This window comes from Lithobates pipiens, unplaced genomic scaffold (genome assembly GCF_037356315.1).
Source record: "Lithobates pipiens isolate NorthernLeopardFrog02 unplaced genomic scaffold, aLitPip1_a1.2 Scaffold_88, whole genome shotgun sequence".
NCBI lineage: Eukaryota > Metazoa > Chordata > Amphibia > Anura > Ranidae > Lithobates > Lithobates pipiens.
The window spans coordinates 801962-874050 of NW_027507912.1; the positions used below are offsets into that span (position 1 = coordinate 801962).

General features: G+C 46.1%; 2 protein-coding genes across 3 annotated transcripts; one reads left to right on the plus strand and one right to left on the minus strand.

Moving 5' to 3' along the window:
* Positions 1-30878: 30878 nt before the first annotated feature.
* Positions 30879-48108, minus strand: LOC143973630 (uncharacterized). 2 transcript variants are annotated; one of them, XM_077474490.1, is made up of 6 exons: positions 48040-48108; positions 47595-47672; positions 45100-45197; positions 44900-44999; positions 36961-37065; positions 30879-32314 (listed from the first exon to the last, which is right to left on the minus strand). In XM_077474490.1, the coding sequence occupies exons 2-6, from the start codon at positions 47626-47628 to the stop codon at positions 31365-31367; spliced, it is 1287 nt and encodes a 428-aa protein (XP_077330616.1). In that variant the 5' UTR covers positions 47629-47672; positions 48040-48108; the 3' UTR covers positions 30879-31364. The 2 variants fall into 2 exon arrangements, with proteins under 2 accessions (XP_077330616.1, XP_077330617.1); XM_077474491.1 differs by having other exon boundaries at positions 44900-45022; positions 48040-48086.
* A 10960-nt stretch (positions 48109-59068) lies between these two features.
* On the plus strand, positions 59069-59474 carry LOC143973653 (histone H4). Its single transcript, XM_077474511.1, has one exon. The coding sequence runs from the start codon at positions 59106-59108 to the stop codon at positions 59415-59417; it is 312 nt and encodes a 103-aa protein (XP_077330637.1). The 5' UTR covers positions 59069-59105; the 3' UTR covers positions 59418-59474.
* Positions 59475-72089: the final 12615 nt, after the last annotated feature.

The window sequence follows — 72089 nt, forward strand, 5'->3', positions numbered from 1 at the left end:
GTGTGGTCAAGTCCGTCCATGCTAATTTTGAGCGGACTGTCCGCTCAAACTGTTTGACGAACAAAGTTGGGCGAACAGTCCGCCCGTGTGTACGCGGCCTTATAGATCAAAGGCTAAGGTGGCGACTTCCATGGCTGAAAATGATCGGAGGGTTTGATTCCGCTTTTAGTTCGGGGCTGATATGTGCTTAGGATTTATTTTGCGAGCTAAAGCTTTTTAAATGGTATTAATTTCTATTGCAGTGTGAGCTTAAAGAAGCAGCCCATATGCCAATCACAATGTGAGAAATACAGAGGAGTGGGAGTATATAGAAGGACACAAGGATATGTAGAAGGACATCATGATGGAGAACCGGCCGCCCCTCACATCACCGGGTAAGAGGAGACTTTCATTTCTTGTATTGAGGATCCCCCTAGATACACACATCCTCTGATATACAGACATAGAAACAATGTATTCAGTCAGTGTGTGTGTTTCCTACAGATGGATCCAGAAATCCCCCAGAGAGATGTCCTCGTCCTCTGTATTCCCGGGACTCCACACAGGAGGATCAGGAGATCCCTCAGGAGGTAGATGGAAATTAGGGGTCTTAAAGTAGAACTAAATGCAAAACCTTTTTATTTTTATTTTGAATAGAATAGAATAGAGTAAGGGAGGAGGGTTATAACCTGTCAGTTTATTTTGCCATCTGTGTTACCATTGGGGAGATTTCCCTTCACTTCCTGTCTCTCAGACCAAAAAAAGGAAGTGAGAGGAAATCTCTCCAAAGTGAGGGAATTCTTGGTTGTCACGAGAACTAGTGTCTCCATTGGAAGATTTATTACTGTTCTGGTGACAATTGAAAATGTAGGATTTTCTTTCACGAGGACGAATAACGGGGGCACAAACAACAATAAAAATCAGACAGGCGTGCTAATCCCTCTCCACTCCGTCCAAACCCCCCCCCCCCCCCCCAAAAAAAAAAAAGGTTTTGCCTTTAGTGATACAAATTATACTATTATGCTTTGATTTTAAAGTGTAATACATATAATATTGCAAATAATTGTGTGTTATCCAGGATGAAGGCCTAAATATTGTTAAAGTTGAAGATGAAGAAGATGTGAGTGATGAAGATCTGTTTAAGGAGGAGAACATTCCTCCAGAGATCAGCACAGGTGAGTAATAAACAATAAATCCAGAGAAGAGTCCCAGATTCTCCTTGTTCAGTCACTACAACAATCTCTTCTCCTCCCCCTTCCTCTGTCAGTAGACAGTAATGGGGGGACAGTATGTGCCCAGTGGGGGAGTCAGGAGCCATCAGCCTCTATTAGACTCCGGATCTCCTCCTCACATCATGTCATTGTGTGTTACCAGCCAAGAGATGTGACCAGTCTCCCCCCACACACACTCTCTGGGGTCTCTCATACATCTCAGTACAGGGGGCTTCACTCTCATCTTTATTCACAGACCCCGGAGACAATCAGAGTGATGTCAAATCCGAGGAGGAGGAAGAAGAACATGTGACAATTAAAGAGGAGGAAATTCCTCTAGAGATCAGCACAGGTGAGATAAAAATGTAATTCAGCACAGCTTCAAAGACTGTCTACTGTACATTTGGAGGACACTTTTCATCAGCTATTTAGTTATTTAAATTTCCTATCAATACATCTAGTTAATGTTACAATTACACGTTTCCTACAGATGGATCCAGTAACAGAAATCCCCCAGAGAGATGTCCCCGTCCTCTGTACTCCCGGGACTCCACACAGGAACATCAGGAGATCCCTCAGGAGGATCAGGTAGATAAAGTGATGAATCTGAACATTCAGTGGGGTGAATAAAAAATTATGGATATAATGTAGGAAATAGGATCCGGTGGCAGTTTTGACTGCAGATTATTTTTAGGGGGTACTGAAAGCAATGGTGGGCATAACTTTTTTGTAACTTTACATACAATGTGGGCGGTACAGTGGTGTAGTGGGTAGCACTCTCTCCTAGCAGTAAAAAGGGTCACTGGTTCAAATCCCAACCACGACACTACCTGCTTGGAGTTTGGATGTTCTCCCTGTGCCTGCGTGGGTTTCCTCTGGGTACTCAAGTTTCCTCCCACCCTCCAAAGACATGCAGGTAGGTTAACTGGCTTCTGTCTAAAAAATTGGCCCTAGTATATGAATGGGGACCTTGTATTGTGGGCTCCTTGTGGGTAGGGACCGATGTGAGTGTGCAATCTACAGGGATAGGGACAATTGTAGACACTCAGGTTGAACTGGATAGACTGGTGGCTTTATTCAACCTTACTAAATATGTATGTTGGCAAGCAGTTTAACTGCTTGCCAACCAGCCACCGCAGTTATACTGCAACAGGTTGGCTCCGCTGCATAAATCGTTGTACCAGTACAGTGGTCCCTTTAATGGCTATAGCAGGTGCCAGTGTCCCATCATATAAGGTCCCCCATCGGATAGTGTCCGCTGTGTACTGCGCATGCGCAGTACACAGCAACACAGATTCCGAAAATTGCCAAGGATGAACGGCGCCTGAGCTGTGAGTCCAGGTTCTATCCCCACCATCCAAGTGGACATAGAGTAGGAATAGAAAAGAGCCGAGCGCAGCGAGGCCGAGCCCGAAGCATGGCGAGCAAAGCTCGCCCGCGAGGGGCCCTCTAATTTTCACAACCCTATGTCCGCTTGGATGGTGGGGCTACCACTTTCACTCACGGTTCAGCTTCAGAGATTTTCCGAAGCTTCGTCTGCGCAGTACGGGGCGGACACTATATGATGGCAGGACACTATCTGCCAGAACACCGGAGCCGATGCACGTGGCTGGGGGTCGTGACGTCCGCCAGCTGCCTGCGATCGCTACACAGAGAGCCAGAACAGGGATCTGTCAATGTAGACAAACACATCCCTGTTCTGTCAGGGGAGTAGAGAGAGATTGTCTTTTCCTAGTGATCAGGAATAGCGATCTCTCTACTCCCTGTCAGTACACTCCCCCTACAGTTAGAAACACTTCCCTAGGGAAAATGTGACCCCTTGAACGCCCGCTAGTGTTAACCCCTTCCCTGCCAGTGTCATTTATACAGTGATCAGTGGCTATTTTTTAGCTCTGATCGTTGTATGAATGTCACTGGTCCCAAAAAAGTTGCAAAGTGTCCGATCTGTCTGCCGCAAAGTTGCAGTCCTGCAAAAAAATGCTGATCACCACCATTACTGGGGAAAAAAATAAAATAATAAAAATGCCATAAATCTATCCCCTATTTTGTACGCTATAACTTTTGCGCAAACCAATCAATATACGCCTATTGCGATTTTTCTTCTTTTTTACCAAACATATCTAGAAGAATACATATTTGCCTAAAGTGATGAAGAAATGTGTTTATTTTTTTGGGGGATATTTATTATAGCGAAAAGAAAAAAAGTATTATTATTTTTTTCAAAATTGTTGCTCTTTTTTTATTTATAGCGCAAAAAATAAAAACCGCAGAGGTGATCAAATACCACCAAAAGAAAGCTCTATCTGTGGGAAAAAAGGACCCAAATTTTGTTTGGGTATAATGTCGTATGATCGTGCAATTGTCATTAAGGGCCTTGTCATTAAGGGGTAAATCCTTCTGGGGCTGAAGTGGTTACATTTCATATGTTGGTGGAGTAACTCTTCCACTATAGTAACTCTGCTTCCTTTGCATTGCACATAAATAATGGATTCCAAGCAAAAGCAACATGTAGTCATTAAGTTCTTGATGAAGGAGGGGTGCAGGCTGTCTAACATCCAGAATGTAATCAGAGATGACCTCATTGATAAGGTCAATGGCTTGTCATTGGTGACTCAATGGTGTCCTCTTTGTAAACATTCTGCAGCCTTCTGTGTATGTTGGACAGCCTGCACCTATCCTTCATCGGGAACTCAACGATGGCACGTTTCTTCTGCTTGGAACACAGTATTTACCTGCAATGAGTTACTATAAAAAAAAAAGTTACTCTACCGACAACTATGCAAGTTATTAACCACTTGATCACTGGGCACTTAAACCCCCTTCCTAACCAGACCAATTTTCAGCTTTCGGAGCTCTCACAATTTGAATGACAATTACTCAGTCATGTAACACTGTACCCAAATGAAATTTTTGTCCCTTTTTTTTCACACAAATAGAGCTTTCTTTTGGTGATATTTAATCACCACTGTTTATTTTTTATTTTTTGGGCTATAAATCAAAAAAGACTTAAAATTTGGTAAAAAAAAAATCTTTGTTTCCGTTAATATTTATTGCAGAGTATTGGCAGAGTACTGCAGAGTATTGGTACTGGGCAGCGCTGTGGGCACTACAGATCCAGCCCACAGTGCTGCTACAAACGATCTCTCCCCCCTCTCCCCTCACACTGTACAGATTGGTACAGAGCGGGGAGTTAGGAACCGGTTTCATGAGATGATTTGTTTACGGTTTGTTTACAAGTGATCGCTCCATCATTTGACGGAGTGATCACGTTGTAAACGGCTGCTACCAGCGGCCATTTACCGTGATGCGCCGGTGTCCGATCAGATAGTATCCCCCATCACATAGTATCCGCCCTCTACTGAGCTTGCGGAAATATCCGTGACCGCCGGGTCCTGAAGACCCGGTGTTCTGACACAAAGTGTCTGCCTATCGAATAGTGTCCAGGTCGTACTGCGCAGGCACAGTGCTTGCGCAGTAAGGGGGAAAAGGAGAATCCGAACATCTCCGAAGATAAACGGCACCTTCGCACTGTGTCCAGGTTCAAGCCCCACCATCCAAGTGGACATAGAGTTAGAATATAAAAGAGCCAAGGGAAGCGAGGCCGCGCCCAAAGCATGGTGAGCGAAGCGAGCCCGCGAGGGGCTCTGTTACTATGAGCAACCCTATGTCCACTTGGATGGTGGGGCTTCAACCTGGACTCAGTGCGCAGGCGCCATTCTTCTTTGCAGATGTTCGGCTTCTCCTTTTCCCCCTTACTGCGCAAGCACTGCGCCTGCGCAGTACGACCTGGACACTATTCAATAGGCAGACACTTTGTGTCAGAACACCGGGTCTTCAGGACCCGGCGGTCACGGATATTTCCGGGAGCGCGCTCCAGGGGGCGTGCAAGAGCAGCATTCTGGGATGATGTCCATGGACACCGTCCCAGAATAAGCCGACCTTGCTGTAGCCGTCTTTTGGCTATGGCCCGGTTGGCAAGTGGTTAAAATAGTTATTCCTGTGTTGGTAACTCTGCCTTTATAGTAACTCTTCTTCATCTTTTTTATTGCAGGTTAATAATGGATTCCAAGCAGAAGCAATGTGCTGTCATTGAGTTCTTGATGAAGGAGGGGTGGAGGCTGTCTGACACCCACAGAAGGCTACAGAATGTTAACAGAGATTACATCATTGATAAGGGCAATGTCTTGTCATTGGTGCCATCTCATTAAACATTCAGTGGCTTTCTGTGGATGTTGGACAGCCTGCACCCTTTCTTTATCAAGAACTCAATGATGGCATGTTGCTTTTGCTTAGAATCAATTATTTACATGCAATGAAAAATAGAAGAGTTACTATAGTTTAATGCCATGTACACACGACCGGTTTTCACATCAGAATAAACTCTGAAGGTTTTTCCAACGGAATTACGCTGAAGCTTTCTTGCATACACAAAACCACACCAAATTACGACTGTCTAGAACGTGGTGACGTACAACATATACGACGGGTCTAGAAAAAGGAAGTTCAATAGCCAGTAGCCAATAGCTGCTGTCTCGTACTTGCTTCAGAGCATGCGCCGTTTTTGGTACGTCGGAACAGCATACAGACGAGCGGTTTTCCCCATAGGAATTGGTTCCGTCGGAAATATTTAGAACATGTTCTATTTCTAGGTCCGTCAGAATTTTCTAAGTAAAAAGTCAGATGGGGCATAGACACGATCGGAATATAGGATGAAAAACTCCCATCGGACTTTTTCTGTTGGACATTCCACTTGTGTGTACACGGCATAATGCCCTGTACACACGATAGGATTTTCTGACAACAAAATCCATGGGATTTTTTTCTGACAGATGTTGGCTCAAACTTGTCTTGCATACACACGGTCACACAAAGTTGGTCGGAAATTCCGAACGTCAAGAACGCGGTGACGTACAACACGTACAACAAGCCGAGAAAAATAAAGTTCAACAGCCAGTTCTGCTTGATTCCAAGCATGCGTGGCAGTTTGTGCGTCAGAATTGTCTACACACGATTGGAATTTCCGACAACAGATTTTGTTGTCGGAAAATTTGAGAACTAGATCTCAAATTTTGTGTGAAGGAAATTCCTATGGAAAATGTGTGATGAAGCCTACACATGGTCAGAATTTCCGACAACAAGCTCCGATCACACATTTTCCATCGGAAAATCCTATGGTGTGTACAGGGCATAAGGGTTACTCTACCAACATGTGAAATTTAAACGACCTACTCAAGTTAATAAAAAAGTTATATGCACTGTTTTACTTTCAGTACAGCCCTCGTAATAAGGTTTGCACTTTCATTTTGCATGACCTCTGTAGAAACACATTTAGAAAATTGCCATGTTTTCTATATATTTGATTGCATTTATGGCACAATGCTTTCATCTCAAACAGACGCACGACTTCGATATGGCTCAAGGCAAGTAGTAAGTATGCACAGTAATGATACTGACCACTAGAGGGAGAATGGATTAAATAAACCAGTGGTTGTCAACTTGCGTAAAACAGGGCAACAGAGTGTCACCCATGACATCACCAAGAGGCTGTAAATGTTAGCCCTTGTACACACGGTCGGAGAATCCGTCGGAATGTGTCCTATCGGACCGTGTTGTCGGATAATCCGACTCTGTGTGGTATGCATCGAACTGATTCTGTCGGAATATCCGTCGGACCCAATTTTCCAACATGTTGGAAATATTTCCCGACCAACTGGTTCGATCTGACATACTCCGATCATGTGTAGAGAATTTTGATCGGACCAAGTGCCACGCATGCTCAGATCAAATTCCTACATCAAAGCTATTGGCTACTAGCCTGAATGTAGTCCCATCGTAACGAAATTACGTCATCACGTTCTGAAAGATCTGATTTTTCGACAACTTTGTCCGACCGTGTGTATGCAACCGTTTCAGACAAAATCAGACGGATTTGGTTGTCGAAATCTCCGACCGTGTGTACAGGGGCTTAGAGATTCCAGAAATATGACATGAGATGGTCAGAGAATGTGAGTGTGCTTTTGGGGGGGGGGGGGGGGGCAGTCATAGACTGTAGACCCATTACAAGCAGATAGATATCACTGCCTGTACAAACAATGCTTAGGCATTTGTGCTCCCTACCGCCTCCCTAAAATTCATTTGTGACACATTTCATATTTGTATCTGCAAGGTCAAATATTTCCCTAAGTATTATAAAGGATTAAAAAGGAAGTAAACCCTCTCTTAGCCCCTGTACACACGGTTGGACATTCCGACGGAAAATGTCTGATCGGACCGTGTGGTCGGATAATCCGACCGTGTGTGGGCTACATCTGACTTTTACCATCGAAATGTCCGACCAACAAAGTTTGAGAGCTGGATATAAAATTTTCCGACAACATGATCCGATCAGACTTTGTTTGATGGTTTGTAGAGAATTCCGATCGGACAAAGTGCCATGCATGTTCAGATAAAATGACGAGACCAAAGCTATTGGCTACTAGCCGCAACGTAGTCCCGTCGCAATGAACGAACGTCATCACGTTATGAACGATTGTATTTTCCGACAACTTTGTCCGACCGTGTGTATGCAACACCAGTTTCGGACAAAATCGGTCGGAAAAAATCAGATGGATTTTGTTGTCGAAATGTCCGACCGTGTGTACAAGGGCTAAAAAAAAAAAAATAACACCCTGCAGGACGAAGGCATAATGAGCTAGTATCCATAGCATACTAGCTTATTTTGAATTACTTACCCGAGATCGAAGCCCCTGCAGTGACCCTCGTCTACGTCCTCTGTCGCCGCCATATCTCCCGGAGTGACTTCCGGGTATTGCTGCTCTGGCGCTGTGACTGGCCGGAGCAGCAATGACGTCACTCCGGGAGCCGTCAGTGACGGCATGATCGCCTTCACTAACGGCACGCTCAGTGCGCCTGCACGTCGTAGACATCATTGCCTGTTTTTTGCAAAATATCTCCTTAACCGTGTAGGTTTAGGAGATATTTCTTGCACCTACAGGTAAGCCTTAATCTAGGCTTACCTGTAGGTTAAAGTGGTCTGTAAGGGTTTACAACCACTTTAACAGGATAAAAAAAACACAGTACAGTATGTGCTGCTAAGGAGGGTGGCACTAAAGTGACCCTGTGTGGGCAAATCAGAGGTGCACTTCAAGCCATAAAAAGGGTAATCCTGAATGCTAAACATTCAGATTACTACAAACATCTGGGTTGATTTACTAAAACTGGTGCAGCTCTGCATAGAAATCAATCAGCTTCCAGGTTTTATTTGTCAAAGATGAACTAAACTATATGCAACATATTTTGCACTCTCCAGTTTTAGTAAATCAATCCCATTGTGTAATGATGTATGCTCAGATATGCCAGTGGGGTTGTGAGGCCAAATCCTTTGGTACATGCACACTGTCCTACAGATAACTTTTACTTTAGTTAAAATAATTAATTTCTACTGTTTTCTGTTATTTAGGATGAAAATCTGATTACAATTAAAGTTAAAGAAGAAGCAGAAGAGCTATATGTGAAAGGCGATAAGCTGTGTAAGAAGAAAATTCCTCCAGAGATAGGCACAGGTAGTCACGTTTCTTTTTGCTTGTTTTGTGATCCCTATGAGACCGCACAGTCAGGTCCTGGACCTCCAGTTCAGGTAAAAGAGAAGTATGGTCTTATGCCCTGTACACACGGTCGGACTTTCTGACGGAAAATGTGCGATTGGACCTTGTTATCAGAAAATCTGATCGCGTGTGTGGGTTCCATCTGACTTTTTCCTTCGGAATTTCCGACACACAAAGTTTGAGAGCAGGATCTAAAATTATTCGACAACAAAATCCGATTGTTTAAATTCCGATCGTCAAAGTGCCACGCATACTCAGAATAAATTACGAGACGAAAGCTATTGGCTACTGCCCTCTTTATAGTCCCGTTGTACATCTTCTACATCACCGCGTTCTGAACGATCGGATTTTCTGACAACTTTGTGCAAACGTGTGTATGCAAGACAAGTTTGGGCCAAAATCCGTCTGAAAAAATCAGACGGATTTTGTCGTCGGAATGTCCGTCCGTGTGTACAGGGCATAAGTCTTTATTGGCCATATTTTATTTGTGGGTCACAGGAGTGCACTTACTTTTCATGGGGCCCCCTACAACCTACCTGATGGGGTCCCCTTGACCCTGCCCCTGACCCTGTCCTTATTGAGGTATCTATTAGGCAGCTACAGATTTCACCCCTCTATTGACATGAAAGTTCTAAAGTAAGGCATTCCTACTTAGAATGTGCATCATCATGTATATTATACTTGTTACAAACTTAATAACCATAATATTTGAAACTTTTTACACTTATTATAAAGCATTTTAGAACTTTTTTGACAACAACTAATTAGCAGGGATGAGCTCAGGCGTGTTTGGACCCTAGCTATCCTGCCAGGAAAATGTTAATATTACACCCTGATAAAAAAATGGGTGTTGTGGTGTAGTTGCCTGGGCCCCCCTGTTGAGCTAACGTGGCCCAAGCCCGGTACAACAGGAAGTTTTGTGGGAAATTACTGCACTAAACCAAAAAAAATTGTGAAAAAGCAGCTAACACTCAAACAAAGTCCAAACAGAATAAAGAAAATACAGTGTAGCGCTAAAAACAAAAATGGTAGAACTGTAGTGTGCTTAGCCTATAACAAATGTGATGATCAAAAAACAATGTTCACTGTGATGAACTGGTGGGAAAGGAAATTTTTAAATAAAATGTCTATAAATTATACAGTGATAATTCTTCAATCAAAGTGATGATGGACAACACGAGATTGGCAGTGAAGTTGTACGGCTGAAAAAAATGATCCTCTGTCATGAGGAAATAGATGGGTACTCTTACCGGAGAACCGGGGAAGAAATGGAGAAAAAGGAAAAAGCTCCATATGGTGCAGGTCAAACCAGATGGGTTTATTTAAAATTACAGTACACCAAGGTTCAATGAGTACATAAAAAAGTGATCACAAATAAAATGTAAAATAGAATTAAAAGAGCAATATGGGGAGCAAGCGTAGCGGATCCTACACGTTTCGTCCAAAACAGACTTCAACTGGGGCATAGCAACAGTACCGGTTGTGTAAAAAATGGGTAAATCCTGTTGCGCACATCCTCACTAGAAGAACTAGGTATAAACTATAGAAAGCTGCTAACATATAAAAGTGTTCTCTACACTCAAAATACAAATACGGGGGGTGTTTTATGTGGCGCTAACTAAAATATTGCTCAATGTGTACTATCCAAAACAATGTAAATATATAAATAAAAAAATATATATATCAAATTCATACAGTGCATAAAAATGTGCAAAAAAGTAGCAAAACTAGTGCAAAGCAGTACCGGTTGTACTGCCCTATCAGTGGCCCTGGGTAACTCACAAGGTGCATGATGATAAGAGCATAGTTTCATAGTTAGTAAGGTTGAATAAAGACAACAGTCCATCCAGTTCAACCTTAGTGAATGTCTACAATTGTCCCTATCCCTGTACATTGCATGTCATTAACCGTTGAGCCTCAGTGTGTCTTCAGAAGCCAGGAAGCAAATGCCTCTGTCAGGACATGTGTAGGACACCAGAAGCTAAACCAGAAATCCTTGGGCCACCCTGGAGTGCATGGACTGCACAAGACTGTAAGTGCCGTCACGCCTGAGAGGTTTGAAACTTGGGGAGCGTGGCCACCTCTTGACCCTAAAAAAAGGAGCAATTACACTCCAAAACATGGAGCCACGCTCCCCACGTCGTGGCCCTTCCAGGTCTGATGGCACTTCCAGTCTTGTGCAGTCCATGCGCTCCAGGATTTCCTGTTTTGTTTCTGGTGTCCTACGCATCTGACAGCAGCATCTGCTTTCTGGCTTCTGAAGACACACTGAGGCTGAACAGCTAACTGCACTGGGTGGATGACATGCGCTTATCCTTATACATCTTGTCAGTTGCCACTTATTATTTTTCATAAAGTGTTTTCCTATATACTGCACTTAGTTGGGCGTCCTCTGCTGTTTCCTCTAGAGAGGACAGACTGCAACAGAAAACTTTTCTGCAAGTAAAATGAAAAAGAGTTAGAACTTACTAGATCATCGTTATTTATTGTGTATTCCTATCTCCATCAGGTCATTCCCCCACAGTTATTACCTTTTTTGTTTTACTTGAACCCCCCTCTTAGTTTGTAAGCTCTGATGAGCAGGGCCCTCTGATTCCTCCTGTATTGAATTGTATTGTAACTGTACTGTCTGTCCTCACGTTGTAAAGCGATGCACAAACTCTTGCCGCTATATAAATCCTGTATAATAATAATCCTAGTAGTAAGTGTTCCCTTCATTCCCGGTCCTGCTGTCCTACTACAAAGGGCCTTGTCTATGTTTAGCTGTCCAACATTAACAGTCTTTGTTTCTAATTTTCACCAGATGGACGATATAGAATGTACAGAAAGCATTCCATGGCGTTTGATGACGACATAGAAGATGATGATATAGAAGATGATGTTACCTCTAGTTCTTCAGAAGAAGAACCCATTACCCCAAATGTCCATCAAGCACTTCTTAGCAAAGGTCCATCAAGTGATCCCGCTACACTTGCTCTTAGTTTTCCTAAACACTCCGATTCCATCTCCAACCATACACCTCGTGGAAGGAGAGAACCCTTTCAGAGTTCTAAGCCTGGCAAATGTTTTACCAGGAAAGGAGCACATACCTCACCAAAGCCAACTCTCACAGAGGGGAAAACCTATCGTTGTTCCGTATGTGGGAAACTGTTTAACAGAAAGGGAAATCTTCTATCCCATCAAAGGACTCACTCGGGAGAGAAGCCCTTTCCCTGCACCGAATGTGGGAAATGTTTTGCTTGGAAGGTCCAACTTGTCCGACACCAGACGACCCACCCAATCGTGAATGCGCTCTCCTGCCCTGACTGCGGGGAATGTTTTACAGAGAGAGAAACCCTCATCTCGCATAAGAAAACGCACACCATGGAGAAACCGTATTCTTGCCCTGAATGCGGCAAATGTTTTTCCTGGAAAGACCAACTCGTCAGGCACCTGAAAATTCACACAGGGGAAAAGCCGTATTCCTGCCCCGAGTGCGGGAAGTGCTTTCCGCGAATCTCAGCTCTTAATAGACACAAGAAAGTTCACACGGGCCAGAGGCCGTATTCTTGTTTGGAGTGTGGGAATTCATTTACAGAACGCTCTTACCTCGTCATCCATGAGAGGACCCACACGTCGGAGAAGCCTTTTTCCTGCTCAGAATGCGGAAAAAGGTTTAACCGGACAGGGAATCTGTTTGCGCACCAGAGGACTCACACGGGGGTGAAGCCCTATTCCTGCTCTGAATGCGGCGAACGGTTTACTCAGAAGTCAACTCTTATTAGACATGAAAAGGTTCACACGGGGGAGAAACCATATTCATGTTCCGAGTGTGGCAAATGTTTTGCCCAGAAGGGGACACTTGTATTACATGAGAGGACACACACTGGGGAATGCCCGTATGCCTGTTCCCAGTGCGGAAAACGCTTTTCACGGAGAGACTATCTCATCTCTCACCTTGTATTCCACGACAAAAACAGAATTAAAAATTGAAAGAATTTTTTTTCCCTAAATGCAATTTTTATACATCTTTGATAGGTTGAATAAATTTGGTTGAGTGGGAAAAGGTTAAAACTACTACTAGGTTTATATCGATTCCATTATACCTTTTGAGCAGCTTTTCCCCTCACTTCCTTGTCCGGTGACTCCAGAACAGGAAGTGAGGGTTGGTAGGGTCTCCGGGATGCAATAAAACTTTACCCACTGTACAAAAAAAGGAAATTTGTATCAAATGACAATCTATGGCAGCATACATGTGACCTAGCTCCACCCACAGAACTTGTTTAAATCTATAAAAGGAAAGCTAGAGATACCTCCCCATTCTCCTTAAAAACAACAAGATCAAAAAATGGAGGGTTCATATGCTGCCATGGATTGGCAGCAAGAAAGGAAAATCACGGTTGTATTTTATACAATTTTCCATTTTCCTGATGTCAGCATGGCATCATACACGTGATAGCCCTTTTACACGCGGTAGGAAATTCCGACGGAAAATGTCCGATCGGACCGTGTTGTTGGATAATCCGACCGTGTGTGGGCTCCATTGGACTTTTTCCGTCGGAATGTCTGACCAACAAAGTATGAGAGCTGTATATAAAATTTTCCGGCAACATGATCCGATCAGACTTTGTCCGATCGCTTGTAGAGAATTCCGATCGGACAAAGTGCCACGCATGCTCAGATCAAATTACGAGACCAAAGCTATTGGCTACTAGTCGCAACGTAGTCCCGTTGCAACGAAAAAACGTCATCACGTTCTGAACTATCGGATTTTCCGACAACTTTGTCCTACCGTGTGTATGCAACACCAGTTTCGGACAAAATCCGTCTGAAAAAATCTGACGGATTTTGTTGTCGGAATGTCCGCCCGCGTGTACAAGGGCATAAAGAACAATCTAAACAGGGAGGGCTAGAATGTATAATCAAACTTTACTTCAACAGACATGGAAGCCTGGACCGCCTTTCCGTTGAAGTCCTCTGACGTACGAGCCTCTGGACCTTCCCTGTAGTGCCTGAGGCAGGTGCACTGCAGTACCCAGCCTGCTGCTTTGCAGGTGGTCTCCATAGACATTTTGCATGCGACTTAGTAAATCACATGTCACATGTGTTGGCATCAGAAAAATTGTTTTGTTACTGTCTCTGTCTGCAATTTCTTATGACTTTCCTTCTAAGGTGTCATCAGTTTTTAGTACAGGAAGGAATCAGTTTATGAAGACACAGACAACAAAAAAATCCTGGGGTCTGTTAACCATTTCTTGCTCTACTAAATAAGTATTTTTAATGTGGTCTGTGTTCCTAGTGGGTACTTTTCCTCACCTCCTGTTTTTCTGCTGCCAGGAACAGGATGTGAGATAAAATGTGCCCAGTGGGAACACAGACAAAAACCTCCTCCTCGTGCCCAAAGCCCGGTATAAATCCAAGGGTGATCGGAGATTCGCTGTCCAAGGGCCTCGGCTATGGAATGCTCTACCAATCAACATCCGCCAGGAAGAAAATCACCTGGCTTTTAGGAAAAAACTCAAGACCTTCCTCTTTTAGCAGAGGATCAAAGCTCGCCACAGCGCCTAGAGGCGATTCAGTTCGCATTGTGTGCTATACAAGTATTTCATTCATTCATTCATTCAGACAACAGTAAAAACTTGATAGGCGTTCTAGCACTCCACTATCCAAAAAATATAAATCCGTATGGTTCAATATTGAGTTGGCCCGCCCTTTGCAGCTATAACAGCTTCAACTCTACTGGGAAGGCTGTCCGCAAGGTTTAGAAGTGTGTATATGGGAATATTTGACCATTCTTCCAGAAGCGCATTTGTGAGGTCAGGAGCTGCTGTTGGACAAAAAGGCCTGGCTCGCAGTCTACTCTAATATTTCTCAAAATTGTTCTATCAGGTTGAGGTCAGGACTCTGTGCATGCCAGTCAAGCTCCTCCACCCAAAATTAACTCATCCATGTCTTTATGGACCTTGCTTTGTGCACTGGTGCACAGTCATGTTGGAACAGGAAGAGGCCATCCTCAAACTGTTCCCATAAAGTTGGGAGCATGAAATCGTACAAAATATCTTGGTATGCTGACACCTTAAGAGTTCCTTTCACGGGAACTAAGGGGCCAAGCCCAACCCCTGAAAAACAACCCCCACACCATAATCCCCTCCCCCCCCCCCCCCCACCAAATGATTTGGACCAGTGCACAAAGCAAGGTCCATAAAGACATGGATGAGCGAGTTTGGGGTAGAGAAACTTGACTGGCTTGCACAGAGTCCTGACCTCAACCCGATAGAACGCCTTTGAAATAATTTAGAGTGGAGACTGCGAGTCAGGCCTTCTTGTCCAACAGCAGCTCCTGACCTCACAAATGCACTTCTGGAAGAATGGTCAAACATTCCCACAGACACACTCCTAAACCTTGTGGACGGCCTTCCCAGAAGTGTTGAAGCTGTTATAGCTGCAAAGGGTGGGCCAACTCAATATTGAACCCTACGAACTAAGACTGGAATGCAATTAAAGTGTGTGTGTGTGTGTGTGTGTGTGTGTGTGTGTGTGTGTGTGTGTGTAAAGGCAGGCGTCCCAATACATTTAATAATAGAGTGTATGTTTTGATGGCTGAATACTGGCTCTTGGAGTAGAACAATAGGCATTGACCTAAATCAGGAAATTTATCAGTAGCACAGCCTTGCTTGTTTTCCACCATGTATTTTTTTTTCGTCCATTGAGAGACACAGGACGTCATATACTGTTGGGTTATGCTGCCATCTTCAGGAAGATTGGACAGAAAAGCTGTGGCCCAGCCTGGGATAACCCCTCCTACACCCAGCATGTCTTGGTTTTTCGTTAGTATCCTAGGAGGAGGACAGATTTCCCCCAGCTCTGCTGAGAAACACCTAATAAGTTTTTTGTGCTCAACGCCCCCCCCCCCCCTAGTTTTTAATTGTATATTCCCCTTCCATTGACTTTGCTCAAGATTCCTCAGTATGTCGCTGCTTAAGCTGGTCTCTATGTAGCAACTATCTGAATCAGTATTTCCTCAGTCTAGCTTTGGAGGCCCTAGCCAGACCACTGGACTGGACACGCAGAGCTAGCCTGGAATGTGACCTTCAGGCACTGGGCTCTACATTGTGGAGCTTTCCAGACCAGAGTTTACCGATTGCACTAGCTGCTGAGCACTTTCTGGGTCCAGAGTCATTGCACTGTCTCAGGTGTGACTTTGTTTCTGAAGACACACTTAGAGAGTAAGGCTGGTTGGGCTGAAGCACTGTGAGTTACCTATTTGCACCATTGGACACCATGCTAAATTCCCATTACCGCCAGTTTTACAGCAGAAAGGGTTAGCACTCAAAGAGTGAGCGCTGACAGGAACCGCTGATTGGGGTACCTCCCGCATGCGATCAGCCTTCTCTTTCCATCCATTTAGCTTAGAAGCTCCATCCTGTTGCTGCTCCTCTTTTGAAAATCACCACATGGAGCTCTGATCCCCAGTCTTTCTTGCTGCCCACCATCCAATCCTCATCAGTACAAATTGGCGTAGTTGGTGAATACCTGAGACCTTGCCTCACACTCTGAGCTTAGTGACATATACTCAACATGTCTGCACATAGACACAGAGGGGAGAGTCTCGCTGTTATGATTGAACCCAGCCCATACGCTCCTAACTGTTCCAGGGGCATCTACTCTGTATCCTCTAGGAACCAATGCCTGCTATCTGGAATCCGATCCGGTTCTACATTATTCTCTATGTCTATCCCCCTATGCGGATTAGAAGAACCTGAAGGGTTCTGGTCCCTGCCTAATTGGGCGCTAGAACCATTCCCCTTTAAAAGGAAATTTGTTAAACAGTATTCTATACCTGCTGTGGATCCACCAGTGACCTACCTTAACAGGAAATCTACTAGACAGGTGTCATGGTTATGCAATAGAGTTTGTCTGCTTACCTGACTGCTTTTGTAATCCATCCTCTGGCATGGCTCCACCCTAGCTCCTATCAGAGAACTCTATATTAACCTGTGCACTGCAGGCCTACCCTGCTGATCAATCTGTGTGTGTTTGGCTTCCTGTTACCTGCCGTGTGAGCTTCTGTTGTTCTGTTACCGACTTTGGCGTGTCCCTGACTATCCCTGTTTGCCTGTGATCCTGACCTTTTGCCGTGTCCCTGACTATCCCTGTTTGCCTGTGATCCTGACCTTTTGCCGTGTCCCGTACTATCCCTGTTTGCCTGTGATCCTGACCTTTTGGCGTGTCCCTGACTATCCCTGTTTGCCTGTGATCCTGAACCTTTGGCGTGAACTCTGCTATCCTTGTCTGCTTGTGGTCCTGACCTTGGCTTTATCCCTCACTATCCCTATCCTCCTGTTGCCTACTGTGGGTGTGAGCTGGGGGACCCTGCAGGTTGCGACCTGAAGCCAGTTGCAGCCCAGTCCATCCTCACCACTAGAGGCTCTGGTGAATACCTGCTGACTCTTAGACTCCGCGCCCCAGGGAATCCTACTGTCTAACCCCGGTGTGATCTGTCTTGGTGTTCCCGCGACCCTGCCCTTCCTTATCACATTGACTCCAGTCCGCAGCAGTCAGCCGTAGGGTCCACAACCTTGCGGTGCACCCCTGATCCCTATGGTGTGCATCTGTCACCTGGCCTCTAGGTGACCCGACAACAGGTACTGGACATTCTTACCATTAAGGTATTTACTGACAAGTAGTTGGAATCTCTGCTCAAATCCCAGTTTCCCATGGCAGTTTCTGCCAACTGTCCTATACTGGCTACAACCCTAGTCTGTGAAACAGTTACAGAATAGGATAGATATCTCAAAAAGAACTTTTCGCCACTGGGGTAGACCCCTTCCTAACTGAGCATGTGGAACAGATATCTCAAGCTTTAAGCTTCAGCTGTGATGGCTTATTACAAGTATTAGAATTTATATCCCATGTAAGTTTGATGTCCAGTCAGATGTTCAAAGCACTGTGGTTAAAATTCTAAGGCACTGACGCCACATACAAAGAGCATTCGACTTGTTTGGCCTTTTGAGGGACAACATCCCTTTAGCCCTGTAATTGACACTGTGATTAACAATTCCATGGAAAGCTCATAGTCATAAGACTGGCTATGCCCTTTGACATGAAGTTACATTGCCATTTCTAAGGGCATAATTGCAGGTCCTTGGCTAGTTTTCCCTACAGGCATTCAGATGTAGAGAGTTGCTTATTGTCAGGAAGGGCATGCCGGTAGACAAGATGCCTCCTGTGGAAAACTGCTTCTTCACAGGCTAATCTATGTTCCTTCTCATGAAAGTAGGAATTGGGCTCATGCGTGTACGTATATCTCATGGGCACTAGTGACAGAGGTTGGTGACAAACTGGCTTTTTAAAATATACCAGCGCTCAGGATCAGTGCTCCTTTATCTTTAGCCTTCTGTGTATCCTGAGACCTGTAATTCTGTATCCAGTTGATGACTCGGCTTGCCTGACTACTCACTGAACTCTGCCTGCATTGACCTCAGCATGTCCTCTGACCACTGCTTCTGCATGCTTCATTTGCTTCTGTTCCTTTGATCGGTTCCTGACCCAGCTTGTACCCTGACAACGCTCCTGCCTGTGCTTCTGCATATAATCTGCTCTGCCTCTGTAACCTTGCCTGCCTGACTCTGCTACTCTTCCAGTAACTGCCTACCATCCTAATGTGCCTGGTAATCTACAGTCGGCTACCAGCACATGCCTCACCCGCGCGCTGTTGCCAGTACCAGTCTGCTCACTACCAGGTGCCTGCCAGCTCACCTGCTTCGCTGAAGACCACTGACCGCTTCTCCTGCCTGGTGCGGACACCCGCTCTGCTACTAGCAAGGCTTACAGGCACTCGTGCCGCTGTGCGTGCGTGTGCCTCCTGTTCACAGTACCAGGGGCGCTGAGTCAGAGGTATAGGAGAGGCCTTCCTCGTCATATTAGGCTTTGCTACCAGGTACAGGATATTTGTTAAGCTCACAGACTGACTCCTGGCCCCTGGAGCTTCCCTGTGCCAGCGCATAGAATATTGCATATTGCTTTGATTGCTCCCCATCTGGTTAGAGAGATGCACCCTCAGAGCCGGTTAACACAGGGGAGACTCAGATCCGACTTCAGGTCGCCCCTAGTCGCCTCAGGTCTGACAACATGTAAAAATCAATGTAAGTGAATGAGAGCCGTCTTAATGCACACTACTGAAGTCGCTCCGACTTCAGAAAAGGTTCATGTACTACTTCAATCCGACTTGTAGGCAACTGGTACCCATTGCTTTCAATGGAGGTCGCCTCCAAGTCGGATCTCCGTCTATACGGAGGCGACTCTGACAGAATTATCAACTCTCAAGAGGGAACTCCACGCCAAATTTATTTAAAAAAATTGGTGCGGGTTCCCCCTCTGAGAGCATACCAGGCCCTTAGGTCTGGTATGGATTTTAAGGGGAACCCCCTACGCCGAAAAAAGGGCATGGGGGTCCCCCCAAGATCCATACCAGACCCTTATCCGGCCAGGAAAGGGGGTGGGGACGAGTGAGTGCTGCACGGCCCCCCCATCCCAAAGCACCTTGTCCCCATGTTGATGAGGACAAGGGCCTCTTCCCGACAACCCTGGCTGTTGGTTGTCGGGGTCTGCGGGCAAGGAGCTTATCGGAATCCGTGAGCCCCTTTTAATAAGGGGGCCCCCGGATCCCGCCCCCCCACCCTATGTGAATGAGTATGGTGTACAATGTACCCCTACCCATTCACCTGTGAAAAAAATGTAAAAAAAAAACAACACACAAGGGGTAAAATAGTTTATTGCACAGCTCTGGGGTCTTCTTCCGTCTTCAGGGGTTTTCTCGCCGGACTCCTCCGCTATCTTCTGCTAGCTCTTTTGCTAGCGGAGGAGCCCGGCATTCTTCTTCGCCACCGCCCTCTTCTTCCGACTTCGGGGGTCTTGTCCCACTCTTCGGTTCTTCTTGCCGGGCCACTGCGCCTTCTTCTAGCTTTTTCACAAGCGGTGGCCCAGTCTTTTGTCGCCGCTGCCGCCGTCTTCTATTCTTCTGCTCGCTCGTCCCCACCCCCTTTCCTGGCCGGCCGGGTAGCGTGCTCGGATAAGGGTCTGGTATGGATCTGGGGGGACCCCCAAGCCATTTTTTCGGCGTAGGGGGTTCCCCTTAAAATCCATACCAGACCTAAGGGCCTGGTATGCGCTCGAAGGGGGAACCCACGCCAAATTTTTTAAATAAATTTGGCGTGGAGTTCCCTCTTGAGAGCTGATAATTCTGTCAGAGTCGCCTCCGTATAGACGGAGATCCGACTTGGAGGCGACCTCCATTGAAATCAATGGGTACCAGTCGTCTACAAGTTGGATTGAAGTAGTACAGGAACCTTTTCTGAAGTCGGAGCGACTTCAGTAGTGTGCATTAAGACGGCTCTCATTCACTTACATTGATTTTTACATGTTGTCCGACCTGAGGCGACTAGGGAGCAACCTGAAGTCGGATCTGAGTCTCCCCTGTGTGAACCGGCTCTCAGTGTTGCTCATGCACACCTATTACCTCTCAGAGCATCAACTCCTATGTTTGGCTGAGTGCCTTGACCTGACATTGCCATGATAGGACACTCAGTCAACCTTAGGATGAGAGTAGGTGTATTGGATCCTGATCTACAGCCATCAGGAGAGATAGCAGGACAATGCTGTGGTGAGTCTCAGTCTTACTGGTACTGTATTCTTGGGGGAAATTCCCTAGAATCTGGTTCCTCCCTACCAATAACCTCTGGTTATGAAGGCGAGCCCCAATTGGTTATGCCTTTGGCCCTGTTTTGGAGGCCAGCAAAAAGAGGGCTCAATGTATCAATAGGCTGTTGATAGGCAGAACAGGGAATGTCTCTGCCAGTTCGAGGGATGTGTCCACTTGTGTTGGCTGAAACAGGTTTTATTTTAAGGGCCCATTGGAAGTTTTAGAGTAAAAAGAAAATGTAGCGCTAATTACTGCAAACAATATATCAAAGTACTCAGTGATGATATGATAAAATGGTGAATACTGCAAAGAAAATAATAATGAAGTGTCAATGTGCTCAGACAATGACAATGTGTAAATAGCAGCAGTATATCCACTTGCCGACCGCCGCACGATGATGTACGTCCTATTTTTGAAGAGGGATATCTCGGTAACGGCAGCAGCTGCTGCCACAACCGAGATATCCATCTCTTCAGGCGGCGGTCGGCTGTACGATAACGGTGGTCTCCGCGGCGGATTCGCCGCAAGATCACCGCTATCGGCGGCGGGAGAGGTGCCACCCCCCCTCCCGCCGCCCTCCCGCACCTTCCGCCGCTTACTGGAGCCGTCGGTAGCGGCGGAGGCGATCGGGTCCTTCCATCTGCTGGGCATAGAGACAAGTGAGGCTAAGATGGCCCCCACTCGTCTCTATACCATAGGAGGGCGGAAGCGACGTCAAAACGTCACTTCCGCCCATACCTCTTAAAGGTATTTTTTTTTTTTTATGTCAGATTTTCTTTTTTTTTTTTTTTTTGCATTTTAGCCCAAATATGAGATCTGAGGACTTTTTGACCCCAGATCTCATATTTAAGAGGACCTGTCATGCTTTTTTCTATTGCAAGGGATGTTTACATTCCTTGTAATAGGAATAAAAGTGATCCATTTTATTTATTTTTTTAAAACAGTGTAAAAATAAATAAAATCAATTAAAATAAATAAGAAAAAAAAATTTTTTTTTAAAAACACCCCGTTATGACGAGCTTGCGCACAGAAGCGAGCGCATACGTGAGTAGCGCCCGCATATGAAAACGGTGGTCAAACCACACATGTGAGGTATCGCTGCGATCGGTAGAGCGAGAGCAATAATTCTAGCCCTAGACCTCCTCTGTAACGCAAAAAATGCAACCTGTAAAATTTTTTAAATGTCGCTTATGGAGATTTTTGAGGCTAAAGTTTGACGCCATTCCACGAGCGGGCGCAATTTTGAAGCGTGACATGTTGGGTATCAATTTACTCGGCATACCATTATCTTTCACAGTATAAAAAAAATTGGGCTAATTTTACTGTTGTCTTATTTTTTTATTAAAAAAAGTGAATTTTTTCCAAAAAAAGTGCGCTTGTAAGACCGCTACGCAAATACGGTGTGAAAAAAAGTATTTCAATGACCGCCATTTTATTCTCTAGGGTGTTAGAAAAAAAACAATATAAAATGTTTGGGGGTTCTAAGTAATTTTCTAGCAAAAAAAACTGTTTTAAACATGGAAACACCAAGTCTGAAAAAGAGGCCTGGTCCTTAAGTGGTTAAGCAATGCTTATCTCAGGTCAGAAATCAGTGTATATAAACACATATACATGCATAAACTGTATAGGGGATAACCCACGGTGATATTAAAATAAAAAGTCCCACACAATGAATAGTCCAATCAAGTAATCTGTGATTCAATTGCCCAAAGTTGTTGTGATATAACAGAAAATCCCACACAATCAAGTGATCAGTAACTCAATCGCCCAAAATTGTAGTCAGAATGAGTCTTGAATCGATCTCGGTAGCTTCACAGGTGGAAATCAGATAAAACACTCTTACCAGATAAGTTGGATACAAGTACCATACAGCAATTTATCATACAGGCTTGAAGTGCTAGAACCGCTAGCACACAGGGAGGACGGAGCCAGGCGATTCAGGCTACAAGGTGGCCATCATGGAGAATAGCGCCTATCCGCACCAAACGTCTTGTGATGAAAATGTCTCAGCAAAGGCTCCAGAACAAGCTCAGAACAATCCCATGGTGTAAAAAACAAAAAGGCAAAGAACGCCAATAGTGCAGGTCAAAAATTATCTAAAACTTTATTCACATCTTAAAGTTAAACAGATGCGACATAAAATGTGATCACATAAAAAGATTAAAAACAATGTGGGAAGTGTAAGATAAGTGTAGCCCGACGTGTTTCGACACAATAGGTCATCGACTGGGGTATATCAGAACTTTGTGGACCGTTCACACCAAATTCGTGTGGCACAAATGGCCCACAATGCACTACAGCCAGCTTGGCGGCCTTGTGTAGTGTGTTCTGGCATGCAGGGAAAGAGCTAGAAAGGCAGGGACAGTGTTCTTTTCTCAGGCATCTGCAGGAGTTAAAGTGGGTGTTGTGTGCCTCCAGCACAGTATACACCTGAAGATACCCCTTATTGCCGGTGTTGTCTGTTGCATACCTTGCATATTAGCCTTTAATATTAGCACTTTTGATTTCGAACGTTCGAGTCCCATAGACTTTAAGAGGGTTCAAAAGTTCGTATAAATTTTTGGTCCGTTCGAAGGTTCTGGTGCGAACCGAACCGGGGGGTTGGGTTCGGCTCATCCCTACTTATGAGGATGAACACAGAGAAGACAATTTGAACAATTAATTTTTTTTCTTTTGGATGGAGATAATTTTTTGAATACAAGCAAATTTTTTTTTTAAAGCTCAATGCTTGGCCTTACCATACATAATACAATTGAAAGATATGTTTTAACTTTTTATTACAATATGGCTTGTGTGACAACCATATCTACAAATTCTTCTAAAATGTTTTGCCCGTAGACAGTCTAATGTAAGGTATGATATGTTTCCCATTTGCATGTTTTGCGTATAGTGTACTATGGGCAGCCTCCGTTCGGGGTCCTGGACTATACAGCCCCAGTACAATGTACTTATGGAATGGACTAACAAATGAGATGGCCAGCTTGGAGCTCAGTATAGGAAGGAAAAGGGACATAAAGAGATGACTGAGAGCAACAACATCCACTGGAAGGTGGGAGGTGTTTTATGGAGGGGGTAGTCCTTCACCCCCATCTCCTGCACAAACTGGGATGAATTCCTAAGCAACAGATCAGTAGACTTTACAAGAGTTTGATAAAAGACCTGCAAGCCACACTCTACTGCTGCTGAGCCACTAAATATACACAAATATATTTGGTAAATTGATGAGATGGGTGCAGAGGAATTACAATATACAGTACCTGGTTGATCAAAAGTGTAGTCATCATTTCAAGCGTAAAGTGGGGTGCCCCTTAAAAAAAAAAAAAAAAAAGTCAGCAGCTACAAATACTGCAGCTGCTGACTTTTAATAATCGGACACTGTGCACGGTTCACACAGGGGCGACTCGTCAGGCGACTTAGCCGCCTGACAAGTCGCGTCCCGTTCTGTGCAATGGAACCGTTCTCAAGCCGCTCTGACTTAGAAAAAGGTTCCTGTACGACTTTTGGGGCGACTTGCATTGACTTCTATACAGAAGTCATTTTGCAAGCCGCCGCTAAAGTCGGATCCCGGACACTTGAGGCAGTCGCGCTGCAAGTCGGGCTGCCTCAGTGTGAACCGGGTCTTACCTGTCCCAGGGTCCAGTGATGCGGGGGAACGAAGCCCCACTTGTTCCCCGCTCTGCTCAGCAGCGCCAGCATTCTTACTGTGGGCACCTGGCTGTGGGTTCACAGCCAGGCACCCACTGCGCATGCACGAGCGGCTCCGCGCGCCGTGATACGCCGCGCAGTCATCTGGGACATGTCACGTGCCCCAGATGACTGACTGCGCCGAGGGGAAGTGACGTCAGGTGCCCGGGCACTGAAGGAGGCAGACTACGAGGGACCCCCTAGCAACAGCCATTTAGAGGTGAGTTAAATTTTATTTTTTTTCCAAATTTCTTTTTCATTTTTTTAGGAATTTTAATCATATATTTTTTTTTTTGGGGGGGGGGGGAAACACCACTTTAACTCCTACCCAAATCTTTTGTAAGTTTACATAGAGTAGGGAAGGGTTAAAACCTCAGTGTCACTAAATCCACATCATAAAAAACTATCAATACATGGTGTATTCCATGCTGTGTACTCAGTCACTATGGGATTCCTTTTCTGTATTATGCAAAAAACCTGGTTAATCCTGTTACACTCTATCTCCCCCTTCTAAGTCCCCAATTCAGCTAGGGATTTTGCAGAGCAACGTTGTCAGCTATGCACATGCTCAGTTTTCAGTAAGTTTTTGTGCTGAGCATTTCCTCCCTATCACATGTGAGCGGCCCATGTGACTATAGAGACACACATGTGGATGTATACACAGTGGTAAATGACAGCCCACTCCCTCCTTCTTCCTCCGTGCCCACTAACCAGCTAAACACAATTGGGGTGGGAAATTACATGTAGATTGATGGAGACTTCACCCTCCTCTTATTCTAAGACACAGGCTGGAGGGGTGTGACACTCACACGTGTTACTGCCAAAAAATAATAGAGATTTGATTTAATATATATTTTTATGACACTTTATAACAGGTTATTGATATTATTTATTTTTACTTTTTTTCCCAAAGGCTTTTTATTTATTTTTTGAACATGTGACCAGCAGCAGAGGACTAAAAGATGCTCCTGCTTATGTTTCCCTGCAGACAGACTGGGGAAGAGCTGGGTCATGTGCTGTATATTAAGAAAAAGATACCTAGATGTTGTTTTTTTATTAAAATAATTACAGTGCCATCATCCCCATACAGAAAGAGAAGGGACAACAATGTACAATAAACAGTGTGTGTTTAGTAAAACATTAACATACATAAGGTTGCCTTTTAGCCCTTGTACACACGGACATTCCGACCACAAAATCCATCTGATTTTTTCCAACGGTTTTTGTCTGAAACTGGTGTTGCATACACACGGTCGGACAAAGTTGTCGGAAAATCTGATAGTTCGGAACGTGATGACGTTTGTTCCTTACGACGGGACTACATTGCGGCCAGTAGCCAATAGCTTTGGTCTTGTAATTTGATCTGAGCATGCGCGGCACTTTGTCCAATCGGAATTCTCTACAAACGATCGGACTTTGTCCGATCAGATCATGTCGGAAAATTTTATATCCAGCTCTCAAACTTTGTTGGTCAGACATTCCGACGGAAAAAGTCAGATGGAGCCCACACGCGGTCGGATTATCCGACAACGCGGTCCGATCGGACCTTTTCCATCTGAATTTCCGACCATATGTACAGGGGCTAAGGGGGATCCAGTCCTCCTAGCCTTAAGGCCCCTTTCACACTGGAGCGGTTTCACTCCCTTTTGGCCCCTTTCACTCCAGCGTGAAAGCCGGAGGGCAGTTTTAACCTTTTCGGCCACTAGCGGGGGTTAAAACTGCCCTGCTAGCGGCCGCATACCTCCGATAAAACAGCGGCTCTTTACCGCTGACAGCTGCACTGCCCCAGTGTGATAGGGGCTTAAATCAATAGGAAAATGTACAAAACAGAAACAAAAAGGGATCAAAATACTAGCATTGTTTCCATTTTGTTTCACATTTTTTTTTGGACAATACTACAAAAAAAAACAGAGGAAGATAACACTATTACATGTAAACCACCTATGGGGAGTCCATAAGAAATATGATTGTGAGGTATAAATGGAGGAGGGTGGTATGGTGAAATGGGGAGGTATGCAAACTCAAGGAGGTTGGTAAGCAATGCAAGTCTCAAGCATGCTCCAGACAGAAATAAAAAAAAGACACAAATATTGGCAAAGTTTTAAATGCAAGCAGTGTATGTACCTATGTGCAACTTAATTTTAGCCCTTTGCTAAAGCAGAGCTCAGACTGCAGGAGGCAGAAGCAGCACAAAAAACAGTAAGTTGCGCTGCAGTACTCATGTGCTGACAAGAGACATACTGATGGGAGGAAAGAGTGACAGATATGAGCTCATCAACCTGCTGCTTCTCTTTTTTGCTGTCTAGTTAAAGCCTGGCAGAGACTTCTACTTAACGGGCAGGGCTGAATAAATCTTGGGGCTAGGTGGATAGAAACACAAATACCCTGGAAAGTAAAACTGCCCTTATGCATGTATTTTGTCTGTGCAGTTGGGTGTTTGGCTGGAGTTCAAATGGCAAACTATACTGTAATAGGTTTGAGTCAATTTTCTATGTTCATAATATTTAATACTGTTTCTTTAATTTAATATCTATTTAAAATCTTTTTTTTTCTTTTACAATAATTACTTTAAACAGGGTGCACCCAGGACACTGGCATCATAGACTATTATGGGTTTTTCAGGAAGAGGACACCGCATAGGCTGTTTGTTTTCAGACTGTCTGAACCATTCTCAACTTTTTCAACGAGGAAACCTTAAAATTACTTTCAGGTCTCAAGGAACCCTTGGTAAAAATGACTATACAGCGAGAAAAATGTAAGTAAACTTTGTAAGTTTGCCTGCTTACAAAGAAATGAAGGGTCTCTTATTTTCATCATAGGTGTATTTTAAATGATAGAGACAGAATATCAACCAAAAATCCAAAAAACGCTTGATACAAATGTTATGTTGCAGTTCGGTGAGTAAAATAAGTATTTGATCCCCAAGCAAAAAATAACTTGGTGGAGAAACCCTTGTTGGCAAGCCCAGAGGTTAGACTTTTCTTGTAGTTGGTGATCAGGTTTGCACACATCTCAGGAGGGATTTGGGTCCACTCTTCTTTACAGATCTTCACCAAATCTAAAGTTTGGCAACTAGAAGCTTCAGCTCCCTGCATAAATCTTCTACGGGATTCACCACTTCAATACTGGGCAACCCCAAGCCCCCCCTGCCCAGACCAATTTTCAGCTTTCAGCGCTCTCACACTTTGAATGACAATTGTGCGCTCATGCAATGCTGTACCCGAATACATTTTTTTAGCATTTTGTTCACACAAATAGACCTTTCTTTTGGTGGTATTTGGTCACCTCTGGTATTTTTATTTTTTTGCTAAACAAATAAAAAAAAGACTGAAAATATTGAAAGAAATAAAAATACATTTCTTTGTTTTTGTTATAAAATTTTGTAAATGAGCAAATTCTCCTTCACTGATGATGCTGCACTGATGGGCACTAGTGAGGTGGCACTAATGAGAACTGATGATGGGGCACTAATATGCACTACTGCAGCGCTGATATGCAGCACCAATGGACACCCATAGGCACTTATGGGCAGCACTGATGAGGAGGCACTGCCAGGCTTTACTCGTGGGCATTGATTGGCACTACACTGGGAACTCATTGGCATTTTTAAACATCATACCTGGTGGTCCTGGGTGGCATCCCCGGTGGCTCTGGGTGGGTATCCATGGGTGGTATCCCTGGTGGTCCTGGGTGGGTATCCTCAGAGGGGCTGCAATTAAAATCAATCAGTGCAGACCCCCCCCCCCCCCGCCAGAAGAGCAGCGGATCGGCTCTTTTTTACTTGCGTCTGAGTAGAGGAAAAGCCGATAAACATATCTTCCTGTGTACACCGTGATCAGCTGTGATTGGCCACAGCTCATCATGTGGTAAAGAACCTTCATCAGAGGCTCTTTACCCAGATTGGAGATGCGGTGTGTCAGACTGACACACAACACCGCCGATCGCTGCACTGTGCGCCCACCCGGGGGCATGTGATCCCGGGTTATTATGTCATATGACGTCCGATTAGGTTAAAGCGGGGTTCCACCCTAAAGTGGAACTTCCGCTAATCGGAACCCTCCCCCCCTCTACACCCACTTCTGGGCATAGACTCCCACGGGAGTCTATGCCTCTTCCTGTCCCTGCGCGCTGTCTGCTGGGACACACACGGGTCCCAGAGACAGCGCGGACAATTCCTATTGCGCTGCGCGTCTTGCGCATGCGCAGTAGGGAACCGGGAAGTGAAGCCGCTTCGCTTCACTTCCTGATTCCCTCACCTAGAATGGTGCCGGCAGCAGCCGAGAGCCGAGCCATCGATCGGCCTCAGCTGCCGGCATCGCTGGACCCCGGGACAGGTGAGTGTCCATTTATTAAAAGTCAGCAGCTGCAGTATTTGTAGCTGCTGGCTTTTAATATTTTTTTCCACAGTGCAGTCCCGCTTTAACACAACCACTTCACGCATGTCATATTGCTGTATGGTGGGTGGAATGTGGTTGAGGTCTGGAGACTGGCTAGGCCACTCCATGACCTTAATGTGCTTCTTCTTGAGCCACTCTTGACGGTTTGTTTTTGGGTCATTGTCATGCTGGAAGACCCATCCACAACCTATCTTCAGTGTTCTGGCTGAGGAAAGAAGGTTCTCATCCAAAATTTTACAATACATGACCTCCTCACCCATTGGCCCCTCAATGCAACCCCCCGCGGCCTGTACCTTTAGCAGAGAAACAGCACCAAAGCATAATGTTTCCACTTCCGTGCTTGACTGTAGGAATCGTGTTCTTTAGGGGGTCATAGTCTGCATTTTTCTTCCTCCAAACACGGCAAGTCGAGTTAATGCCAAAGAGCTCAATTTTTGGTCTCATCTGAGCACAGCACTTTCTCCAAATCCTTCTCTGAATCATTTAGATGTTCACTGGCAAGCTTCAGATGGGCCTGTATATGTGTCTTCTTCAGGGCGGGAACCTTGCGAGCGCTGAAGGATTTCAGTCCATGGCTGTGTATTGTGTTACCAATGGTTTGTTTGGTGACTGTGGTCCCAACTGCCTTGAGATCATTCACAAGCTCCTCCCGTGTAGTTCTGGGCTGATCCCTCACTTTTCTTATGATCATCCTTATCCCATAAAGGCAAAACCTTGCATGGAGCTTTAGACCGAGGGCGATTGCTGTTTTTTCTGTATTTCCAGTTGTGAATAATCGCTCCAACAGTTGTCTCCTTCTCACCAAGCTTCTTGTAGCCCATTCCAGCCTTGTGCAGGTCTACAATCTTGTCCCTGATGTCCTTTGACAGCTCTTTGGTCTTTCCCATGATGCTGAGGTTTGAATGGAAGAAAGAGATTCTGTGGACAGGTGTCTTTGATACACATAACAAGTTGTTGTTAGGAGGACCTTCTTAATTTGACAGGGCTAATCCGTGTACCACATGAGCACATACTATAGCCAGAATTATTGTTGGTTGCTACCAAATACTTATTTTACTCACTGAGCTACAACTTAATTTATAACATTTGTATCGTGTTTTTTTCTGGATTTGTGGTTGATATTCTGTCTCTATCATATAAAATACACCTATGATCCTTCATTTCTTTGTAAGTGAGCAAACCTACAAAATCTGCAGGGGATCAAATCATTATTTCCCCCACTGTATCTACATCTCATGATACATTAGTGCAGCCTTTCTCAACCTTTTTAGCCCAGGGGAACCCGTAAAATTATTTTCAGGTCTTGGGGAACCCCTGATAAAACCCATTCATTGGGGGTCAGTGGAAACAATGCCCCTTAGCCCTTGTACACACGGTCGGACATTCCGACAACAAAATCCGTCGGATTTTGTCCAACGGATTTTGCCCGAAACTGGTGTTGCATACACACCGTCGGACAAAGTTGTTGGAAAATCCGATCGTTCAGAACTTGATGACGTAATTTCGTTACGACAGGACTACGTTCAGGCTAGTAGCCAATAGCTTTGGTCTCGTAATTTGATCTAAGCATGCGTGGCACTTTGTCCGATCGGAATTCTCTACAAATGATCGGACAAAGTCCCATCGGACCATGTTGTCAGAAAGTTTTATATCTAGCTCTAAAACTTTGTCGGTCGGATATTCCGATGGAAACAGTCCAATGGAGCCCACACACAGTCGAATTATCCGACAACACGGTCCGATCGGACATTTTCCGTCGGAATGTCCGACCGTGTGTACAAGGGCTTACTTTGTTAGTCAGTGTAAGAATAGCCCCCTTACAGAGAGCTATAAAGATCATTGGACTCATCCCACTGGCTACTCCAAGTGGCATTGGCTCAGAATTATACAGGCATCATCAAACAGGAGGTAAATCAGCCACAGCTCAAGGAACCCCTAGCCACCTCTGGAGGAACCTTAGGGTTCCACTGAACCCTGGTTGAGAATGGCTGCATTAGTGTGATGGTCAGTGGGAAGAATGCTCCTTACACTTGTGGTCATTAGGAAGGATTACCCCCACAGATAGCTAAAAAGATCAGTGGTGTCATTGTGATCTTATCCGAGAGGCAGACATTTCTCATTGCTCAAGGAACCCCTAGCAATCTCTGGAGGAACCCCAGGGTTCCATGGAAACCTGGTTGAGAAACCTTGGTCTAAACCAGTGATTCTCAACCAGGGTTCCGTGGGAACCCTAGGGCTCCTCCGAAGGTTGCTAGGGGTTGCGTGGAACCCTAGGCTCCCTTCAGAGGTTGCTAGGGGTTCCTTCAGCATTGGGCAATTTCTGCCTCTCAGATAAGTTCCCATTGACACCATTGATCTTTTTAGCTATCTGTAAGGAGGTAATTCTTCCCAATGACGACCACAATTCTAAGGACCATTCTTCCCACTGACCATCACACTAATGTATCATGAGTTGTAGATTTCTAATTTTTAGCAGGGTTTCCCTGAGACCGGAGAACTATTTCAAGGGTTCCTCTGTGTTCAAAAGCTTGAGAAAGGCTGGTCTAAACAAAGAGGCAGGGATGCAAGCAAGTGGGTTAAGTCAATGTTCTAACTCATTCAAAAGCATTTGTAATCTGAGCTTGGTCAACCATTTTTTTTTCAGCAGAGCAGCATAGTATTACCATGTAAAAAGTTCCACCTTGCAAGCTCCAAAGAAACTTTATACTGTACATTTCCTTCCAAGAAGTGCAGGAAAAAGTTGATGTCAGCAGTTCCATTGTCTTTATATAACAAACCTTTGTGCTATATAGAAGTATTACATTTCCAATCACCTTGTGTGAACTTTCTCGTGTTTGACAAGAGTTGACTTTTGAGTAAAACACCTTCCGCACTCCGTACATGAAAACGGCTTTTCACCAGTGTGAAGTCTCTCATGTCTCACAAGGGATGTCTTCTCCGTGAAACACTTTCCACATTCAGAACATGCAAACGGCTTCACTCCTGTGTGAGTTTTCTGATGGTTAGCGAGACGCGACCTATCTGTAAAGCATTTCCCGCACAGGGAACACAAATACGGTTTCTCACCCGTGTGAACCTTTTCATGTTTAATAAGAGTTGCTTTCTGGGCAAAACATTTCCCGCAACTAAAACAGGAATATGGCTTTACCCCCGTATGAGTCCTCTGGTGTGCGATGAGAGTGGTCCTCTCTGTGAAGCATTTTCCGCATTCAGAACAGGAAAACGGCTTTACCCCAGTATGGACTTTTTCATGTCTAATTAGAGTGGATTTCTGGGTAAAACACTCACCACATTCAGAACAGGAAAATGGCTTCTCCCCCGTGTGCGTCCTTTCATGCTTAGCAAGGTTTGTTCTTTCGGAAAAAGATCTCCCACACTCGGAACAGGAATACGGCTTGTCTCCTGTGTGAACTTTCTCATGCATTTTAAGAGATGACTTCTGGAGAAAAAATTTCCCACATTCGGAGCAAGAGTATGGCATTTCCCCCGTGTGAATTCTCTGATGGGAGATGAGTTTTGCCTTACAGACAAAGCATTTTCCACATATGGAACACGGGAACGTTTCACCCCCTGTACGAGCCACATGATGGGTAACAGGCTGGGATGGATTAGATGACGGATCTGCACTGTGAGGTGCTGGATGAAGATCTGGGTCAATGGCATTCTCTTCCAAAGAAGCTGATTTGACATCATCATCTACTTGACAATCTGCGGAGACAATGGGAAGTCCTTCTGTGTTGTACCTTCTGTATCGTCCATCTGGAGGAAATAAGTAAAACAAGAAATAATCAGGCTTAGAAAACTTCAGCCTAAAAAATCAACAGGACATTGGTTCTTTTGAAATCAGCACATATATTTAGGGCTTTACCATAATGCCATTTGCAGACCAGTGACTTGGGTGGCAGGGTTAAAAAACTTGGTGGCACAAAAAAAAAAAAACGTGGCAGCACTAAGCCTCAGCTTAAGCAAACTGTGAGCCCTTGTACACACGGTCGGACATTTCGACAACAAAATCCGTCGGATTTTGTCCGAAACTGGTGTTGCATACACACGGTCAGACAAAGTTGTCAGAAAATCCGATCGTTCAGAACGTGATGATGTTATTTAGTTACGACGGGACTACGTTCAGGCTAGTAGCCAATAGCTTTGGTCTAGGAATTTGATCTGAGCATGCGTGCCACTTTGTACGATCGGAATTCTCTACAAATGATCGAACAAAGTCCGATCGGATCATGTTGTCGGAAATTTTTTACAGCCCAGCTCTAAAACTTTGTCGGTCAGATATTCCGACGGAAACAGTCCGATGGAGCCCACAGACGGTCAGATTATCCAACAACATGGTCCGATCGGACATTTTCCATCGGAATGTCTGACCGTGTGTACAAGGGCTGATACATTTTTCCTTGTTTTCTTTCCCTCTTCTGTACAGTTCTGTGCTTTTATGGCTAAATTAAAGTGGTTGTAAACCCTTACAAACCACTTTGACCTACAGGTAAGCCTAGATTAAGGCTTGAAACTCCTACCGTGTGTACAGGGCATAACAGGTTTTCTTCTAAGATTGCCTGTATTTGCCTAGATCCAGCTTCCCTGTCACTGATGAAGAAAAGCATCCGCACAAAATGATGCTGCCACCACCATGTTTCACGGTGGGGATGGTGTGTTCAGGGCGATGTGCAGTGTTAGTTTTCTGCCACACATAGCGTTTTGCTTTTAGGCCAAAAAGTTACATTTTGGTCTCATCTGACCAGAGCACCTTCCTACACAGTTTGCCGTGTCTCCCACATGGCTTCTCGCAAACTGCAAGCAGGACTAGTTATGGCTTTCTTTCAACAATGGCTTTCTTCTTGCCACTCTTCCATAAAGGCCAAATTTGTGAAGTGTACAACTAATAGATGTCCTGTGGACAGATTCTCCCACCTGAGCTGTGGATCTCTGCAGCTCCTCCAGAGTTACCACTTGGCTGCTTCTCTGATGAATGCTCTCCTTGCCCGGCCTTTCAGTTTAGGTGGACGGCATGTCTTGGTAGGTTTACAGTTGTGCCATACTCCTTCCATTTTTGGATGATGGATTGAACAGAGCTCCATGAGATATTCAAAGCTTTGGATATTTTTTTTATAACCTAACCCTGCTTTAAAATTCTCCACAAATTTATCCCTGACCTGGTTGGTGTGTTCCTTCGCCATTATGATGCCGTTTGTTCACTAATTTTCACTAACAAATCTCTGAGGGCTTCATAGAACAGTTGCATTTATACTGAAATTAAATTATACACAGGTGGACTCTACTTACTAATTAGGTGACTTCTGAAGACAATTGGTTCCACTAGATTTCAGTTAAGGGTAACAGAGTAAATGGAGGCTAAATACAAATGCACGCCACACTTTTCAAATATTTATTTGTAAAAAAATGTTAAAAACCATTTATCATTTTCCTTCCACTTCACAATTATGTGCCACTTTGTGTTGGTCTATCATATAAAATCCCAATAAAATACATTTACATTTTTGGTTGTAACATGACAGAATGTAGACAATTTCAAGGGGTATGAATACTTTTTCAAGGCACTGTACATAATCTGAATAAACATATGTAGCACCCTGGGGTTTAGTCAGGGATGCTCCTCACAAATTACTTGCCAGAAGTAGCTATTTTGGTCAATTGTTAGAGATCCATTGATTTCTCACTAAGTTTGGCCTTGTTGTACTTTTCTCTTCTACCGCTAGGTGGCTGGGCACTTGGTGGTAGGGTATGTGGCGTGTCTCAGCCAATGAGCAGGGGTTTTCTTGGATTCCTTGGCCTGCTGGTAGAGCCTATATATTTGGGTGGAGTCAGGTGATCTATGTTGCGTGTCACCTGGATGACTGTCTGAGTGGATGGTCGTATGCCCTGGGCTGCTAAGCCGGAGATTGGGCCTATCCCGAGGGCAGTGCAGGGTTGGGATTGCGGGTTGCAGTCCAACCAGAAGTGACAGTTCTGCCACCAGAGAACTTGTCATGGTCGGGGGTAGACGGGAAGCTGTTGCCACTAAGGGACCAATCACCTTTACCAGGGACCACAGGGAGTAACTGAAGCAAGTACCGGAGCAGCATTCTCACCAAACGGGCACGGTGGAGAATCGGGAAACTTCAGGCAGCGATCAAGTCAGGGGTGACGCTTGCAGAACAGCCTTGTGAGTCAAGCCAGAGACCAAGCCAATTAGTAGGGGTAAAGCTTGAGAAGTATCTGGAGTGCGAAGCTAGGGACCCAGCAGGGAAGTGTGGGTGACGCTTGCGGGAGATACCACCGCAAACATTGGAGGAGCTCAAGGGATTCAGAGTGAGTGAATCTACTTCTCTCTGGAACCCTCAATGAATTAGTATGCATGAGAAAATGAGAAAATTAAATAGAGAATCCCATTTCACTAATAGATTGGGAAGGCATTTTCATTAATACATAAACTATCAGTAGCGGTTAAACATCAAGAAAGAAATTATAACATCATGATGAGGTGGTACTGGAGCCCAGTGAGCTTAAATAAAATAAATAAGGATAATACAGAGATATGTTGGAGATGTCTTATGGCTAGAAGAACAATGATACATATCTGGTATGGGTGTCATATGGTGAGGGATTTCTGGTATAAGATATTTGAGATATACCAGAAGGTGTCAGAAATTGAGATACAGCCAAATGTCAGTATGTCAATATTATCCAAAATACCAGGGTCAATTAAATTTATTAGGGCAAATGTTCTTCACCACATGATAACAGCTGCCAGGACAATAATAGCCCAAAACTGGTGAAAAGCAACAAGCCCTACAATAGCAGAGTGGGTTTGTGAAATGAATGAAATGCAACACATGGAGGAACAGATAAGGAGGGAAGAGAGAACATAAGAAATCAAATGCCAAAAATATGGCAACAATGGGAAGCGTTTCGATTCTCAACAAATATAATACAATATTTATGAAGGGTCACTGTCAGGGCTGGCTTAGTCCTTTCTTCTCTAGGCTGGCTGCTCAGCTGTCGGCTAATTGCCAGCTCTCATCTCTCTCCACAGTCACCCAGCTGTTCCTGATCCTACTCGTCTGATCCGCCTACTTAAAGCTGTCCAGCTCACTTCATCTCTGCCTTCACCTTGGTCACATCACAAGAAACCATCTCCTGTGGTTCTGTTTAAAGACTGGCTTGCTGACATCCCTTCTGGCTCTTTACCCTGCTTGCTGTTGCTCCACTTGGATCCTTGACTTCTGGCCTGGCTGATTACCCGATCTGGTTATTGAGCTCTGGCCTGGCTGACAACTCGATCCGGTTACTGGACTCTGGCTAAGCTAAGGTACTCTGGTTTCCTCCAACACTCCAAAGACATGCTGGTAGGTTAATTGGCTTCTGTCTAAATTGGCCCTAGTATATGTATGTGTGTGTAAGCTCCTTGCGGGTAGGGACTGATGTGAGTGTACAATGTATATGTAAAGCTTGGAGCACTAGGCACTTTCACTTTCTGACTGAAGGAGAAGAGCTCGGCACTCGTCGTTGGCTGCATTTCGTTATCATTACTAAATGTGAGTTTTTATGGGTATTATTTTAATAAATTGTTGCATACGGGATTATGCTATGAGCATTTTTTTCTCATATTCTAATACCGCTATCCATTGAGTTTCCATTATGCAATATTTATTTTATTTTTTTTCGTTTTATATGAAGTGCTACACTGTTATTCATTGAAGGCATTGAAGGTCCAGTAATGCGAACCTTGGCACTCCAGATGTTTTGAAACTACATTTCCCATGATGCTCCACTAAATTGCAGAGTGCAAGAGCATCATGGGAAATGTAGTTCCAAAACATCTGGGGTGCCAAGGTTCTCCATCAATGCTATAGTAGAAGCCAGGTGGACCTTTGACCTTGATCCTTTAAGTAAGGGATATGCAATTAACGGACCTCAAGCTGTTGCAAAACTACAAGTCCCATCATGCCTCTGCCCCTGGGTGTCATGCTTATGGCTTGTTATGCCTCATGGGACTTGTAGTTCTGCAACAGATGGAGGTCCGCTAATTTCATATCCCTGCTTTAAGTACTAGGTGAGGGCTCTCCAGAAGCGAGACCCCCAAAGTCAGGGAAAGTAAAAAGGCCACAGATCCTCTCCTTGACATCAGAACAGGCCCTGAAAAAACCTTCATCCTCGGTCTCTGTGAGGTTAAAAAAAACAAAAAAACATGCAGTGTAAGTGCCCGTGATAAATACGTGTTGAAACACTTTGTGCTCTGTTGTTACAATGCCCAGTAAAATGTAATAAAAATGTATTACTGTGAAAAATGACATCATTTATATTGTAAAAAGGAAGTTTCCTGTGACAGAGGAGAAATTTTGCATTGGCAAATTGTACCGTTTGACGGACATTTTCCAAATATAGTTTTTATTCCTCACCTGTGCTGATCTCCATTGGAATTTCCTCCACTTTAATCCTCACAGTTCTATCTTCCTCCTCCTCAGCTTTGGCGTCTCTCTGAGTCCCTCTGGTGTCTCCGGGGTCTGTGAATAAAGATGAGAGTGAAGCCCCCTGTACTGAGATGTATGAGAGACCCCAGAGAGTGTGTGTGGGGGGAGACTGGTCACGTCTCTTTTTTCGGTAAGCAACAGAATAATAACAGATTATTTACACAGCATAGAGCAGCAGTCTCCAAACTGTGGCCCTTTGCTTGTCTTTATCTGGCCCTTGGGGTACTATTCTATCCTCTGACACCAACAATTGATGATAATTTCTGTTGCTGACACCAACAATGGGTCATTATTCCTCCTACTGATACCATCAAAAGGGCACGATATTTCTCAATGATACCAATGATGGGCCACTATTCCTCAGACTGACACCAATGATGGGGCACAAATTCTTTCAGTGACACCAAGAAAAGGGAACAATTCCTCCCGCTGACTCCAGCGATGGGGCAGAAATTATTTCCATTGACACTAACAATGGGGCACTATTCATTCACTGGCACCAAAGATAGAACATTGTTTACTCCCACTGGACGCCGGGACTTTTTCTCCCCCCATCAACCACAGTTCAGCCCTCTAAAGTCTTCAGGACAGTAAACTGGCCCTTTGTTAAGAAAGTTTGGAGACCCCTGGTATAGAGCACCACATTGAACATACACAGCTATAAGGTATCTCATTCATAAGAGAATTAAGACCAGGCACGGACCGACCATTGGGGCACTTGGGCACTGCCCGAGGGCCCCATGCCACTAGGGGGCCCCATCAGGGTTGCCAGCCTCAATAAAACCAGGGACAGTATGTAAAAATCTGTGTTTTTAAAAAAATACCAAGATTATATCTGCCCCACCTCTCCAGTACCTTTTCAGTGTGTGTATGTGTATTCTGTGTGTATACTGTGTGTCTGTGTGTGTATACTGTATGTGTGTGTATACTGTGTGGCCCCAAAATCTCCTATTGCCCGGGGGCCCCATAATCTTCTATTGACTGGAGGCCCCATAATCTTCTATTGCCCGGGGGCCCCATGAGTTGTCAGTCCGCCCCTGTTTGAGACTAAAGTCTAAAGCCACACTAAAAAAACATTTTTTTTATATTGCAAGAATGAAATAAGAAAAAAATAATAGAAAGAAAGGGAAGAAAATAAAAAAAGGAGGGCGATAGGAAAGAGGAAGGGGAAAAAAGGGAAAGGGGCTTCTATCCTGCTGCCAGTGGGGATTTTTCATTAAGAGGACATAATAAATTTAAATTGGGGGGGCGTGTCCGGCGCGTGACCAAGATGGCCGCTTGAATACAGGGCTCTCCACACTGACGGCACAAATCGGCGGCTTACAGCACTTCCCGGGAATTATTTTTTCACCGACTGGCCGGCGCTTTTACCACAAAGCAGAGGAGAGATGTCCCTCAAAAGAAAGGAGGACAGGATCCCTCGGAAACTGACGGCATTCATGTATCAGCCGTCCACACGGCGCAACCAAAATGGCGCCGAGGCTCCGTCCCGCTGCGGGCTGAGGATGGCAGCTGCTTCTCCTCATCACGGAGAGAACATCCCCGCGCATCACACCGCACTGGTAAGTGCTACCACGGGGGAAAACTCCTACACATCGCCTCCAGGAACGCCGCTGACGAATAGTCCGGCGAAATCTAAGATGCGACTGGATAATGGTTTACCTCAGGATAGTGTCCAGGCCGCCACCATGCCCTATGTCTTCCCTCAGCAAAGCCCACAACCAGACGCCATTGCCTCCTTTCCCACAGCAGGTCAGGCAGTCATGGACACTACTCTCAAAGAGATGCTGATGTCCCTTAGAAGTTCTTTGCAGTCTGACATGATGTCCCTTATGCAGAACTTTGGTAGTAGCATTAATGCATTAGAAGACAGAGCCACGCAACTTGAGGCAAATATGGGGGATGTCACTATTACTATTAATGACATGATTGATGCCCAGGAAGCACAGGCCCAAGAAACATGCTGGATTAAAGATAAAATCGCAGATTTAGAGGACAGGGCCAGACGCAACAACTTTAAAATCCGTGGAATTCCTGAATCAGTTCAGAACACTGAGCTGCCTTTATTTGCTAAAAACCTTCTTAAAGCTATACTCCCTGATGCAAAAGGCATTGAACTAGTTATTGATCGTATACACAGGCTACCTAAACCCTCTTTCCTCCCTGATGCTGTACCTAGGGATGTTATCCTTAGGGTGCACTTCTATCATATTAAGGAGCAATTTATGCACACAGTAAGAGGGCTGCCCTCTCTCCCTGACCCTTATGGCCACCTGCAGGTATATGCTGATCTGTCTCAACATACCCTAAGCAGACGCAGACAACTCAATACTATCACCAAGGCGCTGCGCAACAATCAAATCCAGTATCAATGGATTGCACCATCCAAAATCTCTATCCAATACGAGGGATCGAAACACCTAGTCCATTCGCTGCAACAAGGCCTGAGACTCCTGCGAAACTGGAACATTGTTCCTTCTCATAGTGAAGCGACCCCCATGGATCAAAGCAACACAGGTGCCATGTCTCCTCAATCTCTCCCGCCAAGATCCCGCAGAAATCAACTCCCTACCTAGGGTCCCGGTTTTGTGATCACTGCATGCCGATTCGGTGTGTCCTATGCTCATATTCACGCTCGGTACAAAAACTCTTTACCCCCACTTAGTGTTTCCTGGCACTGGTGTGCTCAGGTCTGTTCTATTGGAAACACTTTTGCATTGGTTTATTTTTTTTATTTTTTTATTTTGTTTTTTCTCTTACTGCCACTGTAAGCGACTACAGCACGGTTCTCTGGCTGATCAACGGGCAGTATCTCTTCGCATCTAGAGGCTTAGACACTTGCTTTTTATGCTTTGATTCATCCAACTTTGTCTTTTTTTTTGTGCGCTTTGTTTTTCTCTTCCTCCTACCCTCTCCCAGCAGGTCTACATAAGTATCTGTTTTTCCTGGAAAAGACGTCTACATCCTCACCCACACATCGTTTTGATCAACTATCAACGCTTTCTCCGGCAGCATCCCTTGAAATTGCACATAATCTCCTCTTGGACCCGCTTCTCTCTCCTGCAGTACTTCAGGTAACTTTCCAGCTACTACAGTTCCTCCCGTCCTAACCTGCAAACATGACCATCAAAATTGTCTCCATCAATGCCAAAGGATTAAACCATCCTGCTAAGAGGACCTCTCTATGGTCACTTGCCAAGCAAACCCAATGTGATATCCTGTGTGCACAAGAGACACACTTCTTGGGTAGCCACCCTCCTTCTTGTACAAACAAGAACTTCAGTACAGTTTATATGGCCAATGCTACCTCCAAAAAGAAAGGAGTTCTTATTGTCATTCGCAATTCCCTCGCATTCCAACTCACCCAGGTTATCCTGGACCCCGATGGTCGATACATCATTTTAACTTGCACGATCAATACTACCCCTTACACTATTATTAACTCCTACGCTCCTAATGCGCACCAAACACGATTCCTACGTAAGCTCCATAAGAAAATAGCTACAGCTCAGCAAGGAGCAGTGATATGGTGTGGAGACTTTAACTGCACCCCTGACCCTGCCCTGGACTCCTCGATCCGCACCAAGAGACCTAGACCAGCTTTAAATCCCCTTCTTTCTCGCTTTCGTCTATACGATGTTTGGAGATGCCTGCATGTTGATGAAAAGGACTTTACTTTTTCTCCTCCTGCCACAATTCTTACTCGCGCATTGACCTCTTTCTCACAGATCCTTGGACCCTTCAAAAAATCTCTTCCTCCACTATTCACTCCACGACGTGGTCTGACCACTCTCCATAACTATTGAAGACTCTGCATAACTCAATAGCATAACTCAATAGCATAACTATTGAAGACTCTGCTAAAACCCCTCCGGCCTACTTGTGGAGACTTAACACTAGGATTCTGCAAACGGACCCGTATACAGACCTGTTATCTGAAAACTTATTAGCTTTCTTCTTGCAAAACAAAGACTCAGTTACAGACCCTCATGTGTTATGGGCGTCTCATAAAGCGTACATGAGGGGCTTGTTTATTCAATACGGAGCTAGAGATAGGAGACGTAGGAGGCAGCGTTTAGATGACATCCTTGCTAAAATACAAAACACTGATTCCATGAACAAACAGAACCCTACTCTGGCTCTCAAATCCCAACTGACTTCCCTCAGACTCGAACTCAGAACTTTACTGTTAGAAACCCATGACAAACTACAAAAACGCTTTAGAATGAAATTTTTTGCTGAGGGTAATAAACCCGGCAAACTACTTTCACATCAGATCAAAGGCCATGTATCCAAATCGCCTATACCCTTTTTGCTCCACCCTACCACCAACTCTAAGTTGACTAATCCACAAGCTATTGCTAATGCTTTTAGCGAATATTACAGTGGTCTGTACAACCTCGCTGATGATATTACACTTCATCAGCCTCAACCCTCCCAAATTCAGGCCTTCTTACACTCAGTCAATCTTCCCCAACTGACCCCTCAGCAGTTGGAACAACTAAATACCCCATTCACACAAGATGAACTTAGAAAAGCCATCCAAACTTTACCCAACAACAAAGCCCCCGGTCCGGATGGCTTTGTAGGTGAATATTATAAACAATTCGCCCATGTACTTGTTGAACACTTGACTCCTGTTTTCAATTCTGCTGCCTCCTCCGCCTCCTTTCCTCAGGAAATGCTTAAAGCTTTGATTGTTACCATACCGAAGCCAGGGAAGGAGCCAAACCTACCACAGAATTTTCGTCCTATTTCTCTTCTCAATCATGATGTAAAACTGTATGCGAAAGTGATCTCCTCTAGACTACTTGACATATTGCCATTATTAATACACCCTGACCAATCTGGCTTTGTCAAAGGTCGCCAGACTTCTGATGCCACACGGCGTATGATCAACATCATTCATTATGCAGCGACCCATCGAGTGCCTTCTCTGCTCCTTTCTTTGGATGCGGAGAAGGCATTCGATCTGGTTCACTGGCAATATCTAAAACTTACCCTGGAAAAATTTGGATTTCAAGGTTTTATCCTCACTGCAATTCTCGCTTTATACTCTACCCCCTCAGCCCAAGTCTATTGTTTATCTATGCTTTCTACGCCATTTCCCATCACGAACGGCACGAGACAAGGCTGCCCCCTCTCGCCCCTGATATTTGATCTCATGATAGAACCCCTCGCAACTAAAATTAGATCCCACACTGCCATCTCTGGTTTTCTCATTGGAAACACTGATCACAGAATCAGCCTTTTTGCGGACGACATTATTTTTGCATTAACTAACCCCGTCACTTCCCTGGCTTCGGTACAAGTTGTACTTGATGATTTCAGCTGTGTTTCATATTATAAAGTTAACGCTACTAAGTCCTATATCCTGCCAATAGCAATGTCTCCACATCAGCAAACATTTTTGCAGACTAGATATCAATATGCCTGGTCCACAAATACTCTCACATACTTAGGTATAAAACTCACTGCACACACCACAGCATTATACCAAACCAATTACCTGCCCTTTTTGCATACACTACCTATAGAATTGAATAAAATCTCCAAATTGTCACTTTCTAGCGCAGGTAGATTAGCTGCCTTCAAGATGGTCTTGCTCCCACGACTTCTCTATCTCTTTAGATCACTGCCCATTCCGATACCCATGTCTTTCTTCACACAGACACGATCCCTTCTCAGAAACTTTGTATGGCAATGTAAAAGTACGAGGGTAAACCATGCAGCCCTCGTTAGACATAAATTAGCTGGCGGTATGGGATACATTGATGTGCAGGACTACTACATGGCGGCTGTCTTAGCACAATTGAGAGAATGGTTCTCCCCCAACCCTCTTAACCAATGGAGCTCCATTGAAGCTTCTCAAATCCCCAGTGGCAACTTGAAAATTTGGCTCCTGAGCTTTCCCTCCTTATGTAAAATGGACAAGCATATATCTCCGACTGTTCGTGCATCAGTAAAGGCATTTTCCTATCTCCTCACGAACTTACCTACCCTAGCCACCCAGTGTAAGGTACCCATACCGATCGAAGTCCTTAACTTGCTCATACCCGACATGCAGATAGCTCCTTGGAAAAAAAAAAGGTATAACACATATTGGAGACTTATACTCTTCTGAATTTCTCCACCCGTTCCCTACACTACAACAAAGTTTTTCGCTCACCTCAAGGGACTATTACACATACATTCAAGTCTCGCATTGCTTACTCAGACACCCGCATGCACATCTTACCTTGCCCACGAAAATATTGCAGTATTTTACTAGCACTGTAGCCCCAGTCAAAGGCATTTCGCTTTTTTATGCTTCACTTAAAGGTAAAAACTCCATCGATATCCTTCCTCCCATGCTTAAATGGGAAAAGGATATCGGTGTTTCCCTATCTCCGCAACAATGGCAATGTGCACTACGCTCCATCTACAAAACAACTAAATCTGCTAACCTTTGGGAACTCACTTATAAATTTACCCTCAGGTGGTATCTCACCCCTGCGCGTGTGCGATTGTATAATGAGTCCCTAGACGCACATTGTTGGAGACAGTGTGGTACACCTGGCACCCTCTTTCATATACTTTGGGATTGCCCCCACATCAAATCATTGTGGATAGATATATTCCGCCTAATTGCTGAAGTAACCAGTATCCCCATTGAACCATCCCGGCCTTGGCGATTTTGTCTATAGGCATAGAGCTTTATCCACACGCACTCCAATATATTATTACACAGATTCTATTAGCTACTAGACTGGTGATAGCCGTAACTGGAAATCCCCCGCTTCAATCTCCCATACGGAAATTGTATGCTTAGTACATACACATTATGCTTATGAACGCATGTATGCTGTGGCAGAAGGTTACTTAACTAAAATAACAGCGTGTTGGAAATTATGGGATGCATGGTTCGTCAAATCACGTCCCTTATTCATCTGAATTACCACTCTTACATTATAGACTCCCTCTTTCAATATACCGCACTGAGCCTGCTCCCCTCCCCCCTATCCCCTTCTTCTGCCCCCCCCTTCCCTTTTTTTTTTTTTTGCTCTATCATACTGCATCTGGCGATCTCTATTGGGTCGACCAACATGTCCACGCACTCTAGATGCTTTTTTCTCTACCCATTTGTTTATATTAACTAGTTGTAGTTTAACCACTGTTCAAGTTATAACATGTTATTTTTTCAGCATCCTGATCTACGGATGGTACTTTCACCTATACGGCGTACCCTGTTCCTATTGTCATCTTCCCTGCTGATTTTCATATTATAGTAACTGGGTTGTCTGCCCCTCTGGACACAGCAAGATCCCGTTTGGGGTGTCTAGAGGGGAGATATTCCCCCATCATACTCTCTTTCTGCTCTGTTGATGTGACTACAGTATCCGCAATGTGAATAGGGTATATGTTCTCAACCCTAGAACTTCTCCCGTTTATGTAATATTCTCCCATTGAATACTGTAACTGTGGTTATTGTTATTCTGTTCTTGTTTTTTCTCTCTTTGTGCTCCTAAAATTTAATAAAAACTTATTGAATTAAATTTAAATTGGAGCCAATGGAACCACGTCTTAGGGAAGTGCTCTTCCTGGTGGCACAACGACTGTCTACTGACAGAGGAGGGGGGAGAAGAAGAGATTGTTGTAATGACTAAACAAGGAGAATCTGGGACTTGTCTCTGGATTGGTACTACATTCACACCTGAGGGACGAAACATGTTTGGCACTCAAGTATCTTATGTACCTTTTTTGGAACTGAGCCAAGCACGCTTTTGCAGGTTTTTTTTATTTAGGGTGTTAAAAAATAAGAGATTATTGTAGTGACTGAACAAGGAGAATCTGGGACTCCTCTTTGGATTTAGTGTTTATTACTCACCTGTGCTGATCTCTGGAGGGATTTCCTCCTCCTTACATGGATCATCACTCTCCTCAAACATTTCTTCATCTTCAACTTTAACAACAATCAGGCCTTCACCCTGGAGAAGACACAATATAGCATCTATTCACCAGGTTTTCATTTTTGATTTCACGAAACATGCAAATATCAGGCTATTTAAAAACTTTAGTTCCACCCACCTGATCCTCCTGAGGGATCTCCTGATGTTCCTGTGTGGAGTCCCGGGGGTACAGAGGACGGGGACATCTCTCTGGGGAATTTCTGTTACTGGATCCATCTGTAGGAAACACACACACTGATTGAATACATTGGGGAACATTTATCATAACTGGAGCAGACAGAATCTGGAGCAGTAACCCCTCATCTTCCATCTTTTGCATCGTTAAAATGGGCGCTGAGTCAGTGAACGTGTCATTTTCTCTCTGCATCCCTAGCCAGGAGCTGCTGCGCGATAGCAACCCATTCAAGTCTATTAGGACGCAGCGGCTGTGGAATAATGTAACAGCCATGCGGGTAAGTGGCTCTGAGTGCACATTATCGGTGTTCTGAGATGCTCATCTGTACCTGCACGCTTGTCACATTAGAAGGAGCTGGTCTATGCAGCTACTACATCCTAATAGCAGAACTAAACCCATGGATTTAAAGTGGAACTAAAGATCCACTGTCAAAAGCAGCAAGCAGGCAGAATCTTTATTGCAGAAGAGATCCACAATAAAATACACCTACCTGCCTGCTCACTGGCTTCTCAGGCATGTAAACTGAGCTGGGCATGTGCAGCTCAGCTTTCACTACTGGCACAGTCCCTGCGCGCTGGGATGACTGACTCCTGCGCATGCGCAGGAGTGACATCATCCCGCGCCGTCCAATGAAAACAGCTGAAGACTGGCACCTGGCAGAAGATGCTGTTGCTGGCAAGCAGTGGCAGCCCATCCATTAGGGGCCCAGGGGTACCGCCCTCCTAATCCATGCGTCCAGCCCCTAATTTACATGCAGGGCACCGGACGCATGGATTCATATGTTTGCTTTTTGTTTTAAGCACATGATTAGAGCCTGAGGCTGTAATTGGCTTCAAAAAACACTGCAACCTGAGCCCACCCAGTTATGTGACAATAGCAAATTAATATTCTCTATTGTCATCTTGATTCTCCTCCCAGGAAATTTAAGAAGCCGGTCCTGAGACCTGATTGGCCGAGAGGAGAAGCGACTGCATTCCTGGGGGAGGATGTATTGGGAAATCTGGGAGATGGCCACCGCTGTCCTCATTGGAGTGATCTCTCTGTATCGCCGCCGCCGCTACAGAGAATGTATGGGGAGATCCGGGAGATGGCCGCCACCGTCTTCATCAAAAGTGAGCTCTCTGCATCACCGCCAACGCCCCCCCCCCCCCCGCACTTTTTCGGTGTGATGTGGTGCGATTTGAGCCCTTTCAAAAAATGGAATTTGTGGTTTGGTTCCTGTGCAATTCACATGCGAATATTTGTGTGAACCAGGGCTTAATGCTTGAAGCATCTGAAATAACATAACAACATAACGAATGAATCTTCCAAAATAACTTCCGAAAATACTAATCGATTCTGAACAATGACTATACAAAATGAATCCGAATATACAAAGTGACTTTGGAAAACGAATCATTCTAACATAGTAAATATGATGAAACAAAGTGATTAAAGTGGAGCTCCACCCAAAATGGAAAGCTCCGCTTGTTTGCCCCCCCCCCCCGCCACCTTTTGGGGGGAGTAAATACCTGTTTTTGACAGATGCCCATCCCCAATTCTAGGTGAAGTTCCCCGAAAGCTCGCCCCCCTCTTTCCCTCACTGCCAGATCATTCCCAAAGCGCAGCAAGCTGCGTGCATGCGCAGTAGGGAACCGGCTATGAAGCCACAAGGCTTCACTGTCAGTTTCCCTTTCAAGGAATGGCCGCGGCAGCACCCGAGAGCACCCTGAGAAATCGTCTGGGGTGCTGACATTGCGGGGTCCCTGGACAGGTAAGTGAAGTGTCCTAATATTAAAAATCAGCTGCAGTAATTTTTAGTGGGGGGGGGGGGGGGGTTATTGCTCCTCTTTAACTTAAAGCATAGCTCCAGGCTTCTTTGGAAAAAGTTTAAAGTCAGCAGCTATAAATACTGCAGCTGCTGACTTTTAATATTAGGACACTTACCTGTCCAGGAATCCAGCGATGTCTTCACCCCAGCCGTTTTTTTTAATATGGGCTCTCAGGTGCTGCCGCCGCCATCTCGGGTGAGGGGAACCTTGCGGCTTCACAATGGGTTCCCTACTGCGCATGCGCAAAGTGTGCTGCGATTTGTGAATCACCCGGCGGCGGGGGGAAGGAGGAGGGGGGCTGAAATTCCGTAAGAGTTTGCTGCAGCGAAGTCAGCCAGAAATGGGAGCGGGTACCTGTCAAAACCAAGTACCCGCTCCCCCCCCGAAAGGTGCCAAATGTGGCAGTGGAGGGGGTGGGGGGGATAAGCGGAGTTTGCCCTTTTGGGTGGAGCTCTGCTTTAACCTTTGAAAATGAAAGGTAGAAGCTGATTGGTTGTCATGTACAATGGCTCCAGACTGAGTAAATCTCTTGCATTGTTTCTATGTCTTTATATCAGAGGATGTGTGTATCTAGGTGGATCCTCAATACTCTTCTCTCCTTTACAAGAAATGAAAGTCTCCTCTTACCCAGTGATGTGAGGGGCGGCTGATCCTGCATCATGACGTCCTTCTATATACTTCCACTCCTCTGTGTGTCCGTCGCTGCTATAAAAGAATATAATCAAATATGATACAAGTGTGAGATATATATATATATATATATATATATATATATATATATATATATATATAGCTCAGTGAAGGCAAGGGTCTACCTCTGTGTGGCAGGAAGATCAGAGGATCCATATAAAATAACTCTCCTGCCACAAGCATTTGCTTTTCTGATGTACTAAGACTGTCTACAGAATAAACCCCAGCACCATCATCCCCAGAGCACAGCCCCCATCTCATGTTCTACACATCAGAGGAATTGCAGGAAGATGATGATGTGTGGAGGAGACATGATCCCCCCATCCAGTCCACACACACAGTGCTGAGACCCCCTTCTCTCATAATAAGAAGACATTATTACCTCCTCTTCACTGGACACACATTCTGCAAACCTCACACCCCCTCCAGGAGGATTTTTTTTTTTTTTTTTAGCTAAACTCCACCCCTCCTTTCTCGTACTATGGTCTACAAAAAAATGGCCGCCCACCCTCTGGCACTGAGGACAATTTCTCCTGACAGACGTTCGCCCTCTAGTGGCGACTCTGCTTCTCCATTAAAACAAACGGACGGCTGACTGTGGGAGATGGTCCAGTCGATCGACTAGGACGTTGTCACTATGGTAACCAGGAAGCAGCTGTGGAACGCACAGAGCGGATATGCTGGAGCCACCGAGCGGAAGTGGCAGAGAATGGTTATGTCTTTTTATAATGATTGGACGCCGGGCAAACCCTTTCTCGCCCCAAATCAGTTTATGCAGCAGATCAGGCAGTGATTGGATACCAGAGGTTACAGCATATTATTACCACTCGCTGATTAGTTGCTCGAGGTTACAGCACATCATGTAGAGTTGCCACCTCATCCCTTTAAACCCAATTTATCCCCTCCTGTCATCCTGCCCCCTCCTGTCACTCTGCCCCCTCCTGTCATCCTGCCCCCTCCTGTCACTCTGACCCCTCCTGTCATCCTGCCCCCTCCTGTCACTCTGACCCCTCCTGTCATCCTGCCCCCTCCTGTCACTCTGCCCCCTCCTGTCATCCTGCCCCCTCCTGTCACTCTGACCCCTCCTGTCATCCTGCCCCCTCCTGTCACTCTGCCCCCTCCTGTCACTCTGACCCCTCCTGTCATCCTGCTCCCTCCTGTCACTCTGACCCCTCCTGTCACCCTGACCCCTCCTGTCACTCTGCCCCCTCCTTTCATCCTGCCCCCTCCTTTCACTCTGACCCCTCCTGTCATCCTGCCCCTCCTGTCACTCTGCCCCCTCCTGTCATCCTGCCCCCTCCTGTCATCCTGCCCCCTCCTGTCACTCTGCCCCCTCCTTTCATCCTGCCCCCTCCTTTCACTCTGACCCCTCCTGTCATCCTGCCCCTCCTGTCACTCTGCCCCCTCCTGTCATCCTGCCCCCTCCTGTCATCCTGCCCCCTCCTGTCATCCTGCCCCCTCCTGTCACTCTGCCCCTTCCTGATACTCTGTCCCCTCCCTTCACACTGCCCCCTTCTGTCATCTGCCTGCACCCTCCTTTCACACTGCCTGCTCCCTCCTGTCACTCTGCTTGCCCCCCTCCTGTCACGGTGCCCTCTGAAGAACAATACACATTTGTATTGCTCTTCAGAGGGCATTTGACAGGCAGGGATGAGGTGTTATATCACCTCCTTACCACCTGTTTAAACCCCACAGTATCGCTCCGTCATTTAATGCATTGCACATGGATGCGTGGAGCCCCCCTTCACTTGAATGGGCCACATTCGGCAGTCAATACTGGTCGCTGAACCCAACAGTGCAGACATGCTTTGTCTCATTGTGATGCAAAACATTTTGGCTGTGGCAGGTATACATCCCCCTCTGCTGCCTTTTCAGCTTGAGGGGAATAGTTGGGTAGCAGTTAAAACACAGCTCAACCTCTAATTTTTACTGTCCCCCCCAACCACAAGTGTAAACGGAGTCGCAGGGCACTCTGAAGAGTGATCCAAATTGGATCATGCTTTGAAGGTATTTGACAGATGGTGACGAAGCGTTATGTTGCCTCCTCACCACCTGTTTTTAACCCCTAAAAACCCATGCCACTGTGCTGTAGCCATGTGCATTGCACACGGTTGCAGCGTAGCCCCATTCCGGTGAATGGGTTGAGTTAAGCGCGCAGTGTCATGGGTTTGGCTTGAAGAAAAGGTGGCAACCCTACTTGGGGTAGAATGTGATCGATGGTGATTGGGGGGGGAGTCTGGTAAATGGAATAAGTGGCAGTGCTGGATGGGGATAGGATCAATGACACTCTCTTGCAGTAATCTATCGATGTCCACACAATCCCCACTGTATGGGGGGTAGGGGGTTGAGAGTGGAAGGATGAGAGAGACCCCTAGCTTTGTCTGCAGTCTCTCCTGTGCCTCCCTGTCTGCTGGTAGGTGTGTGTGTGATGCCCGGTACCTGGCATGCCAGCAGGGGGCAGGGTCTGTTCTCATTCTGGGTGATCTGCTCCTGCCTCTGCGGTCCCTGACTGTCTGCACTCCATCTGTCCTGGTTAGGGATGAGCTGAACACCCCCCACACCAGAACTTTCAAACTGACCTAAAATTCGTGCAAGCTTTAGAACCCCATTGAAGTCTATGGGACTCGAACGTTCGAAATAAAAAGTGCTAATTTTAATGGCTAATATGCAAGATATTGTCCTAAAAAGGGTTTAGGGACCTGGCTCCTGCCCCAGGGGACATGGGTCAATGCCTAAAATGTTTTTAAAAATGGCAGTTTTGGCGGGAGCACTGATTTTAATGACGATTAAAGTGAAAAAAAAAAGTGAAATAATCCTTTAAATATGGTGCCTGGGGGGTGTCTGTAGTATGCCTGTGAAGTGCCACGTGTTTCCTGTGTTTAGAACAGTCCCTGCACAAAATGACATTAAACGGAAATTACATCATTGAAAACTGCTTGCGGTTTTAATGTTATATCTGGTTCCTGCAATATGGTTGAAAATCATTGAGAAAAATGGCATGGGTAGCCCTCCCTGCCCATTACCAGCCCCTTTGGGTCTTGTACGGATATTAAGGGGAACCCCGTACCCATATTAAAAAAAGGAAAGGCGTGGGGCCCACAGGCCCTATATACTCAGAACAGCAGTATACAGGAGATGCAAACAAGACAGGGACTGAGTGGGTTTGTTGTGTTAAGTAGAATCTGTTTGTAATTTTGAACTGGTACATTATTAACCACTTGAGACCCGCGCTATAGCCGAATAATGGCTACAGCGCGGATCTCCTTTGCCGGGACGACGTCTATTGATGTCGTCCCGTGCACGAGCGGCCTGCGCGCCCCCTGAGGGGCGCGTACGGCGCGCTCTGTGATCAGCGAGTCTATGAGACTCGCCTGATCACTAATCCGAGCAAGGGGTCGATCCCGACCCCTTATCACGTGATCAGCTGTCAGCCAATAACAGCTGATCATGTGATATAACGGAGCCGGTAATCGGCTATTATTCCTCCTCGCGCTGACAGCGCGAGGAGAAAAAAAAAGAGCCGTTCACCAGCGCCCATGATCGGGACATCAGTCCCGATCACGGCCAGCCCTGCCAGTGCCCACCTGCCCCCTCATCACTAAACATCATTAAAAGAAAAAGTGCCCCCCGTCAGTGCCACCCAGCAGTACCCACAGTGCCACCCAGCAGTGCCACCCAGCAGTGCCCACAGTGCCACCCAGCAGTGCCCACAATCTGCCTCAACAAAGGTGCTGCACCCCAGTGCCACATATCCGTGCCCATCAGTGTCATCTACCAGTGCCCATCAGTGCCGCTCATCAGTGCCCAGCAGTGCCACCTATCAGAGCCACCTATCAGTGCCACCTATCAGTGCCCATCAGTCCCATCTATCAGTGGTACCTATCAGTGCCCCTTAGTGCCACCCATCCGTGCCACCCATCTGTGCCACCCATCCGTGCCATCTTTGCCCATCAGTGCCGCCTTATCTGTGCCCATCGGTGCCGCCTTATCTGTGCCTATTAGTGCCGCCTTAACTATGCCTATCAGTGCCCACCAGTGCAGCCTATCAGTGCCCACCAATGCAGCCTATCAGTGCCCACCAGTGCAGCCTATCAGTGCCGCCTCATCAGCACACTTCAATGAAGGAGAAAAATGACCTGTTTGGAAAATTTTATAACAAACTATTAAACATGATTTTTTTTTTTTGCATCTTTTTTTGTTTGTTTAGCAAAAAATAAAACTCCCAGCTGTAATTAAATACCACCAAAAGAAAGCTCTATTTGTGGCAAAAAAATTATACAAATTTAATTTGGGTACAGTGTTGTATGCCCGCGCAATTGTCATTCAAAGTGCATCAGCGCTGAAAGCTGAAAATTGGTCTGGGACTGAGGGGGGTTTAAGTGCCCAGTAAGCAAGTGGTTAAAGTGTAGCTCCAGTTAAAAAAATCTATTTTTAAGCTTTTTGGAAAACATAGGGAAGGGTTATCACCCCTGTATAATTTGTTTTGCTGTCTGTCTTTTTTCATCTCACTTCCTGTTGTCTCTCTCCGTTTGCAAGTAGGAGACATTTGTAAGTTGGATGTTTGAAAGTAGGGGCCTGCTCTATATGCTCTTCAGAAATTTGCGTCTAAGGTGTTGGTGTTGCCACAACACTGTAAGCCCTCAAAGTGACTCTTGGTGGGCGCTGGTAAGAAAATAAAAATTAAAATCACGTGATCATGGGCTCCAAAAATATAAACATTAAGTCAAGAAAGTAACATGATAATATGGTTCAATAGAATCTGAGTAATTTATTATACATGTTAATAACATATTTCATAACAAAAAATATTAAATAATAACACAGAATGGTAGTTATCTTAAAATAAAATAATAATGTAGTAATAATTCATGAACAACATGATGAAGTTGATAATGGTAAAATATAAAACCAATCTATGGGTAATAGAAACATTGGTACACGGTAATGTGATTATATTAATTCATAAACAACAATCATGTAATAAGTAAAAAAGGTATATAAATAAAGTAAATAAAAATAAAAAGTGATAAAATTAATATCACTAATTGCAGTCTCAAGATCACATGATGTTGGAGATGTAGCATAATGCTAAGGCATTTCGTGGGGACTCTCACTCATCAGGAGCAGTAAACAAGTGCAACGATCTATGATAAAAGGTAGAAAAAATTACAAGGTGAACATTTGCTGGACAAAAACGAAAGAAAGGCAAGAGTGTCAGGGCTGGCTTAGCCCTTCCTCCTCTGGGCTGGCTGCTCAGATGTCGGCTAATTGCCAGCTCTCTTCTCTTTCCACAGTTACCAGCTGTTCCCAATGATGCTCGTCTGTCCTGCCTATTTAAAGCCTTCCAGCTCACTTTTTCCTTTGCCTTTGTGTTGGTCACATCACAAGAAACCATCTCCTGCTGTTTGTTCAAGACTAGCTTGCTGACATCCCTCCTGGCTTCTTATCCTGCTTGCAGTTGCTCTCCTTGGATCCCTGACTTCTGGCCTGGCTGATTACCCGATCTGGCTTATGAACTTTGGACTGGCTGACTACCCGATCTGGCTACTGGACTATGCTTGACTACGCTTTTTTCTATTCACCTTTTTATTTTTATTAATAAACAAGTCTCAGTCTGTTTCATGGTTTTTGACTAAGAGTATACTAAACGCTCTTACCTATAGTTACATAAAAGTAAAAGGATAATATAATTCAAAGTAGAGGACGCCATGAGGGAAACAGAGCCTCCCCCAGAGCTGAGGCTACACAGATGGGGCCACATCGAGGCACAGGGCAGCAGCAGGAGGAACACCAATAGTGAATGTTTGATGATGGAGTGTGTGGATACCAATAACTGTGAATATTCTGTGGAGAGAGTGATTATGATAAGTGTATACAACCTATCCATGTGTCAAGACTCAAAAAAAAAAAAAAAAGTGAAAAACTGATAACCGAAAAATAAATGAATAAATAATTTCCTGAAAAAATGTGTTATGTACCTTACCATCTCAAGAACAAGGAAAGATAGTATGATGTGTGCTCTGTCAGCACGCTGTCCTGAAGCCAAGAAACAGACACAGTGTGCCGCCAACACCATGCAGCGTTATGAAACAGAGGGAGGAGCAGCAAAGCCAACCCCTGGACATCTGGTGTCACTAGGTAGTTGGCGCTCCATGTTCTCCCTTGTGTCAAACGCAGTTTGAAAAACAAAGCACAGCAATGCGCATGTGCCCAACAATGCCCCACAATTGGTGTGCGGTGTCACGTAGTGCTGCACATAGCGTGCATGTGACGTGGTGTCAATGCTTGGGTAGTGACGCCCACCACCTCAAACTCATGAGAGGAAGGCGGGGGGGGGGGGGGGTCAAAGCACGCAATGCAACTCCTGGGGATGCAGTCCCAGGCATCCGTAACCACCATGCAGTATCAGTGTCACAACCAGTAGTAGCATTTTGGAGACGTGGTGGCGGAACAACCTCCAACACTACTGCACCTTGTCCTGCGTCCTTCCCAGCTGCCAGAAGAGTGACCCAATGGGCCGTGAAAGACAGGTAACGTCCCTGTCCATGCCTGCTGGACCATGAGTCAGTGGTAATATGCACCTTACCGCTGACCACCCTGTCCAGCGAGGCAAGGACATTGCCTTTCACATACCAGTAGAGAGCCGGAATCGCCTTCCGTGAGAAAAAGTGGCGTTTGGAGACCTGCCACTGAGGAACCGCACATTGTACAAACTCACAGAAGGGGGCCGAGTCTACCAACTGAAAAGGCAGCAGTTGAAGTGCTAGCAATTTAGCCAAGCTAGCATTCAAACGCTGGGCATGTGGATGGCTGGGAGTGAACTTCTTTCTACGGTCCAGCAGCTGGGGAAGGGAAATTTGCCTGCTACAATTGGATGTGAGTGTACTGCTAGCAGAGTGCCCGCAAGCACTTGGCTGTGACACACCTAATTCTACACCTTCATTCCTCTCAGCGCAGGTTTCAGAGAGGACTGAAGGTCTAGTGGGGTTGGAGATCCCAGCCCATGAGGAGCAAGGAGACGTCTCCTTTGTTCTTTGGTGTGGGTCTTTGAGGTACGCTTGCCAACGAGCTGCATTGCAGGTCAACATATGTCTGGTCAAGCATGTGGTGCCCAAGCGGCTGATGTTTTGGCTACGTGAGATACGCTTGAGACATATGTTGCAAATAGCAGAGGTGTGATCTGATGCACTCGTCTCAAAAAAGGCCCACACAAAAGAGCTTTTAGAATAACGTGCAGAGGCAGCGCCCTGCACAGGCGGAGCTCTGCGGTGTGATTCAGTCGGTGTGCTGCCCCTGAGCTGGCCCCCGGAGGGTATGCTGCCTCATTGGAGATGTGCCTCCTCCTCCTCCTCTCTCCTACCAGGCACACACGTGAAGTCAGTGCCCTCATCATCCCCTACCTCTTCACCACTGGAGCAAACCTGGCAGTATGCTGCAGCTTGTGGAACATGACTGCTAGATTGCTGTCCTTCTTGAGCATCCCCTCTCTCTGCGCTCACGCTACTGCCTTCCTCTAGCTGAGTATCATCATCAGAGCCTACAAAACACTGGGCATCCTCCTGGAGCATGTACCCAACACTGTGCTCAAAGAGTTCAGGAGACTCCTCAGGAGGACGTGGTGGGTCTAGGGAAGGAGTCACTGATGATGACATTGAGATGAGGGAAGAGGATGCGTTGGCAGCTGCTTTGCTAGTACCCTGAGCCTGGGTAAGAAAGCATGAGGAGTAGGGATTAGCTTCGAGTTTGAGTCGAACTCATGTTCGACTTGAACATTGCGTGTTCACCTGTTCAGCGAACAGTGAACAATTTGGGCTGTTCATAGCAAATTCGAAAAGCCGGAACACCCTGTACATGTCTATGGGAGAAATCTAAAGTGCTAATTTTAAAGGCTAATATGCAAGTTACTGACATAAAAAGTGTTTGGGGACCTGGCTCCTGCCCCAGGGGACATGGATCAATGCAAAAAAAAAGTTTTAAAAATGGCAGTTTTTTCAGGAGCAGTGATTTTAATAATGATTAAAGTGAAACAATAAAAGTGTAATATTCCTTTAAATTTCGTACCTGGGGGATATATATAGTATGCCTGTGAAGGGACACCTTTTTCCCGAGCTTAGAACTGTCCCTGCACAAAGTGTCAGTTCTGCTGGAAAAAAAGTCTTTTAAAATCACTCGCAGCTATGATGAATTGTCGGCTCTGTAATACAGAGAACACTCAATGAGTGGTCTCTGTATTACGGGGGCCGACAATTCATTCATTGATAAAAAAAAAAAGCGTGGGGTTCCTCTAAATTCAATTACCAGGCCCTTCAGGTCTGGTATGGATATTAAGAGGAACACCGCGTCAAATAAAAAAAAAATGACATAGGGGTCCCCCTAAAAGTCCATACCAGACCCTTTATCTGAGCACGCAACCTGGCAGGCCGCAGGAAAAGAGGGGGGGACAAGAGAGCGCCCCCCCTCCTTAACAGTACCAGGCCACATGCCCCCAACATTGGGAGAATGCTTTGGGGGTCTGTGACCCCTCAAAGCACCATGTCCCCATGTTGATAGGGACAAGGGCCTCATCCCCACAACCCTGGCCGGTGGTTGTGGGGGTCAGCAGGCGGGGGGCTTATCAGAATCTGGAAGCCCCCTTTAACAAGGGGACCCCCAGATCCCGCCCCCCTATTTGAAATGGTAAGGGGGGACAAAAGTACCCCTACCATTTCACAAAGAAAGTGTAAAAAATGGTTAAATAAGACAAACGCACTTTTGAAAAATTCCTTTATTAAAAATAAAAAAAAACAAAAAAAAGATTCCAGCGGTGGTAACCCACTCTTGCTATCCAGCGACGGATGATCATCTCTCCGGGGTCAAGTGATGGCTGATCTGATCCAGTGACGGGTGATTTCTCAGTCCAGTGCTGTCCATGCATGCATCCATCTTCTGTCTCCACTGAGGAGACACTGCGGGGATCCCAGCGCCTGACGTTTCTTATATTAGGAGGGCGGGGCCACCCATCACCTGACCCCGCCCCCTCTGACGCTAGTGAGGTAAGCCAGGGGTTCCCCAATGACGTATGGGTGACCCCGCCCCCTCTGATGTAACGCATGTTTTCCTCTCCCACTGATTCTGCATTATGGTGAGTTGAATGATTTAATTTTATATTACAATGTAATAATAGAAATAACGCGCTTCAATCATCCTGACACCATAACAACCATGATGCTGGGCTGATTGAAGTGCTAACACCAGTTATTTGGCGTATCTTTATCTGCTGATTGTTAAACTTTCTAGAATACACATTTATATTGTTGTGTAGGATCTGGGCCTTCTGGGAGAGGGACAGAGGGATGGAGGGCATCCCTCTCTCTCTCTCTCCCTCCATCCCTCGTTCATCTCAGATGCTAACCACACTACCTTAGAGCCACGCCCACTATTTTGCTCAAACCACACCTGTTTTTACCAAGTGGGAGGGGTCAAAAAGGAAGGACGGGGTCTGGGGCCCCCATCCTAAAACTTCACCAGCCGCCACTGCTCTCAAGGGAAATCCTGTATCACCCCGAAAGACAAAGCAGCCCAATTTGAGACTTACTACTGTAACCTATATAACCTCCCCAAAAATACAACCAACCATAGCGGATCTGAGACTTGATACCACCTTAATCATGTCCTTCCTCAACAAATACCCCCTCAAACCCTTAGACAAAGAGGATGCACTTCTGCTAGAAAACCCTATCTCGGAAGAAGAACTCAAATCGCCAATCAAACAGCTTAAAGGGGTGCTCCAGCACAAAAAAATACATGTTTAAAAGTCAGCAGCTACAAACACTGTAGCTGCTGACTTTTAATAAGGACACTTACCTGTCCAGGGTACCTGCAATATAGCCCCTCGCACCCCCTGAGGCCTTCACTCATCTAATGTGAAGATGATTGTAGTGGGAGATGTGAAAAGATTGTTTTCTGATGAGAATGTGTGTAGAAAAGCAGGTAGAAGGAAGAATGGGAATATCATCAATGCTTTATGTACAGTCCGGAATGAATGGAAATGGAATCTGAAGATTATTGAATAATATAAAACATTTCCATATGTTCTTTATTATTCCAAGTCCTCAGAATCCCCCCCCCCCACCGCTACATACAGAACATGATAGTGAGATGACTTCTCTCATAGATCTCTAGCTTTCTATATCATGGCAAATATAGTATTACACATTTCATCATCAGATCTGTATAGGATCATGGAACTGGCCGATAATTAATGTTCCCTCTTTGGGACATGTAGCAATTATGGATTCACCCCATATTAAAACTACAATATATATATATATATTTTTTTAGGAACTGGTAGACATAAGTAGTGATCATAACACTGCCAGATACATATGTACTATGGATCAATAAAACAAATGTTTCATTTCAGATCAGTCTTCTCTAGAAACATTGTTAACAATTTGCTGATTTCCAGTTACAAAGTAAAATAAGTTATCTGCAGACTATTGGATAGCTGTGACTCCGCCCCTTTCTATCAGGCTTCTCTCAGGTCGGCTTTGTCTTAGAAACAGGAAAGTGGGACTTTATGTGTCTTTAGTAACCATTTATAAACATGAAATTGTTAATAACAGTGGTAACTGGTGATTGTGTTCTCTGTTCTGATGTGACAGATGAATGTTTTCAGTGTAATCTCGGAATTATATAAAGAAAACTGTGATAACGTAAGAATACATCTGTCTTCTAAAGATTCATTTCTGTTTTAATGTGTCTGTTCTGTTATATATCTGAAAATTGTAGACTCTAAAAAGCCTTATAAATGCAACAATTCTATATTGTTTTCTCAGTGAATGGGGGATGAGTCCTGAATAAAAATGGATCCAGAAGATTATTGAATAATCTAAAATATTTGCATATGTTCTCTTTTGTTCCAAGTCCTCGGAATGTTGAGCTTCCGATGAATCACATCCGTTTCCATTTAGCAAAATATTGAAAAGCTTCTAAATAAATGAAATTCTCTGCAGTGTAATAAATGACAAGACTCCGCCCCTTCTCCTTGTGTCTCCCATCAGGTCCGCCCAGCCTTACACACAGGAAGAAGAGATGTCGGAAGCAATGTGTTTCTTTGTTTCCTTTTCAATATAATGTTTTATAAATATGAAATGACTATGAATAATTGAAACTGCTGTTTGTTTTTCTGTTATGAAGTATTAAAGATTCATATTCTCCGTGTAATCTACAGGTATAAATAGAAAATAAATAATTGAGAAGAAGGAATAAATGAATCTTCTGGACATGTAATTGCTGTTGCATTAATGTATCTGACTACAGGAATTACATTCTCTATTATTTTGTAATGGATGGGTGTGACTCCGCCTCTTTCCCCGGAAGGTTTCAATCAGGTCCGCCCAGGCTGTATATAAGGAGGGCAGGCAGACAGCGGAGCTCAGTTTCTGTTTGAGCAGAAAATCCTTCGTCATGTCTGGTCGCGGTAAAGGAGGGAAGGGTCTGGGGAAAGGAGGCGCCAAGCGGCACAGGAAGGTGCTCCGGGACAACATCCAGGGCATCACCAAACCCGCCATCCGACGTTTGGCCCGCAGAGGGGGTGTCAAGCGCATCTCCGGACTCATCTATGAGGAGACCCGCGGAGTGCTGAAGGTTTTCCTGGAGAATGTCATCCGCGATGCCGTCACCTACACCGAGCACGCCAAGAGGAAGACCGTCACCGCCATGGATGTCGTCTATGCTCTCAAACGCCAGGGGCGCACTCTCTACGGATTCGGAGGCTAAACCCTCATAGACACCTACCTACTTCATCTACACAAAGGCCCTTCTCAGGGCCACCCACCTTCTCATACAAAGAACTACATACCGCATCCATCTCCACAAATCACTACATCATCCTGAGTGCTGATTGTACAATCTCTTTATAAATCCATGTTCTACCCAGTAGGTTAAAACTTTGAATCATTTAGTTGTGTTCTTACATTTCTTTAGTAAAGCAGAGAGTGGTCAGTTTAGACAATATTCTTGGAGATTACACACAGAAGATGAATGCTTAACACTCATAACAAACGCCTGTTTCAATTTAATGTTTATTAACATTATTTTGAAAAGGAAAGAAATGTACTTGTTTGCCGACCTCTTTGCTTTCTGGTTGTAAAGCTGGGCGGACCTGATGGGAGACATGAGGGGGCGGGATCTAGTTATTTATAGCACTGCAGATAATTTAATTTATTTAGAAGTTTTTCAATATATTTCTGAAGGCAAACGGATGAGAAGCACAATATTTTCTTTCTTGATTCATAGTACATGCCGGTATTTCTGTCATGACTATATATATATATATATATATATAATTTTTTCAATTTAGTTACATAATCCTATGCAGATCTGATAATGTAATGCATTTTATTGATTCATTGTACATACTTGTTTGTGTTTGGCAGTGTCATGATTTCTACCAGTCCTTTCACATTTATTATTATAGTTGTAATTAGTGATGGACGAACTTCCGACGGGACGTTTCGCGAAAGCGAAATGCGAACGGACCCAAACGTTCGCGAAACCGAACGTTCGCCGCGGGCCCCATTGACTTCAATGGGAGGCGAACTTTGCAAACCTTCATGTCGAATTTGCGGCCACGTGGTAATTATTAGGGGGTAAAACGTAGTCCCACCATCTGGACAATGACATAATACATGTATGAGGTGAATTTGGGATCGATAACTACAAGCATTTTTATTTTATTTGGGAAATTGTTCTAACAATTCAGGACTATGGAGCTAATGAAGGCAATGGAGGAGAGGGAAGGTCAGGGACCAGGGTAGGCAAAGAAGAGGGTGCAGGAGATGATCACCAGCAGCGTGACATACCGGAATGACACATGCACCGTGATAGAGGCATCTGACAGCAGCACCGTAATACAGAGCACTGACAGCAGCACCGTGACATACAGCGCTGACAGCAGCACCGTGACATACAGCGCTGACAGCAGCACCGTGACATACAGCGCTGACAGCAGCACCGTGACATACAGCGCTGACAGCAGCACCGTGACATACAGCGCTGACAGCAGCACCGTGACATACAGCGCTGACAGCAGCACCGTGACATACAGCGCTGACAGCAGCACCGTGACATACAGCGCTGACAGCAGCACCGTGACATACAGCGCTGACAGCAGCACCGTGACATACAGCGCTGACAGCAGCACCGTGACATACAGCGCTGACAGCAGCACCGTGACATACAGCGCTGACAGCAGCACCGTGACATACAGCACTGACAGCAGCACCGTAAGCAGCCCCAGGAGGAAGTCAGCACAGCACAGGGATGGTGTGATCCCCTCATAATAAGAACCCCCAGGAGGAAGTCAGCACAGCACAGGGATAGTGTGATCCCTTCATAATAAGAACCCCCAGGAGGAAGTCAGCACAGCACAGGGATATCATAAGCAGCCCCAGTAGAAATATGACACCGCTCAACCTCTTCAAAGAGGAGGGTAGGGGCATATAGTACGGTGTGCTTTTTTGGGTCAAGGAAGTGAGCCAAATGAATTAAGAAGGTCTGTGTGCTTGATTAAAAAAATAGTTTATAGACATATACATGGTCTACTGGTCACATGTGTTGAATTCCTCCGAGATCCATGCCTCATTCATTTTTAGAAATGTGAGGTAGTTAACACTGTGGTGAGCTAGGCGAGTACGCTTATCGGTCACAATCCCCCCTGCTGCGCTGAACGTCCTTTCGGACAGGACACTGGATGAGGGGCAAGCCAACAGTTCGATTGCAAATTGGGCAAGCTCTGGCCAGAGGTCAAGCCTGCCCACCCAGTAGTCTAGGGGTTCATCACTCCTCAGAGCGTCCACATCGGCCGTTAACCCAATGTAGTCGGACACCTGACGGTCTAGGCGTTCCCTGATGCTGGATCCGGATGACACCTGTCGATGGGTCGGCTGAAAGAATGACCTCATATCCGAAGTCACCAACACATCTTCAAACCGGCCTCTTCTTGCAGGCGCTGTTGGATTGGTACCCGCAAATCCTTCTCTGGGAGTGGGAATTGCTCCTCTGCCAGCGCACGCAAAAGCAGAATGCAGCATTTCTCGAAGCAAGGCCTGGAAGTGCTGCATTCTGACAGCCCTCTGCGACGGCGGTAACATTTCCGCCATTTTGTGTTTGTACCGGGGGTCTAAGTACGTTGCCACCCAGTACTGGTCCTTGACCCTCATGCTTTTTATACGGGGGTCCCTATTAAAACACTGGAGCATGAAGGCCCCCATTTGCACTAAAGTGGAAGCGGTGTGGTGGCCTGGCTCCTGCTCATCATCCAGGATAATGTCGTCCTCTTCATTCTCCTCTCCCCATCCTCGCACAACAGGGATCCCAGAAAGGTTTAAAGCATGCTCTTCTTGCTCCTGCTCATCCGCCCCGGCACCATCCTCCTCTGACTCCTCATCAGACTCCTGTTGTTGACTTGTCTCAGATAGAGTAGCCCCCCCTGGGAATTCATCCAGCATTGCGACTTCCTCATCTTCCCGCTCCTGCTCCTCCACAGCCTGATCAATGACACGACGCAATGCACGCTCCAGAAAGAAGGCATAAGGTACCATGTCACTGATGGCGCCATGGCTGCGACTGACCAGTTTGGTGATCTCCTCAAATGGCCGCAGAAGTCTGCATGTGTCGCGCATGAGCAGCCACTGGCGCGGTGAAAAAAAACCCAGCTCCCCAGAACCGTTTCTTTCGCAGAGTTCATACAGGTAGACGTTAACTGCACGTTTCTGCTGGAGCAGCCTATCAAGCATATAGAAGGTTGAGTTCCATCGCGTCGGGCAATCGCAAATAAGACGTCTGACCGGCAGATGGTGTCGCCGCTGAATGTCAGCAAGGCGAGCCATGGCCGTGTAAGATCTTCTGAAATGGGCCGAGATTTTCCTTGCCTGCCGCAAGATGTCCTGGACCCCAGGGTATTTGACAAGGAATCGCTGCACGACCAAGTTTAAGACGTGTGCCATGCACGGCACGTGCGTGATTTTGCCCTGTTTCAATGCGCTAAGCAGATTGGCACCGTTGTCACACACCACTTTACCAACTGTCAAATTGAGCGGTGTTAGCCACTCATCTGCCTGTGAACGCAAAGCTGAAAGGAGTGCCGGGCCAGTGTGGCTCTTTGCTTCCAGGCACAACAGACGCAGCACGGCATGGCAACGTCTCACCTGGCATGTGGAATAGGTTCTGGGGAGCTTGGGCGGTGCAGTGGAAGAGACGCTAGCAGCGGAAAAGGAGGAGGCAGCTGAGGAGGAGAGGGAGGAGGATGGAGTAGGAGGAGGAGAAGAAGAGTCAGGCCTGCATGCAATCCGTGGCGGTAAAACCAAATCTACACGGGTGCCACGGGTTACATGCTTGACGGCCGTCAGAAGGTTCACCCAGTGGGCAGTAAAACTGATATACCTTCCCTGCCCGTGTTTGCTAGACCACGTGTCTGTGGTCAGATGTATCTTGGCACCGACACTGTGTGCCAGAGATACATTCACTTGCCGCTGAACATGGCCATATAGCTCTGGGATGCCCTTCTCTGAGAAATACTTCCTTCCTGGGACCTTCCATTGTGGTGTTCCAATGGCCACAAATTTGCGAAAGGCCTCCGAGTCCACCAGTTTATATGGCAGTAGTTGGCGGGCTATGAGTTCTGACAAGCCAGCCGCCAACCGTTGGGCAAGAGGGTTATCCGGCGTCATCATTTTTTTACGCTCAAACATTAGGCCCACGGAAGCCTGCCTTTTTGCAGAAAAATGTGAGCTTGGCGTGATGGAAGGTGGAGTGGAGGACAATTGTGAGGAGAGAGGAGAAGGAGAAGTAGAAGACGAGGCTGGACGGTGAGAGCCTGCAGTGTGGCTTTGTGTGTTCCGTTGCTCCCACTGGGCTCGGTGATGGCTGCTCATGTGCCTTCTTAAGGCGGTCGTCCCTAGGTGAGTATTGGGCTTACCGCGACTAACGCGTTGACTGCAAAGATTGCAGATGGCAACGCTATTGTCAGCAGCGGACACGTTAAAAAAAGCCCACACTGCGGAGCCATGTGCCGGTGTCCTGGGAGCGCCAGATGTGACCGTACATGGTCGATGACTCGCTCCTGATACATTTGCAGTCTGCTTTGTCCCTGCTGTGCAATGTAAGTCATTGCTGCTTCTCCTCCCTATCTGCTGGTCCATATCTCCCTCTGAACTCCCCTCCTCTTCCTCTCTTGTGGGCACCCACGTGACATCACTAGACACGTCATCATCAACGTCACCTTCCCCACCGCTATAAGTAGAGATCTCGGAGTAGGCAGCAACACCGGGGACCAACCTCCTCCTTGGGCTGATCTGGGTACTGGCGTCAGACTGCTGAGTAGCGCTTGTTGCTACCTCCTCTTCCTGATCCAATACCAAGAGTGGCTGCGCATCAGAAATGTCCTCTTGATATGGATCGGAAAATAATTCCAGTGACTCAAGCGGAAGGTATGTGGTGGTGGTGGTGGTGGTCGTGTTGTTGGTGGTAGTGTCTTTGGGGGTGCACATAGCAGAGAGTGAAGAAGAGGGTGCAGATCGAGAGGATGAGGAGGGTGCAGAAGAGTAAGGCTGAGCGAGCCACTCAACCAAGTCTGGTGCATCCTTTAAAGTAATTGAACGCACCTTCTGCAACTTCCCACTTTGGCTCAAGCCTGTTGCTCCTGCCCTACCCCTACCACCCCTGCGGAAGGGCCTGCCTCTTCCTCTGCCTGTCATTTTTTAAATGACCCTGTGACAAAACTCTTAGTCCCTATACCGATGAAGGACTGCTGCAGTATAGGGCAGCGGTCAGCAGTGGTGCACGTCAACCCTATCTATTGTGGACCGATAGCGGTCCTTACAGAACAGCAGACTGTACCGCACTCAAGCCTATGTACCGTAGCACCCTATACCAAGTTACCAGTCCTTATAAGAACTTTTGTGGACCAAGCAGGTTGTGTATTAGTGTTTAGCAGACTGTACGTCAGTCCCTATACCGCTGAAGGACTGCTGCAGTATAGGGCAGCGGTCAGCAGTGGTGCACGTCAACCCTATCTATTGTGGACCTATAGCGGTCCTTACAGAACAGCAGACTGTACCGCACTCAAGCCTATGTACCGTAGCACCCTATACCAAGTTACCAGTCCTTATAAGAACTTTTGTGGACCAAGCAGGTTGTGTATTAGTGTTTAGCAGACTGTACGTCAGTCCCTATACCGCTGAAGGACTGCTGCAGTATAGGGCAGCGGTCAGCAGTGGTGCACGTCAACCCTATCTATTGTGGACCGATAGCGGTCCTTACAGAACAGCAGACTGTACCGCACTCAAGCCTATGTACCGTAGCACCCTATACCAAGTTACCAGTCCTTATAAGAACTTTTGTGGACCAAGCAGGTTGTGTATTAGTGTTTAGCAGACTGTACGTCAGTCCCTATACCGCTGAAGGACTGCTGCAGTATAGGGCAGCGGTCAGCAGTGGTGCACGTCAACCCTATCTATTGTGGACCGATAGCGGTCCTTACAGAACAGCAGACTGTACCGCACTCAAGCCTATGTACCGTAGCACCCTATACCAAGTTACCAGTCCTTATAAGAACTTTTGTGGAACAAGCAGGTTGTGTGTTAGTGATTAGCAGACTGTACGTCAGTCCCTATACCGCTGAAGGACTGCTGCAGTATAGGTGAGCGGTCAGCAGTGGTGCACGTCAACCCTATCTATTGTGGACCTATAGCGGTCCTTACAGAACAGCAGACTGTACCGCACTCAAGCCTATGTACCGTAGCACCCTATACCAAGTTACCAGTCCTTATAAGAACTTTTGTGGACCAAGCAGGTTGTGTATTAGTGTTTAGCAGACTGTACGTCAGTCCCTATACCGCTGAAGGACTGCTGCAGTATAGGTGAGCGGTCAGCAGTGGTGCACGTCAACCCTATCTATTGTGGACCGATAGCGGTCCTTACAGAACAGCAGACTGTACCGCACTCAAGCCTATGTACCGTAGCACCCTATACCAAGTTACCAGTCCTTATAAGAACTTTTGTGGACCAAGCAGGTTGTGTATTAGTGTTTAGCAGACTGTACGTCAGTCCCTATACCGCTGAAGGACTGCTGCAGTATAGGGCAGCGGTCAGCAGTGGTGCACGTCAACCCTATCTATTGTGGACCGATAGCGGTCCTTACAGAACAGCAGACTGTACCGCACTCAAGCCTATGTACCGTAGCACCCTATACCAAGTTACCAGTCCTTATAAGAACTTTTGTGGACCAAGCAGGTTGTGTATTAGTGTTTAGCAGACTGTACGTCAGTCCCTATACCGCTGAAGGACTGCTGCAGTATAGGGCAGCGGTCAGCAGTGGTGCACGTCAACCCTATCTATTGTGGACCGATAGCGGTCCTTACAGAACAGCAGACTGTACCGCACTCAAGCCTATGTACCGTAGCACCCTATACCAAGTTACCAGTCCTTATAAGAACTTTTGTGGAACAAGCAGGTTGTGTGTTAGTGATTAGCAGACTGTACGTCAGTCCCTATACCGCTGAAGGACTGCTGCAGTATAGGTGAGCGGTCAGCAGTGGTGCACGTCAACCCTATCTATTGTGGACCGATAGCGGTCCTTACAGAACAGCAGACTGTACCGCACTCAAGCCTATGTACCGTAGCACCCTATACCAAGTTACCAGTCCTTATAAGAACTTTTGTGGACCAAGCAGGTTGTGTATTAGTGTTTAGCAGACTGTACGTCAGTCCCTATACCGCTGAAGGACTGCTGCAGTATAGGGCAGCGGTCAGCAGTGGTGCACGTCAACCCTATCTATTGTGGACCGATAGCGGTCCTTACAGAACAGCAGACTGTACCGCACTCAAGCCTATGTACCGTAGCACCCTATACCAAGTTACCAGTCCTTATAAGAACTTTTGTGGAACAAGCAGGTTGTGTGTTAGTGATTAGCAGACTGTACGTCAGTCCCTATACCGCTGAAGGACTGCTGCAGTATAGGTGAGCGGTCAGCAGTGGTGCACGTCAACCCTATCTATTGTGGACCTATAGCGGTCCTTACAGAACAGCAGACTGTACCGCACTCAAGCCTATGTACCGTAGCACCCTATACCAAGTTACCAGTCCTTATAAGAACTTTTGTGGACCAAGCAGGTTGTGTATTAGTGTTTAGCAGACTGTACGTCAGTCCCTATACCGCTGAAGGACTGCTGCAGTATAGGGCAGCGGTCAGCAGTGGTGCACGTCAACCCTATCTATTGTGGACCGATAGCGGTCCTTACAGAACAGCAGACTGTACCGCACTCAAGCCTATGTACCGTAGCACCCTATACCAAGTTACCAGTCCTTATAAGAACTTTTGTGGAACAAGTGAGTTGTGAATGTTTAGCAGACTGCAGCAGAAGGGCAGCAGTCAAGTATAATATCCTTTCTATATTTGGAAGAAAGAATATTATACATGTACAAGCCTATTACTGTACCACTGATACCAGTCCTGAAAAGAACCTTTGTGGAACTAATAATAACAGCAAGTCTTTAAAATTACCCTCACTGCCTGACAACACTGCTTCCTTCCTGTCCCTATACAAATTGGCAAAAAAAGAGAACGATTAGTGGTTACTGGAACAGCTCTTTTGTGGACCTTGATAGTAACAGCTAATGATGATGATGATGATGATGATGATGAAAGACTAATCTGGCTGTCCCTGTAGCATACACCGTCCTTTCCCTTTCTCTAAACTAACAAAAGACACTCAGGCTGCTGCAAGAATCAGCAGCACAGCAAACCTATCAACACCTAACACCTATACCAGTCCTGAAAAGAACTTTTGTGTACCAAATAGCTAGTGGTTTATCTCTCCCTACTCCACACAGGAACCTGTCCCTATCGTAACAGAAGAAAGAATGTAAAATGGCCACCGGATCGGGTGTATTTATAGGTTAGGGGGAATGTACAAGTGTCCATGTGCTGTCATGTCTCAATTGGCTGTCCTGTATCACATGATAAACGTGTCACCAAAGGTTAAAGTTCTTGTATACATTAAACACGTAAGTCCGCCGCGGCGAACGACGGAAAAAGGCGTTCGAACGTGCGGACCGCGAATGTCGGAAATTCGCCGCGAAACGACCGCCGGGCGAAACGTTCGTCCATCACTAGTTGTAATATCGGGGAATCCATAACTAATACAGATCTGATGATGTTCTGTATGTGGGGGGGGGGAGGGGGTTCTGCATTCTGAGGACTTGTAGTAAAAGAGAATATATGGGAATGTTTTACATTATTCAGTAGTCTTCGGACTGATCGCGCATTCATTAAAACCAACATAGAATGGTATGCATTTTCTATGTTTTTTAGAGTCTGCAATTTTCAGGTACGTCAAGAAAACAAAATCTTCAGAAGACATTTATTCTTCCTTTACTACGGTTTCTATTTCTTTTCCCGGTAATTACACAATTACTATTGTTAACTAGTGATGGACGAACTTCCGACGGGACGTTTCGCGAACGCGAAACGCGAACGGACACAAACGTTCGCGAAAACGACCGTTCGCCGCGGGCTCCATTGACTTCAATGGGAGGCGAATTTCGCAAACCTTTAGGTCGAATTTGCGGCCACGGGGTAATTATTAGGGGGTAGCACGTAGTCCCACCACCTGGACAATAGCATAATACATGTATGAGGTGAATTTGGGATCGATAACTACAAGCATTTTTTTTTTATTTGGGAAATTGTTCTGACAATTCAGGACTATGGAGCTAATGAAGGCAATGGAGGAGAGGGAAGGTCAGGGACCAGGGTAGGCAAACAAGAGGGTGCAGGAGATACAGAGCACTGACAGCAGCACCGTAATACAGAGCACTGACATCAGCACCGTGACATACAGCGCTGACAGCAGCTCCGTGACATACAGCGCTGACAGCAGCTCCGTGACATACAGCGCTGACAGCAGCTCCGTGACATACAGCGCTGACAGCAGCTCCGTGACATACAGCGCTGACAGCAGCTCCGTGACATACAGCGCTGACAGCAGCACCGTGACATACAGCGCTGACAGCAGCTCCGTGACATACAGCGCTGACAGCAGCTCCGTGACATACAGCGCTGACAGCAGCTCCGTGACATACAGCACTGACAGCAGCTCCGTGACATACAGCGCTGACAGCAGCTCCGTGACATACAGCGCTGACAGCAGCACCGTGACATACAGCGCTGACAGCAGCTCCGTGACATACAGCGCTGACAGCAGCTCCGTGACATACAGCGCTGACAGCAGCTCCGTGACATACAGCGCTGACAGCAGCTCCGTGACATACAGCGCTGACAGCAGCTCCGTGACATACAGCGCTGACAGCAGCACCGTGACATACAGCGCTGACAGCAGCTCCGTGACATACAGCGCTGACAGCAGCTCCGTGACATACAGCGCTGACAGCAGCTCCGTGACATACAGCACTGACAGCAGCTCCGTGACATACAGCGCTGACAGCAGCTCCGTGACATACAGCGCTGACAGCAGCACCGTGACATACAGCGCTGACAGCAGCTCCGTGACATACAGCGCTGACAGCAGCTCCGTGACATACAGCGCTGACAGCAGCTCCGTGACATACAGCGCTGACAGCAGCTCCGTGACATACAGCGCTGACAGCAGCTCCGTGACATACAGCGCTGACAGCAGCTCCGTGACATACAGCGCTGACAGCAGCTCCGTGACATACAGCGCTGACAGCAGCTCCGTGACATACAGCGCTGACAGCAGCTCCGTGACATACAGCGCTGACAGCAGCTCCGTGACATACAGCGCTGACAGCAGCTCCGTGACATACAGCGCTGACAGCAGCTCCGTGACATACAGCGCTGACAGCAGCACCGTAAGCAGCCCCAGGAGGAAGTCAGCACAGCACAGGGATGGTGTGATCCCCTCATAATAAGAACCCCCAGGAGGAAGTCAGCACAGCACAGGGATGGTGGGAGCCCCTCATAATAAGAACACCCAGGAGGAAGTCAGCACAGCACAGGGATGGTGGGAACCCCTCATAATAAGCAGCCCCAGTAGAAATATGACACCGCTCAACCTCTTCAAAGAGGAGGGTAGGGGCATATAGTACGGTGTGCTTTTTTGGGTCAGGGAAGTGAGCCAAATGAATTAAGAAGGTCTGTGTGCTTGATTCCAAAAATTGTTTATAGACATATACATGGTCTACTGATCACATGTGTTGAATTCCTCCGAGATCCATGCCTCATTCATTTTTAGAAATGTGAGGTAGTTAACACTGTGGTGAGCTAGGCGAGTACGCTTATCGGTCACAATCCCCCCTGCTGCGCTGAACGTCCTTTCGGACAGGACACTGGATGAGGGGCAAGCCAACAGTTCGATTGCAAATTGGGCAAGCTCTGGCCAGAGGTCAAGCCTGCCCACCCAGTAGTCTAGGGGTTCATCACTCCTCAGAGCGTCCACATCGGCCGTTAACCCAATGTAGTCGGACACCTGACGGTCTAGGCGTTCCCTGATGCTGGATCCGGATGACACCTGTCGATGGGTCGGCTGAAAGAATGACCTCATATCCGAAGTCACCAACACATCTTCAAACCGGCCTCTTCTTGCAGGCGCTGTTGGATTGGTACCCGCAAATCCTTCTCTGGGAGTGGGAATTGCTCCTCTGCCAGCGCACGCAAAAGCAGAATGCAGCATTTCTCGAAGCAAGGCCTGGAAGTGCTGCATTCTGACAGCCCTCTGCGACGGCGGTAACATTTCCGCCATTTTGTGTTTGTACCGGGGGTCTAAGTACGTTGCCACCCAGTACTGGTCCTTGACCCTCATGCTTTTTATACGGGGGTCCCTATTAAAACACTGGAGCATGAAGGCCCCCATTTGCACTAAAGTGGAAGCGGTGTGGTGGCCTGGCTCCTGCTCATCATCCAGGATAATGTCGTCCTCTTCATTCTCCTCTCCCCATCCTCGCACAACAGGGATCCCAGAAAGGTTTAAAGCATGCTCTTCTTGCTCCTGCTCATCCGCCCCGGCACCATCCTCCTCTGACTCCTCATCAGACTCCTGTTGTTGACTTGTCTCAGATAGAGTAGCCCCCCCTGGGAATTCATCCAGCATTGCGACTTCCTCATCTTCCCGCTCCTGCTCCTCCACAGCCTGATCAATGACACGACGCAATGCACGCTCCAGAAAGAAGGCATAAGGTACCATGTCACTGATGGCGCCATGGCTGCGACTGACCAGTTTGGTGATCTCCTCAAATGGCCGCAGAAGTCTGCATGTGTCGCGCATGAGCAGCCACTGGCGCGGTGAAAAAAAACCCAGCTCCCCAGAACCGTTTCTTTCGCAGAGTTCATACAGGTAGACGTTAACTGCACGTTTCTGCTGGAGCAGCCTATCAAGCATATAGAAGGTTGAGTTCCATCGCGTCGGGCAATCGCAAATAAGACGTCTGACCGGCAGATGGTGTCGCCGCTGAATGTCAGCAAGGCGAGCCATGGCCGTGTAAGATCTTCTGAAATGGGCCGAGATTTTCCTTGCCTGCCGCAAGATGTCCTGGACCCCAGGGTATTTGACAAGGAATCGCTGCACGACCAAGTTTAAGACGTGTGCCATGCACGGCACGTGCGTGATTTTGCCCTGTTTCAATGCGCTAAGCAGATTGGCACCGTTGTCACACACCACTTTACCAACTGTCAAATTGAGCGGTGTTAGCCACTCATCTGCCTGTGAACGCAAAGCTGAAAGGAGTGCCGGGCCAGTGTGGCTCTTTGCTTCCAGGCACAACAGACGCAGCACGGCATGGCAACGTCTCACCTGGCATGTGGAATAGGTTCTGGGGAGCTTGGGCGGTGCAGTGGAAGAGACGCTAGCAGCGGAAAAGGAGGAGGCAGCTGAGGAGGAGAGGGAGGAGGATGGAGTAGGAGGAGGAGAAGAAGAGTCAGGCCTGCATGCAATCCGTGGCGGTAAAACCAAATCTACACGGGTGCCACGGGTTACATGCTTGACGGCCGTCAGAAGGTTCACCCAGTGGGCAGTAAAACTGATATACCTTCCCTGCCCGTGTTTGCTAGACCACGTGTCTGTGGTCAGATGTATCTTGGCACCGACACTGTGTGCCAGAGATACATTCACTTGCCGCTGAACATGGCCATATAGCTCTGGGATGCCCTTCTCTGAGAAATACTTCCTTCCTGGGACCTTCCATTGTGGTGTTCCAATGGCCACAAATTTGCGAAAGGCCTCCGAGTCCACCAGTTTATATGGCAGTAGTTGGCGGGCTATGAGTTCTGACAAGCCAGCCGCCAACCGTTGGGCAAGAGGGTTATCCGGCGTCATCATTTTTTTACGCTCAAACATTAGGCCCACGGAAGCCTGCCTTTTTGCAGAAAAATGTGAGCTTGGCGTGATGGAAGGTGGAGTGGAGGACAATTGTGA

What these genes read in the sequence shown, in the direction of transcription:
- LOC143973630 (XM_077474490.1), bottom strand. Translation starts at nt 47,628, where the DNA reads ATGATGCAGGATCAGCCGCCCCTCACATCACTGG. An exon ending in AGATCCCTCAGGAGGATCAG is followed by an intron (nt 45,000 to 45,099) that starts GTGGGTGGAACT and finishes TGTCTTCTCCAG; the next exon opens with GGTGAAGGCCTGATTGTTGT. An exon ending in CCCTCCAGAGATCAGCACAG is followed by an intron (nt 37,066 to 44,899) that starts GTGAGTAATAAA and finishes CTTTATTCACAG; the next exon opens with ACCCCGGAGACACCAGAGGG.
- LOC143973653 (XM_077474511.1), top strand. Translation starts at nt 59,106, where the DNA reads ATGTCTGGTCGCGGTAAAGGAGGGAAGGGTCTGGGGAAAGGAGGCGCC.